Source organism: Benincasa hispida, chromosome 1 (genome assembly GCF_009727055.1).
Source record: "Benincasa hispida cultivar B227 chromosome 1, ASM972705v1, whole genome shotgun sequence".
NCBI classification, from domain to species: domain Eukaryota; kingdom Viridiplantae; phylum Streptophyta; class Magnoliopsida; order Cucurbitales; family Cucurbitaceae; genus Benincasa; species Benincasa hispida.
The window spans coordinates 16,382,881-16,454,969 of NC_052349.1; the positions used below are offsets into that span (position 1 = coordinate 16,382,881).

A 72,089-nucleotide genomic window follows, 5' to 3' on the forward strand; every position below is an offset into this window, starting at 1 on the left:
ACAACATGTTTACGGTCCAACCATTAAATAGAAACCCCTCAATGGCCAGTGAAAAGGTAGAACCCTTTGCTTAAGTCCTGGAGACACCACTTAAGGGAACACTCATCTACTTAAAGTCGGGAATGAGTGAAATCCGTCTTGTATTATATGTTCACAGTTCCCCATTCAGTCTTGTCCCCAAAATGATAAGCATATTGAGTCGGCGTATTGGTCATTCTCACCCATACAAACAAAGGACAATCTTTCGTGAACAGTATTGGGTTTTATGTCCTAAAACTCGTGGTATGTAAACAATGGAACTTATTTTTAAAATTCAATAAAGATGTCATTGAATAGATCTATTTGCTTAATAGAAATCCAATAAACCTAAAAGTCCATTGACTATTGGATGAGTACTTGAACTTTATGTGGAGACATAAAGGTGGATAAGGTTGGATACCTTATTCTAGTAACATTATTGGATGTGGCCTGCTCTATAGTTGTTACAAGGAGTTGTAAAATGCTACAAACGATGTGATCTTAATTCGTTCATGTTGGACATGAGGAGTGGGGGTATCCTTGTGCAAAAGTGTTTGTACAAGATTGGACCACGAAATCAATCACTCTTACTTTATAACATTGTTTACTGTTTAAGACTAACTATTTCAAAGCGAAGACCTAGGTAACTTAACCTTAATCCGGAACTAATTATGAACTCCTGTTTATTCAGGATTAATCTTAGATTTTCATAAGTAAGGATAGGCTCAACAGCGTCGGCTCAATAAGACTCCCATTCCAGGGGTAAGACCGGATAGATAGCTGGAGACATTGAGTGCAAGAGGAAATTCACTCCCACTCGCTTTTAGGGATAGTAGAGAGGTTATTCCATTAAGTGTTGATTCTGGGTCTTGAACAAGGGATCCCTCCCTCTCATTGGCATGAGAGAGACTTGGTTTTGTTGATTGGATCACAGAACAATTGTTCATTAGGGGATTAGTGGGGACTTAAGGCACAAGAGGTAATTTTAGGGGTAAAACAGAGATTTGACCCAACCATTATTGCGAACAACTTGTGAAGGGTTGACTTACTAATCATGGTTATATCGAGTGGACATAATATATCTACAGTGAGGGGAGTTCAATTATAGGCTTTAGTGGAGTGACCCATTAGTTAATGAATGGAGGTTAGATCGGTCTAATGAGTTTAGTCGATTAATCTCGGATCGTTGGAGCCCATGATCTGTAGGTCCACGAGGTCCCCATACTAGCTCGAAAATAGATAAGCTCTAGAGTAGCGTGATAAGTTAATTTGAAACGTCCAAATTAGAATCAAATGAAATTGAAAAATATATTTAAATATGGTTTAAATATATGAAGATGTAATTGTGTAAAATTAATTACATATTCGATATTAAATTAATTAGAATTATTTAAATAGTTTAAATAATTATTTATTAATTTTATTTGAAAATTAATTTATGAAATTAATATGTTTTGATTTTAGAAATAAAATATGATTTTAAAATCAATTTTGGATTTTGGAAATAGAAAAACACAAAAAGGAAAAATGAGTTTTTCCATCTTCATCTTCAACTAGCTCACTAGAAACCCACCACCTTCAAGCTTTTTATAACTCCAAGCATAAGCTACATCAATATATTGAAGAGATTGGAGTGAGGTTGTGAGGAATGAACCGATAGAATTTTAGCTGAAAATTCGTTTGAAGAAGGTATTCTTCATTGGGTTGGTTCAAGTGAGCATTCTCCAAATTCCCTTTGATTTCAGCTTATTTTGAATCCCACAACTCACTCTAGAGCACCAAGAGAATAGTAGGGAAGATCTTGTGGTGGTATGCACAAAGATTTGGAAGATTTTGCAGCTTCAAATCAAGATTTCAAAGGTTCTTCAAAGGTATGTGCTTGAAACCTATTAAACTCTATTTTAGCATGTTTTCATTTCTGCCAAAATTAATGAATTAGAATGCTTATGGATCCTATCCGGTTTTGCTGTGTGTTAATACCAATCTAATAAACAGAAGTTTATAATATACTCATAATTAAGACTAAGTTGTCGATGTCATCCTATTGAAATAGAAACATAACTAATCAATGGAATTACATCTAGTGGTTACTATTTCGCAGTCTAGTCTTATGCAAACTCATTGCATAGGATACCCTAACTCGCATGTCACCTACACGAACGCATTAGATCATTGTGTTTGTATCCAATACAAAGTGAGTTGTATCCATAGTATCACTAGGATAAGGTACCCCCTTATACCTGTACTATAGACCCTTTAGGTTATATCTTGAACATTAATCCCCGTATATCTCCACATACATTTTAAGACTTATAAGACAACGTAAGGTGTTAGTTTATTAGATATGAGGTTATTAAGATAAAAAAAATATAATAAAATTAAGAAAACTTATTGAAATAACATTGATAACACTTTATTGATGACAGACAATTATTTACATTTACTATCTACAACTTTTAGGACATAAAACTAAACATGTGAAGGTCACGTGCCCTTTCCCTTGGCCAAAATCTAGCATAAAGAGTTGATGCTATCTATGAGGACGGGAGTCATTTACTAATGAAAAATTAAGAATCTTTGTAAAATTAAAGAAATAAAGGCTACGATGGCCTATAAATCATGATAAAAAAGAAAATTTGAAGACAGAAGCCATGGGTAAGTAAGATTTCCATGACCAAAATCAAAGGAAACCAATGTGTTGGAGAATCAAAGTTGAGTTCAAAATGACCTAGGCCGAGGCTACCAATGCCGAGGCTGAGGCTGAGGCTTGGACTATGAAGGTAAAGACCGAGGCAACCAATGCCGAGACCAAAGCAGCCAATGCAGAGGCCAAAGAGCTAAGGTCGAGATTGAGGACGAGGTCAAGACTATCATTGTCGAGGCAAAGGATATCAAACTAAGGCCAGAGAGACCAAATTGAGGTGAAGAACTAAGTCTGATGTTGAGGCTTAAAATTATTAATGGAGCATGAAGTTATGATCAAACTTTCATAGAGAGTTGACCGAGGCCGACCCTAAGCGCATCAAGGAACAATATTTTCATCGTTCAAATACATGTAAGTACACCATGTCCACTATAAAGGATGGTCGAGACTAAGGTTGAGGCTGACTTCAAGCACATAAGGGATGGAGATCACCCCATCCTAACGTCTAGGAGGTTGCGTGAACCTTAAGTGTCCAAGGTTGAGGTTGAAGTCAATGCTGAGATTGAATTACTGAGGTCGAAGCTGAACCAATCGACAGGATCAAGAAATGTCACAATAAAGAATATACCAAGTGGGGTTTAAATTGTTAACTAATAACTACAAAATAGTCAAACCTCGTGCTAAAAGTGGCAACTAAAAACAAAAGTGGGCAACGGGACTGGCTTAAGCCTCGCCCAAGCCAACATGCTCAACCTCGGCCAAGGCTGAGACCGACCTTTGCCAAATGCCTGGGCAAGTTTTATGCATACCCCAACCCAAGAGATCATTTTAGGATCAGGATACAGTAAAAGGAATATGCTCAATAGAGGTTGAGGTCGAGGTCGACCCTGTTGGGATTGATGTCTTAATTCTCCCGGAGTCTCATTGTTTTGTAAAGATACACATTGTTTAATGAATAAAATAAATGTTGTTTAATTCTAGCATTTACTCATATCCAATAAACAAATTTCCTTGGTTATCTTATGTGAACTTAAGCATGTATATGTGATATACAAATGGATCATGCCTTAAGTGATAACCTAATAAGGTCTGTAGTATAAGGATTAAGGTGTGATACTTGACCCTGGTGACACTAAGGATACGACCCGCTTTGTAGAGGTTTGCAAGTGTTGTAAAAAACTACAGATGATAGATCCTGACCATTCATGTGGAGACGTGCGAGTGGGGGTGTCCTATACAAAGAGTTTGTATAAAACCTGGACCATGAGATGATTAGACTCTATATATAACGCCGTTGATACTAGAGACTTACATCTCACCTAAACGACCATAAGTGATACGACTTCAATCCTGAGTGTTTTGGGAACTTCTACCATTGAGGGTGGTCCTTTGATTAGTATGGGTGAAAATAGCAAGATTGCCAACTCAACATGCCTACCTTTTTGGGGACTTGTCTGATTTGGGAGCTGGGAACTCAATCCACAAGATGGAATTCACTGCTTTCCCGATGCAAGGATAAGTAGAGAGATTGGTCCCTTAAAGATTGATTCTGGGGCTTGAACATAGTGGCCACATCTTCTCTTTGGAAGAGAAGACTCAGTCATAGTAGAACTAAGACTTATGTTCATTAGAGGGATTAGTGGTACTTAAGGACTTAGATGTAACTATAGGGGCATAATGGTTATTGGCTGAGTTGTACTTATGAGCGATCTGTGAAGGGTTGTCACATTGCTGATTGGTTAAGATGGACACATAATATATCTGTGGTAAGGAGAGTTCAGTTGTCGGTCTTTAGTGGAGTATCTGGCAGTTAACGAATGGTAGATCCGTGACTAAAGATTTTTGTCAGTTATTCATGTACTGTTGGAGCTTCGAGCTACAGGTCCATAAGGTCCCCTTGGTAGCTCAATGGATTCAGTTGAGGATTAGTTCTTGGTGTTGATTTGAAATGTTGAAATTGATAAGAGGTATTTTGATTATATATGATATAATCGGTATGATGCATGAGATACATCTAGTTGAGGATTAATATAAATGAGATTTACATTAAGTACCATGGAATAGCAAAAGAACTATGGTTTATATGTTTCATGAGATGAAATATTAAAACTATAGGTTATAAATATAGTATGATAAGTTGGTTATCATTTATATTTATAATAATAGTAATTATTGGATAATTAAATCTTTTTCTCTAATAACTAATTGAGTGGGAGGTTATTGGTGGTTCATGGTAACCGTGAGATAAAAGGAAAATTGTTTTCCTAATTTTAATAATATTGAAAAATTGTTTTGAGATTTTTCTCTCGAAAAGAAAAGAAACTCACGGAGCTTATCAAGTAAATATAGATTTACTAAGCGACAGCTTGAGTGAAGTAAACGATCGTGTAGTGTTTTATAGGCAACAGGCACTGAGACGATGAGTTAAACGATCTCTTAGCTTTTGCTAGACGATCGCTTAGCTTTAGCTAAACGATTGGGCATTGACCTATGCGATAAGTTTCTATCTTTTCCCACTTGCTTAATCGTGTACACGATTATTCATTCCTCCTTCGTCTGCCTCATTCCAAGTCCACACAGAGCCCACCCTCTAGATTCTCATACCGAGAATACAAGGGTAACCTTCTTGGTGGTGTCATATTCAACTCGACACCATCGAGGTTTCGTGGAGGCCGTTCGTGTTCTTGTTGGAGTGTTTGTGACCAAGGCTATCGTAGAGGACGAGTACGCGATGTTCGTGCTGTGGAGTGATTGTGTTGTTCGAGCGTTCGAGATTGCTGTGTTCGAGCGTTCGTAAGCAAGGAGCGTGGAGATGAGTCTACAAATATTTGTAGCTTTCGCCTTGTTCATTTGTAGTTATCATGCTATAATTTCTATGACAATTGCATAATTGTATGTTTTGTGTATGACTGTAATTTGTAATGTTCATTCATGATTGTAATTTGGAATGATCTATTTTCCGCTGCTCATGGAAATCTCGAATTCGATTTCCTTCAGACCCTTGCCAAGTGCCTAACGGTGCAAGTTTTACGCATTCCTCGATTCAAGAGATCAACTTAGGCCTAGAGTACTGCCAAAAGAAGACGTTTGGTCTCGACCAAGGCTGAGGCTGACCATTGCCAAGCGTTAAATCGGACGCTCCTCTTAACTCGTTAGGTTATGTAGCTAACATGAAGTGACTCCAAATAATGGTTGTTGGGATGTATACCCTAAAGCTTCGTACTTATATGTATTTAAATCAATGGTTGATTTGTTTTATATGTAATAATCCATTATACAAAGATCCAAGATTATCTAATGTGACTTAAACATGTATGTGGAGACATACAGGTGGATCATGTTTAAATGATAATCTAAATGCTATGTAGTATATGGATAAGGGGTGCCTTATCTTGGCAACACTACTGATACGCTTGGCTTTGTACTTCTTAAAAATGTTGTAAAATACTACAAATGATTAGATCTTGATAATTCATATGGAGACATGTAAGTGTGGGAATCTTATACAAAGAGTTTGTATAAGACCAGACAACAAAATGCATAGTCTCTCTTTATAACATCGTTGCTATAAGAGAATTACATTCACCAAGATGACCATAGGTGACTTAACCTGAATCTTGAGTGAGTTGTGAACTCCTTTCTATGAGGGTGGTATTTTGATTTGTATGGGTGAGAGTGGTCAGATTTGTTAGTTGGCAACGGGAAGCTCATCTTAATTAAAGTAGTGGGAGGCATTGAAATGTTGTTTATTTATGTTGAACATGGTGCTTTTATCACCATAAGAGAAATTTAATTTCTCCAAACTCCAATACTAAATTTTTCATAGACTGAATAATTTTAGTAGTAAGGCATATTTTCTATTTGGCAACGGGAAGCTCATCTTAATTAAACTTTAGTCAATCAATGCGGAGGTACCTTTCAGAGCTTAGCAAAGTTCCTCCGCCGAATTGTAATACAGAATCATCTCCAAAAATCTCGGTTAGAGCATGGCATATGCCAAACGTGAATAATATATATATATAGGACTGGATCTAGGTGTTCTGAAGTTTCATCCTCTCACTCTACCTCAAAGGGTATTGTCCCTACCAAGTCAAAATATGGATAATTTTAGTAATAAGACATGTTTTCAAAAGTTGTTTTGAAAATATGTTTAGCTTTGAATAAACACATTTTTCTGTGTTAAAGGTTAACACATCTGCACACTAGACTAAGAGAGTGTAAGAATTAATGAATCCAGAAAGAAAGAAAGATTTTATTCTCCTAAAGGGATATATGTCTTTGACTTTTAAATGAAACTTATAGGTAATCCTCTAAGAGTTAGAGTTAAATTATTATTACCAATTAGAAATCTTGTTTCTCATGCAGGTGTGTCATTAACGCCTTATTAGATAAGGTTACCTGGCCGATGTTGGACTTTCTTTGACCCAAGTGGCATTATGACTAAAAGCATAAGTCCGACTTCTTAAATAAGTCATTAATATGATTGATGAGTATTTATTAATAAATGTATCTTATTCTAACGCAACTTAGTATTACTTTCTTTGCAATGTTCAAAAGAAATTAGACTAAAGTTTAAGTAATTTAGGCAAGCGTATTGTGACATTGTGATCATATGATAATCATTAGTACAAGATATTGTTGTACTACCTAATTGATAGAGATGAGATGAGATCTCAACTTCGAGCATTAGGTACAATTTGGATGAAAATTATGTTGCAGCAGGAGAAATGTGACCTAGTTGAACTTAGTACATTTTAGGTACTTTGTTAAACATAGTCTCATTCGTTTAAAATTACACTAATACTTGACTCAACTAAGGATATGCAATGGAGATTTTAGTTTTGAACGTTATTTCCTCCAAAATGTTTGCGAAACAATGTTGGATTATGAAAGTGTTATAAAATTTGTTTATGACATTTCAGATTTTGGGTAAGTTGAGACACTTATGACAAAAAAAAAAAAAAAAAAAAAAAAAACGCTTAGTGAAACAAATGTTCAAAAGTATGCCTAGTTGTAAGTAGTCCTTGAGGATTTTAAAATGGTCTTTTGGACATTCCAAAGTAAAATGATGTATTTGTGTGACAAAGGTTGTAGACCTGCAATAGGGTTAAGCTGTGTTGAACTAATTTCAAGTAAAACCACGTAGTAGTTAACAAGCGTTGTTAACCATTTATTTTCATTCGAATGTCAATTTCTAATTGTCAAACCAAGAAGTCTTCATCGTAGTAAGAGAGTTATGAGATAACTGAACCTTTCCAAAGGCTTACTTGAAGTCTCCATAGCATATAAAATGACAATATGAAAACTTATAAACCTTTCAGTAGTGGGAGAGTTATGAGATAACTGAACCTTTGCAAAGGCTTACTTGAAGTCTCCATAGCCATATAAGATGACAATATGAAAACTTATAAACCTTTCAGTAGTGGGAGAATTATGCGATGACTCAACCGTCGCTATGACTTATTGGAAGTCAAAGCTGCCATACTGGATGACAAGAATTGAAAGAAGTTGACAAAGAGAAATTTTATTAAGGTCATAAATTTGAGATAGAGTAGTGTACTCAATCTCAAGCTTTTTGTAGATTTTCATTGATGGGGGCAATCTCAAAAGATATGAATAGATCTAAAAAAGGGGAGACTTGAAAATGTAGTACTTGGAGATAGAAATCTTCAAAGTAAAACTCTTGACGTCAAGTGAAAACCAGCGCTAGAACTTTTTGATGAAAATGGACTGTGAGTCAATTTTTCAATTAGTTTCAATAGCAGAGTCTTTATGCATTGTTTAATTCATTGTTGCATATCAGATATGTAAAAATGAATAACTTATTTTATGAAAAAGTGTTCAATGCATCTACACAATTTAAGAAAAATTTCAAAGATTAAATTACGAAAAGATTTGCAAAATTGTGATGTTCATTTGACAAATAAATTTCACAATTGGGATATTTGAGAATAAGGTTCTGATATAGTATCATAACCAATGACTATGAGCAATGACGATGGTCTTGTATAGACAAGAAAAAGAAAATTGGTATTTATCTATTTTATATTGATTTTTGCTCATTATGAATGAAGTGGAAATCAATATGAAATTTTGCTCATTAAGATAAAATGGAAATATATCATTCTACAATGGAGTTTATGTATTTAAGGAAAAAGTTTCCTAAGGCATCACAAATGTTAAGGGGATGTAAATCTTACATGAGAGTGAATTAACATCTAATATACAATTGGTTAGTTAAATCGGTAAAGTCGATGGTATGACCATTGAGTTTTGAACATTAAAACTTACGAATAATGAGATGTTGGTGTATATAGTTTACGATTTGATCTTTTACAGGATACATTGTTTCATATTGGATTTAGAGAAATATGTGTTTTATCTTAATTGGTGTATATTAGATGATAAAGCAATCTTTTACTTGTGAAGCAGTACTTTGCATAAGTTAAGTATGTCCTAAGATATTTGAAAGTTGTTTCAAATATAATTTAATCTGTCCACTTTATTAGATAATGAGGTGCGAGAATTGAGTTTGAGGACATATGTAACCACCAAGTTGTAGAATAATAGAAACATCTTGTTGGTGAATAGATGGTTTATGTTGACAAAACAGTTTGAATTATATAAAAGGATTCTCCAGGTTAATGTGTGAGAGAATCTCCTAGACTGTCTTGGACGATGAGACATGTCTCTAGTGTGCTAGGAAAAGTGCGGGAGCATATAGTGCATAGAGTATGCCCTAGGATACATATCTCACTGGCTTACATTTCCCCGATTTTAGTGCAAGTGGGAGATTGTTGGGATGTATGCCTTAAAGCCTTGTAGTTATATGCTATTTAAATCAATGATTGATTAGTTTTATATGCAATAATACATACTATAAAGATCTAAGGTTATCTTATAAGACTTAAGCATGATATAGAGACATAAAGGTGGATCGTGTTTAAGTGATAATCTAAATGGTCTGTAGTATATGGATAAGATTGGATGTCTTATCCTGGTAACACTACTGATAGAATCCGCTTTGTAGTTACAATTATTGTAGAGTGCTACAAATAATCTGATATTGATCATTCATGTGGAGAGCGAGGGTATCCTATACAAATAGTTTGTATAAAACCAGACCACAAAATGCATAGTCTCTCTTTAAACACCATTACTAGAAGAGACTTACTTTTCACCAAGATAACTATAAGTGACTTGACCTAAATCTTGAATGAGTTGTGAATTCCGCCTATAAGGCCATTCAAAGATAACAAACTAAAATGGTCGACCAGACCCAAGCAAAGGCCGAGGTCGACTAGAGAAAAATTAAAGAGAGAGAAAAAGATATAGTGAAATACAACGATACGCATCACGAAAGTCATTCAGAGTTCGAGAAATAACAGCAGTGGGATCATCAGATCCAGTTGGGAGAGACAGACGCCTCGACCCCACACCTTGCCGGAGAGCAAAGCTTTGAGCAAGCAATTCAGCTTTGCTACCCACCCCGGAGTATCCACAAGGAAAGTGGAACAAAAGATTTTCCAAACAAGAATCACCTAGAAGAGAAGGAGTCTCATTACAAAACAAAGGTGATTGACAAATCATGGAAGGAATAGGAAAAGAAGAAAGATGAGCGGAGTGTTTCTCGTTAGGTTTGTCATCAGTAAGGTCGATTACGCCATCCTACAGCCTCCTAGTTGTTTCGTCTGTTTTAACCCCTTGTCGATTTTTCTAGCATTAGGTTTTGAATGTGGAATCTCTAAGAATCCAAAGAAGGAAGTTAAAAAAAAAAAAAAAAAAAAAAGGAGTCAGGGTCATGGTCGAGGTTGAGAGGGAGAGCCAGAAAGAGATAATAGACCGTGAGGAGAAGCAAGACCAAGAGAAACCAATATATGCTGCTGAACCAAAGTAGGACCAAAGCGACTAGAGTCGTCATGGCGACACAAAACGTCAAGAAGTTACCCTAGAAGATATTTGTAGGTTTTGGGTACTGCACATGAAAAACAAGGTTAGAAAAGCGGAGATCATGAAAGGCTGCTCTAACAAGGAAATGGAGGCGATGGCAACTTACTATATTCCCTAAACCCTATTGAAACTGCGTAAAGGGAGCCTTCCGGGCCAAGAAAGAGCCAGTTCTCATTAACTCAAAACCAATAATTTTTCCATTTTTTGACAGAAGAAGGTTCGTGTACTATAACTCATTATTTGGCACTCATATAGTAGAAATACTCGCCAAACCTTGGATTGTGACTTAATTTACGAAAAGATATAAAAGACGTCTCCGATAAAGGGGGTCCATTGTTGTGCTAAGCCCAAAGAGCATAACAACCCAACAAGTGACTCTATCCATTGGAAACAATCTTAGTGGAGGGTAATTGAACCGATGTAAAAAAAAACTTGGAAGAAAGAAGCACAATGGGAGACGAACACTAAATGAAAACATGGTCAGGTGAAAAGCAACTTCACCAGAGGAGGATAAACTATACACGCATCTGGGGAGGGAACCCTCATACGGTAGTCAAACCTTAATCTATCCAAGTGAAATTCGGTGACATAAGATGGCAAGATAAAATAACAAACTTTGCCCATCATATCAAACCCCTCGACCTCGACCTCGAAAGTGGCCTCATGATAAGAAAAGTATGAATGATCTTCATGGGAGTCATCATCAAAATCATCAAGTGTACTCAAGCTATATTCATTATCATTAGCCATTAGAAAGAAAATTTCAACTAGCAAGATATAAACGAATATAAAAATGTAAGGAAAAGAAGACCTGCCCTCAAGAAGATCGGACACAAGAAGAGTTGAGAAACAAATGAATGGGTCTAAGAGTGATAATATAAAGGATGAAAAAAGAGGGAGGTCGGCCTCGGGTCCGAGGCAGAGGATGAGAAGAGAAGTCACTTTGTGATGAGGAAACAAAAGGCCTAAGAGATTCTCCCTAAAAACAAGTAAGACAAGTTAATGGTCTATTTCTCAAAGCGATGTGATGCAACAATGAAAAAGTATGGGAAGCAAGAATGGCATAACATGAAAATTCAAAAAAAAAGAAAAAAGAAAAAAAAGAATCAAGGTTTATTTTTACTAGAAAAAAAAAAGACATGCAAGAATCAATGAGATTCCCTTGAGCATTGTGAAAGGTAATGTAATAGGCCAAAATGGGGAGAGTTCAAATCTAAGGATGCTAGTTGAAAGGCAACTAAGCTGATCGACCTCGGTCCATAACCGACCAAAGAGGGGGCGACACGTGGCACTTAATGAGTTAAAGAACAATGGCAAATGGCATGGAAGCAACTGGCCATTAGTAAGAAAATAGTTGGAGTTGGAAGGGTAATGCGACAAAAAAGAACGACAAAGAGAAGCAACAAATTATCCAAGGAAGATATAGATAAAGCGACTACAAATTTGCCTAAGGGACGGAGGATTAGGCCAGAAAGCTAGTTGAGTCCTAATAAGATTAGCCAGATAATGATCAAAGTCAGCTTACGACCTAGGGTACACCTTAGGTATAAAGGGAAAAAAATATGTGGTGAGCCTAGTCTTGAGATGGACCTGACACAGTTGGGTGCATACCTTCGTCATGAGATGGAGAAGGGCGTTGGAAAATCGGTTGGACCGCAAAAGAGTTTCGCTCGATAGGCCCAACAGCCCTTAGCAAATCCGAGTTGAGTTTCGCGACAAAGTGACAAGGAAATTGAAGAGGGAGAATATACTCTCAAGATAGGTTCTTAGGATTAAAACCCAAGGCAATATAGCCAGAAAAACCATGAATCCTAACTTAGGAGTGGAGGCTAATGCTACGTGTGGATTCTAGAACTAAAGACAAAAGCATCAATCAGGAAGATAAAAAGAAAGTGGTATGGGAATCGAATAAATAGGTTGGCCTCATTCCGATCGAGGTCGAGGCCAAGGCTGAGCCCAAAGAAAGGTCCATCAATCGGAGGCCCAAAGGGCTAAGTATGCAAGGAAGAAGCTCGAACCGACGCAAGTAAGAAGACCGTATCGGCCAACCTTAGCCTGAGCATAATCAACAGTCCAATGAAAAATCCTAATCAAATAAGGAATAGGAGAAGGATCGAAACCTATAAATACATCATTATAACTCCATATGAGGTAACTTAAACTTTTGACTTATTCTCTCATTCTACAATTCTCTTACTGACTTAGGCATCAGAGCCCTTTTTTTTTGTTTTCTAGGTCCCCACTTCCCTAAATTACAAATTTACTGTTGATGTCGTGTGAAGGCCAGGTACGCTTTCCCTTGGCCAAAATTTGGCATCATCATATCTAAAAGTAGGTGTTAGGATTAATATCCTAGTTGTCCCAGAGTCTCATTGTTTTGTAAAGATATACATTGTTCAATGAATAAAATAAGTGTTATTTAATTCTAGCATTTACTCATATCCAATAAACAAAGCTCCTTGGTTATCTTATGTGAACTTAAGCATGTATATGTGATATACAAGTAGATCATGCCTTAAGTGATAACCTAAATAGGTCTGTAGTATAAGGATTAAGGTGGGATACCTGATCCTGTGACACTACGGATACGACCCGCTTTGTAAAAGTTTGCAAGTATTGTAAACTACTACAGATGGTAGATCCTGACCATTCATGTGGAGACGTGCGAGTGAGGTTGTCCTATACAAAGAGTTTGTATAAGACTTGAACGATGAGATGATTAGACTCTATATATAACACCGTTGATACTAGAGACTTACATCTTACCTAAACAACCATAGGTGATACGACCTTAATCCTGAGTGTTTTGGGAAGTCCTGCATTTGAGGGTGGTTCTTTGATTAGTATGGGTGAGAGTGGCCAGATTGCCAACTCAACATGCCTACCTTTTTGGGGACTTTTCTGATATGGGAGATGGGAACTCAATCCACAAGATGGAATTCACTTCTTTCCCGAAGCCGGGATACGTAGAGATATTGGTCCCTTAAGGGCTGATTCTGGGGCTTAAACATAGTGGTAACAGCTTCTCTTTGGAAGAGAAGACTCAGTCATCGTAAAACTATGACTTATGTTCATTAGAGGGATCAGTGGTACTTAATGAGACAGATGTAAGTACAGGGGCATAACGGTTATTAGCCTAGCTGTACTTACGAGCGATCTGTGAAGGGTTGTCACACTACTGATTGGTTAAGATGGACACATAATATATCTGTGGTAAGAAGAGTTCAACTGTCAATCTTTAGTAGAGTGCCGGACAGTTAACGAATGGTGAATCCCGTGACTAAAGAGTTTAGTCAGTTATTCACGTTCCGTTGGAGCTTCAAATTATAGGTCCATGAGATCCCCTTGGTAGCTTAATGGATTCAGTTGAGGATTAGTTCTTAGTGTTGATTTGAAATGTTCAAATTGACAAGAGGTATTTTGATTATATATGATATAATCGGTATGATGTATGAAATACATCTAGTGGATGATTGATGTAAATGAGATTTACATTAAGTACCATGAAATAGAAAAAGAATTGTGGTTTATATGTTTCATGAGATGAAATATTAAAACTATAGGTTATAAATATAGTATGGTAAGTTGGTTATCATTTATATTTATAATAATATTAATTATTTGATAATTAATTCTTTTTCTTTAAAATAACCAAGTGAATGGGTGGTTATTGGAATCATGATAATCATGAGTTTAAAAGGAAAATGGTTTTCCTATTTTCAAAAAGGAAGTTTAAAAAAAAAAGGCTAGAAAGTTTTCTTTGAGTTTTCTCTCTCGCGTAAAAGAAACTCACGAGGTCGTCAAATAAATACAGATTTATTAAACGACGGTTGAGCGAGCTAAACAATCGTGTAGAGTAGAGCTAAACGATCGTGTAGTATTTACTAAACGATCGCATAGTTTTGCTAGACGATCGCTTGCCCAAGGTAAACAATCGTATAGATTCTGTAGGCGATAGACCAAGCTAAACGATGAGCTAAACGATTGCATTGCTTTTGCTAGAAAATCGCTTAGCTTTATCTAAACGATTGAGCATCGACCTATACGATAGGTCTCTGCCATCTCCCACTTTCCTAGTCGTGTACGCGATCAGTGTTTTCTCCTTCGTCTGCTTCATACCAAGTCTGAACGGAGCCTACCCTTTGGATTCTCATACCAAGAATACCAAGGTAGTCTTGTTGGTGGTGTTAGACTCAACTCGACACCGTCGAGTTTTCTGGAGGCCATTCGTGGTGCTGCGAAGGAGTTCGTGCTATTGCGGAGGAGATCGTGACTGAGGAAATCGTTGAGGACAAGCGCGAAGTGTTCGTGCGGTCTGGCGGTCGTGTTGTTTGAGCGTTCGTGCGCAACAGAGCGTGGAGACGCTTCTGCCATTGTGTGTAGAGTTTTCCCTTTATGCATTTGAGTTTTTCATGCTGTAATTTCTGGAATTGTTTGTATAACCGTTTGTTTGAAGTCAACTTTAAATGTATTGTTCATTCATGATTGTGATTTGGAATAATCTTGTTCCATTGCTCATGGAAATTTCAAATCCAATTTCCTTCAGTAGGGATGGGAAAATTTCTTGCGGGGTCGAGTCCTAGCAGGATGGGGAATTCCTGATTTGATCAGAGACGGGGGTCAAATCGGGGATTTAAGCTGGGTCCCCGATCGGGGACGAGGAGGGGAGGGGTTCCCCGCCCCGTCGCCAATCCTAAATCGAATCCCTGTCCCTACTCCGATTTTTTTAATTGTTAATATATATATCTAATAATAATAATAACAATATGTTTCGGTTTTTTTTCTTTTTTAATTTTAAAAATCTAATAGAATAAATTTAATTTTTATTAATTTATAATGAAAAATATGTAATGTTTAATTTAAACAACTATATATAACAATAATGCTTATTTCCTATATAAAATTTACAATTTCAATATAAATATTAAATTTAATTTATTTTAAATAATAAAAAATAAAAAACAGAGATTTTTCCTTGCGAGAACTCGAATCCTCGAAAGTGGATTCCCCGACCCCGACCCTGACTCCCTAAAATAGGGAATGGTGTGGGGAAATGGATTAAAAATCCCCATAGAGACATGGATGGGGAGTGCATCCCCACCTCGGCCTGGTCCCATTGCCATCCCTACCTAAAAGCTTAAACTAATGTGTGAATGTAAATTTAATGTTATATCTGAAGGAATCGAATTCTCGCGGAAGCGTGTGAACACCTTGCATTTAGACATTCGATTTTTATGGAAATAAAAACAGTAAAATAAAACATGCATTTGTAAGATAAACATTTAAACAAAACTATAAGCATGCTAGAAAAGAGGAAGAAGAGAAGAAATCAAAACTCACCTTTGTTGATTCTTCTAGCTTTCTTCTTCCACCGTTATCAACGATCTTAAACTTCTCCAATGAATAAGGACACCACCAACAAAGTGATGGAGTTAACATGCAATTAGCAAAAGAAATTAGGATAACACTCTAATTAATCAATTTTAGCAATTAAGACAACATGCTTATTGAATAAAAAGAGGGTTTCAGAAATTACCTTTGAAGACTTCAAAATTCTTTAAATTTCAGCTTGATTCTCCTCAGCAATTCGTAGTATACCATCACTTGATATTCTCCACTATTCTCTTGGACCTTAAATTGATTTGTTGGAATCAAAATGAGCTGAATTGATGGGAATTTGAGTGGAAAAAGTATGGTTTTCAGCTGGAGGGTTAAGAACACTTCTTCGGTAACTTTCATTTCAGCCCAAAAACCTCAGATTTCGTTATATCACTTCATGCAATCAGATTGTATCTCAAATAGATAACTCATCCTTGAATCGTGATTGAGATTTTTGGTGTTGATGCAAATGGGAAAATCCCACTTTTAGTGGATTTCTCCAAAATCAATTTTACTATTATTATTAAATTAGTTTTTAAAATTAATATCAAATTTCAGTTTTTAATTCTTTAATTAAACTAAAATTTTATTAATTAATCCAAAAGTTGATTTTTCAAACCAAAATTAATAATTAATTGAACAGTTTACTTAATTATATTAATTTAATATCAAATATTAAACTAATTAAATACCAATTTCACAACCATGAATCCTCATTCATGTAATTAATATTTAAATCATATTTAAATATAATTCTATTCTCCAATCTCGTTTAATTCAATAATTAAACGTTTAATTATATTGCATATAATTACTAACTCCCTTAATTTGAATTTGAACGTTTCAAATTAAAATCATCACTTTATTCTAAGGTTTATTCTATTTTTGAGTTAGTAGGGGGACCTGATGGACCTACAGATCATGGGCTCCAACGATCCAAGTCTAATCGGCTAAACTCTTTAACATTTGTTAACTACCAGGTCGCTCCACTCACGTCTAGTAGTTTCACTCCACTCATTGTAGATATAATTATGTCCACTCGATATAACCACAAATAGTAAGTTAACCCTTCACAGGTTGTTCGTAATAACGACTAGGTCAATAGCAATTTTACCCCCGAGATTACATCTTGTTCCTTAAGTCCCACTGCTTCTCTTTGGTTTGTGATCCAATCACTAAACCGAGTCCCTCTTGAGCCAATGAGAGGGTGGTATTCCTTGTTCAAGACTTGAAATCAATACTTAAGATAACAACCTCTCTAATATCCCTAAAAGCGGGTAGGAGTGAATTCCATATTGCACTCTATGTCTCCAACTATCTACCAGTCTTACCCCTGAAATAGGAGGCTTATTGAGCCAACCTTCACCCATGCAAATCTAAGGATAATCTCGAATAAATAGAAGTTCATAGTTAGTTCAGGATTAAGGTCAAGTTACCTAGGTCATCGTTTTGAAATAGTCAGTCGTAAACAGTAAACCGCGTTATAAAGTAAAAGTGACTTGTTTCTTGGTTCAGTCTTACACAAGCTCATTGCATAGGATGCCCCTACTCGCATGTCTCCACATGAACGATTTATGATCACATTGTTTGTACTAAATACAAAGCGGGTCGCATCCAATAGTATTACCAGAATAAGGTACTTAACCTTATTCGTATACTATAGACCGTTTTGGCTATTTACTAGAACTTGATCCATTCTTATGTCTCTACATAAAGTCCAAGTATTCATCTAATAGCCATGGATCAAAAGTTTATTAGATTCGGTCTTTGTAAGTGCAATTTACATATTCAATAACATATTTATTGAATAAACCTCAATAATATCTTTATTATAAATAGAATATGTTTAATATTACAAAGTGCGAGTTTTATGACATACAATACAATTGAACACAAAATTGCCTTGCTATTCTCTAGGAATCCATCCAAAGAACTTGGAATAGTGGTCTCCAAGAACTTTTGAGGAGGAAAAATGGTAGAGAATTTTTATGGAAAAGTTAGAGAGAAGGTGGAGACTTGGAGGCTAGGTTTTATGTAATAAAAATACCTTTGCCCTAAATGGGCTATAAGGATATATTTATACGGAGAATGGTTAACCCATTCTCCAAGTATCTCCCTTTATACCCTTAGTGTTAATTAATTAAATAACCCTTATTTAATTAATTAGCACATTAATTAAATAACCATATATTAAATCATATTAAATATACATTTAATTAATTATCATAAATATCATATATTAATACTAACCTCCAATCTCCATTATTTCTTAATCAATTAATTAATCATTAATTAATCAATTAAATCAGATTTAATATAAAGTTAATTGACATATAAATATCACATATTTATATGTGTACATCTCTTTATGAATCCAATTCATGTAAATCTAATATTTGAATCTTATTCAAATATATCTTTCTTACATAATTTGGATTATAGATCATATTTATAATTAACCATTATATATTAATCTCATTAATATAAAATTTTCTTATTTGATTTAAACAATTTAAATCATTCCTCATTGCTATCGTTTAATGAGCTAACAATGGGACTTTATGGACCTACAGATGAGAAGCTCCAATGATATGAGATTAATTGATTAAACTCCTCTAATCCAATTAATCAATATTCATTAACTACCGATCACTCCACTAAAGACCGGTAGCTACACTCTTCGCAACGTAGATATATTTCTTTGTCTATGGATATAACCAATCAACGGAGCAATGACTTTTCGCAAATACTCATAACTATAGCTAAGTCAAACTACCATCTTACCATTGCAGTTACATTTAACTCATTAAGTACCACTTATTCCTCTAATGAACAAACAACTTATAGTCCAACTATAAACTAACACCTCTCAGGCTAGTGAGGGGTTGAGGCCTCATTGTTCAAAATCCGGAACCAACTATTAAGGGAGCAATTTATCTACTTTCCCAAGGAATAGGAAGGAGTGAATTCCATCTTGTGTCTGTGTTCTCAGCCCCTTAATCAGACAAATCCTTAAAATGGTAGGCTTATTAAGTCGGCTATCATGACCACTTTCACTCATACAGATTAAACGACTATCGTCATAAACAGGAGTTCACAACTTACTTAGGATTAAGGTCAAGTCTTCTATGGTCATCCCAGTGAAATATTAGTTTCTTCAAGTAATGGTGTAATAAAGGGAAGCTAATTATTTTGTGGTCCGATCTATGTATAAACTCCTTTATACAGGATACTCCCACTCACATGTCTTTACATGTACAATATGGTTCATATTATTTATAACACTTACGTCTCATGTACAAGTTACAAAGTGGGCCGTATTCGTAGTGTTACTAGGATAAGACAACCAATTTTCATCCATTTACTGTAGACCTTTTAGGTTATTACTTGAACATGAATCACTTGTATGTCAACCGCATACTATTCAAGTAACATCATATAATCTTATATCTTAGTTTATCAGATTGAATTAATATTGTCTAAATGTCAAATAAAATACTTCTGATTTTATTAGATAAATAATATTTATGTTAACAAAACTACAAACCACGAGATACACTAGATTTAGGATATCAATCTCAACAATATCAACACTTAAAAAAAATTCTTCTCCTCGACCTTCTTCAATATGAACTCTCTGATCAATGTTCAAAAGATGGTCTATCATTATCATTCAACTGCATATCAATGTTAACCTATGAAAGCTAGCGAAAAAGATGTTGGATTAACAGCCGTGAATTTTACACACCAAAGAAGTTAAAAACAAAAAGTTGGTGAAATAAATGGCTAGGAAGATCATCATCAATTGCCCCTTTGAATGATAACATATTTTGAGCGAATTGAAAAAAAAAAAAAAGTGATTTTGATTCAAAATCATTCCCAACCATAAAAAGAGTGTTGAAGTCTAGTTATCTATGAGGCTTATATTAGGGGAGAAAAAGCAAACAAAAATTTCCTTCTTTTGTTAGTGGTCACAATTCAGCAAAAGGAAGGAGAAAAAAAAAGGATTTTTCAAAGGGAAATTGTGATATATTAGCAAAATAGATACAATCGACTGGAAGAATGAAAAAAAATACCAATTTAATCAGCAGAATGACAAACACGTGACTTGCACATGAGATTCAATTTTCGTAATTCCTCAATTGGCCTTGATAGATATTTAGTTGATGTTAGTGGGCAGTTTACCATATTTCGTGTGTTAGATTTAAATTTTTAAAAATAGGATCCTTGCTTCTTCTTTTTTTCCTTCTCATGACAATTTGGATTTGAGCGTTTATCTTCTTTTTTTAGTTGAATTTTCGATTTAAAAAGTCAATTTATCTCAGTATATTTGCAGCTGATATTTGGAATACAATGTAATTATTTTCTAGATGTTTAAATAGTTATATTTTATACTATTTTATTAATACGGTATAATTATATTCTACATAATCAATTACTATAATTTGAGGGTCAGATTTAAATTTTCAAAAAAGAAAATTTTTGTTTATTTCTCATGGCAGTTTGAGGTAATTTTCGATTTAAAAAATTATTTGTCATAATTTGATAGATACTTTAATTATTTAGATTATTTTTATATATATATATATATATATTTAAAAATATTACGTTTTTTAGTTTACATTTTTCTCGTCTTTTAAAAAATGCATTTTTTTTAGTATTTATTATTTCATTATTTTCTAATATTGTTTTCAAAATTTTCAATAAGTTGTGGAATTTTATGGTGGGAAGAGTAATGACTATTGTACTTTATCTTCTAGAAGTTCTAAATATATTGTATTTTTGTTTTCAACTTTACATTTTTTAGTAAATCGTGACTGTGCCCCATTTCTAAGAACAATGTAATTATTTGTTATTATTCTTGAATGTTCTCAGTCTTGGGATCACATTTTTTTTAAAATTGAGTGTGATTTTGTCTTTTAATAATAATGAATTGATAATTAATAAACGATTATGCTTATTTTCAGATTTAGAAACTTTTTTTTTTTTTTGTTATTTTTACACATGAAACTTTAGAATTTGCTATTCCTTTGAGTCTACTATTGAAGCCGTCTAGTCCAAATTCTCTTGACAAAAGGGTTTCAATTGATAGCAAGGTCCATTGATTGGTTTAAGCCTGGCCCAATTAAACAAATATGGATTAGGCCCAAAATCTATTTCACTTCAAGATCACATGCTTGGGCTGGATCCCTCCTTTCAAGCCCATTCATTTTAAAGTTTCAATTTAATTTTGGAAAATTGGGTGATTGGCTCATATATACTATCATTCTAAGCCATGTATTTTCTTTTTTTTTAGAAAAATATCAATTTATAACCATAAATTTTAGAGGTACATCAATGAAAACCGTTAGCTAATAGTTGTATTAATTTAAATCTTAAACTTTTATAAATATATCAATTTACATGTTTTATTACATTCCATTTGGAAAAAAAAACATAATGAAACTTATAATTGAGATCAATTAAACTCCTCTAACTCAATTATAGTTAACTTCTAAAATTAAAATTTCTTTTTGAGAATAATCCATGCAACAATTCTCTAATCCTCGATTTTATAAAATCGATAGTTGAAGAGGTCTAAAGAAACGCGGGAATTCATGAAGATAATTTTCAAAAGTAGTTATAATTAAGAGTCTAAGTAACTCGCTTATTATTAAAAAAATTGAACGATTGATTAAACTGAGATTAAGTACCACTAAACACAATCAAATATAACCGATATTTTTCATTGAATTCATTATTTTCAAACCTATGTTTTCATAACAACACTCAAATGCTTTGATGTCTGGGAAGTTCTGATTGAATATGAATGATCGAATATGTTCAAACACTGAAATGATATACAATACACATAACGATGAGATACGAAATACGTTCTAAAAATGGGTCCGATGAGATAGAATAATGGACCTCCAAACACATGTAAGATGTATGAATATACTATCTCATATTGCATCTCCAAATAACTGTGGTTAACTTGAAGGTCTCAAATTGGACCATGTACCCCACGTACTTGGAGGCAAGTGGATTATGGCGCAAGAGCCTAGAGGTTGAAATTCGAACACGGTTTCATTGTTTTTAAGGCTTCACTCGCACTGAAATGGAGGCCAATTCGCCACTGAAATCATAGCGAGAGCAAGAAAATGTCAGGCTCCCAATGCTGTTCAAACCCACCAACAACAAACCCCAGCAGCGGCGCCGGCCATCTCCAACAACTCGGCGGCCTCAACTCCTATGTCACCGGCTCACCTGACTCCAAACTCACCGTCATTTTTATTACTGATGTCTACGGTATGGGTACTTACCCTTTTCATCCACATGTCTCTTCCTTCTCTTCCATCCTTTTTGACGATTCTTCTCTGTCTGGTTTTGTTGGCTTTTGTCTTTAGTACAACTGAGGTAGTTGACGTGTAAAGGCAATTGCCACTTGGGTCTGACTCTGTTCATTTGGTTGCTTCAAAATCACTCTAGAATTTGAACTGATGTTCTTTTGGAAGTTCTGGATTTGATGAAAATTTTTCATGGGTTGTCGATTTTCATCTATATATACTATACTTCGTTTGCTCGTTCAAAATCCCCTGCCCTTCGGCCCCTTCCCATTTTGTTAAGTTCAGTTCTCTTTGCTAATCATTTCAATTCATAAAATGGAGGAAACCAGAGCAGTCAATCTGAGGTTAACAGAATGTTTTTGAAGAAAGCAGTGAGTAGGATGAAAAAATATATTAACACTTCAAGCTTTGAAAATGGGGTTGGGTATAGTACATTTGAAGTTCCTTTTTCGTTTTCAATGATATAGAATGCATGGGTAAATTTAGTGCACTGAGCTTTTCGTTCTGCCTTGCTTTGCAGGATCTGAAGCCCCACTTCTAAGGTATTTATGAAATCGAAGGGAGAGGTTATGAAGTTGAGAGATTGCTTTTTTAAACATTTGGAAAGTCAATCCAAAATTGAATTTTATTTAGTAAAGAAGATGGGAAACGAAGAACATTTTGGTTGAAGAATAAGCTGCAATTTATAGAAAGTGTATACAACATGATCCACTGAGATTCAACCCTTCGTCGTTCCATTCGTAGAAAGTGCATATACTTTTGGGCCTTTTGGTTTGAGTAAAACAACGGGAACCTTTTTGAAGTCCATGTTTCTTTAGCTGTTTTTGGTGTAAATTTGATTCTTTCTTAATTCGTATATCTAAACTCTCTATGCGCCAATTGGAAGGTTACTTTTGAACTTCGTAGGTTTGGGTTTACACTGTCTATGGAATTCTTCCCTTTCTAAAAAGATTATATATATATAAAAAAAAGTTTGAAGATACTGTTTTGCTGCACATATCTCTTGATTCCTTATGGCACTAAATTCAGCTGCTTTCAATTTGTAGGAAGTTGGCAGATAAGGTCGCAGCTGCTGGGTTCTTTGTGGTTGCTTCTGATTTCTTCAAGGGAGATTCATATGTTCCAGATGATGCTAATAGGCCAATTCGAGTTTGGCTCCAAGATCACGGACCTGTTAGTTCTTGCTTTTCATTTCATTACTGTAACATTTTCTTTGTTAATTATTGATCATCTGCTGCTGATGCTAAAATGTTTTTAGTCTTCAGACAAAACTGGGAGTTGAATTGATATAGTTGGTAAGGATTGAGTGACTCATGTGCTTGCTCACTCACTCTCTCTTTATCTTAGGATGTATTTGGTTTAACTTTTCAAGTATTTTATATTGAAAATAAGTCATTTTGGAAAAAAATTGACATGTTTGACAACCACTTAAAATAGCTTTTGAAACACTTTCAAAGTATATTTTAAACAATTTTATCGAGAGAGTTTAAATAAAAATGACTTTTATGAAAAACTTTTTTTCTTTAGTCAATCCAAATAGGCCTTAATTAATTTTAATAAACGTTTTGTCATTTTAGGGGGAGGGGTCTGTGGCCATCATGTTGTTGTATTCAAAAGATCACCAAAGAAAACCAATGATCGTATAATATTTAAATGGTTTAACAGGACAAGTCTTTTGATGATGGGAAGGCAGTAGTTGAAGCTCTGAAAAGCAGTGGTATTTCAGCAGTTGGAGCTGCAGGCTTTTGCTGGGTGGTGAGTATATTCATCTGTGTTTTTCATTGTCATATTGTTATTGATGTTATGAACACACATTTATCCACTGTTTTTATTTTTATTTTTTTTGGTATTATAATTATCCATTGCTTTCCATGTGCACTGTGAGAAGGTATAAGTTTCAGTCACACTGCGATTTCGTTCTTGAATAACTTCCCAATTTCCTTACATATTTTCATGTTCTATGATTTTTTTTTTCAGATACTTCTCTGACTTCTTACTATTACTTTTATTAGATCTCTTTCCTGAGCTTGAATTGTGATGTACTTTTTGCATCTTAGCCAAGGTTGTGGTTGAGCTTTCAAAGGCGGATTTGATTCAAGCTGCTGTGTTGCTACATCCATCGCTGGTTACTGTCGATGACATCAAAGGTTTGTTTATAAGTTGCATTATCTTGCTCGGTTTGACCTTTTTCTTTATTTGTCTTTTTAATAAGAGATATTTCCATTTTGGAATATGAAAGTAAAGGAAGGCTGCGTCAAATGCACCGAATCAGACAAGAAACATCCGAAGAACCACTAAATGCTTACCAAGCCATACAAAATCCTCATTTTTTGTTAGCTTCCCAATTATGTTATAGATAGCCACAGCCAAGCACTAACTCATGCTTCGTTCTAAATCTGAATATGTCGTCTCCTTCTATTTTCAAAATTCATCATCTTCTTCAACTAGATGGTCAAGAAATAGTTGCCCGAGGTCAGTCTTCCTTTCTATAGCCAAGCACAAACCAAAAGATTAGAAGACGCTCATTTGATACACTATCAGAGACAATCATTGGATCAATAGTGGATAGTGATCTTAGTTCCTTCTCATGGGAAATGCACGAGTTAGGCTGAAGGAACATGCAGAATAGTGTTCCCGAAAGGAAGTTCAAAGAGTCATTACACCCCCTAATGCAATGGGCTGAGCCAGAAAATCACATAGTTTTTTAACTCTTTTGTTTTCCATTTCTATAAAATAAAAATAAATGAGGTTAGTTTGTAGGATGATATGCTTTCTTGATAATTTTGTTTGTAAATTTTTCATGATTAGATATTGCACTTAAAACAGGAATCTCACATTAACCTGCTTGTTCTTATTAGTAGTCGGATCATTGTGAAGATTATTTTTCTGCTTTTAGAGGAAGCAACCAGTTAGTAATAGATGAAACTAATTTAGTAGTTACTAACTGAGTTCGATGTCTTTGGATAAGTATAGGGGTTAAAGCTCCCATTTCGATACTAGGAGCCGAGATCGACCAAATATCTCCACCAGAACTCTTGAAACAGTTTGAAGTAGTCTTATCCACAAAGCGTGAGGTAGTGAAAATTGTCTTACATTCCTTCCTTCATTTCACCAAATATATTGTTCTTATAATGTTTGATGTGAATATGACCTTGCCTTACTTCAAAAACAAAAACATGTTTAACATCTCTGAGTCTAATTGCTTGAGTAATGTTGCACATCTTGGGATAATGAATCTTCTACCATAATCATATTTGAGATTGATATATATTATCATATTATGGGTTTCCCTTTGTAAGGGGATGCATGTGGAATGGCAGTCCAAACCACACTCTTGATTGCATTTAACCAACTTGAAAATAGATGTAAATTTCGGATTGATTGATGTATGTAGGTCGATTGGTTCGTAAAGATCTTTCCAAAAGTTTCTCATGGACAGTGAGGTACAATGTTGAAGATGAAGAAGCTGTGAAACGTGCAGATGAGGCTCATAGGGACTTGTTGGATTGGTTTACAAAGTACCTTAAGTAGTTGAATTGGAATTTCAAGGCCTCTTGTTGGTGGCTACTGCTTACTAATGCCACTGAAAAACAGGCAAAGCATAAAATGTTTAAATATTTTTTTGCGCCTATCTTACTCTCTCTCCCTCTCTCACATGGAGGAAAGTACAAGTCATTGTTTCTTATCTTATCCAAAAACCATCCCTTCAAATCAATCCAAACGTCACTGAATAGATATGAATGCTAGTAGAAATCACTGTCTGCGCTGAATTAATGGATCCAAGTGATCACATTGTTGTGAATCCAAGTTGGCCACAAATCCACAATGGTTCAGTAGAATGGTCAATGAAATCAGGTTTATTCTGTCAAAATTTAGATTACTGTGTGGTCGGTCCCGTTTGTTATTCATTCTGAGGATATTTTGAGCCTTGAGTTGGTTGTCATAATAAGTTATTACTATAGTATGTAGTAATAATTTATGTTTAGTATGTAGATTATTTTAATCTGGATAGAAAATAGTAAACACCGAAACAAAAAGGGAGAAAGGGAGAGTGCGAATAGAAAATAATAAACATGTTAACAAATAACAAACACTATAACAAGGAGAGATTATTGTTGGAAATACTAACTATTATAATCTAAGTTATAATCCCGAAGCTCACTCTACCCACTTGAACTTGAGGTCCAAACAATCTTCTAGATTCATTTTGTAAGGATTTCGTTTTTTAATCTTATGTTTTTTTAAATTTATGTTGATTTTCTTTCATTTTTATATAGGGATTTTTTCCTTTCTTAAAAGAAATAATTGAATTCTAAGTCACTGAAATATATATATATATATATATATAGTCTTCAAAATTTGACTTTGTTTTTTTAAAATATTGGTAGAAAGTGAACAAAACAAAGAAATTTATAGGTGGGAGTGATATTTACAAGCTTAATTTTTTAAAACAGAAAATAAAAACAATCAAACAAGGTCTTGGCTTTTGACTTTTCGTTTTTTAAAAATTAAGATTGTCCTCACGATTTTTTTTCTATTTACCATAGTTTTCATCTTTCTTAAAAAAATATATTTAAATTTTAGTCAAACTTCACAATCTTGAATTTTGAATTTTATAGAAGACTGTGGTATTTAAAATCTTTAGTTTCAAAAATTAAAAAAAAAAAAAAACAAAAAATAAATGGTAATTAAATAAAACCTAGGACAACAAGGTCACGCTTCTTCATAATTTGATTACTTGTCTTCCAATCTTTATTATCTTCATTTTTTATTACAACGACAATGTTGTAAATATAAACATCTATTATCTATTAAATATAAAAAAATAAAATAAAATCCGTAGACTTATTTACCATTCGAAGTTCCTTACTAAAACCAAACTGAAAAATTCATAACTTATCATACACAATAATGTTATCAAACTTAAACCAATTTTTGAAAATTAAAAAAGATATATAGTTCTAAAAATTTGGTTAAAAATTTCATTATTTACTTAAAAAAGAGGAAAACGATGATAAAAAAGCTATGAAAAAACAATTCTACTTTTCAAAACAAGAAACCAAACAATTATTTAACAGGATCTTAATAATACACAAACTTACAAAATATTTGGAGTTGATTTATAATTTAATCATAATTTTCAAACCTAATATATAAACTATGAATTGTTGATAAAAAAAAAAAAAGCTTCCATCAATTGGAGCATAGTTTAGTCATTGGTGACATGCAAAGGTATTTATTATATTATCATTCAAAAGTGAATGTCACCCATTTGCAATTATAAAACTACCGACTTTTCTTTTGTCGTTGGTTATAAACTTATAATTATAATTATAAATTATAACCTATGAAAATTAGTTGAGGGCGAGGTTGAAATGCCCGTCATCATTTCCCTGTGCTAAAGAGAGAAAAAAAACAAGAAGAGAAGACGAATATAAGGAAGAACAATTTAAAGAAATTTTTTTAATGGGGTTATCCATTCATTTGACGTCAGGGCTGAGGCAAATTGATTTGGGTGTTTGAGGAAGTTCAAATCCACGTTTCCTTCTTTTTAAGCATTTCTCTAGTTGAAATCGGAGTAAAAGGATCGTCACTGAATTCGGAGTTAAAAGAGGAACAAAAATGGCAGGTCCCCAATGCTGTTCAAACCCACCAACTCTAAACCCCAGCAGCGGCGCCGGCCATCTTGAAGAACTCGGCGGCCTCACCACCTATGTCACCGGCTCACCTGACAAACTCGCCGTCCTTTTTATTACCGATGTCTACGGTACAGTACCTACCCCTTTTCATTTGTATATTGTGTGTGTGTATATACATTTGACTTCTGGGAAAAGGGAATTTCCACTTGGGTTTGTCTCTTTTCACGGTAGAATTTTAATAGATGCTCTTTTGGGAGTTTAGGAATTGATGAAAATTTCTCCTAGCCCTAGGTTTATTGATTTTTATCTAATACTGTACTTCATATGCTCGTACGAATTGCCCTGCCCTTCCCATTTTCTTGAGCACTGTAAATGTTCTCTTTGCTAATAGAAATTATGTTATACTTCGATGGTCTTGATGCGTTCTTCAATACTAAATTGGAGAATTTTATATTGATATTATAAATTTTCTATACTATTATGGAATAATTTGTTTAATCAGAATTATATTATAAAGGTGAATAAATAGACACCTACCGACCCAACAAAGGAAAGAAATCAAGAAAGGAAAAATAGATAAAAGAAAAAAAAATACTATAAAGGAAAATACTAATTAGGAATAAACCCTAATTTACTTTAACATCTTCCCTCAAACTCAAGGTGGTAGAGTAACAACCAACTTAGTATGTGAAGCGACCAAGTGAAACTGATGATGGATATTGAAGAAAACTCTCAATTTAGATCAGAGACAGAACCCACGAAGAATTATAACATAGAGAACTTATGGGCTGGAGACAAAACCAAGAAGAACTAAAACATAGGGAACTTTTGAGATGGAGACAGAATCCTCGAATAACTAAAACATAAAGAATTTTTAAGTTGGAGGCAAACCCACGAAAAACTAAAACAAAGAAAACTTCTAGGTTCGAGACAGAACCCACAAAAAACTAAAACACAGAGAATTTCTGGGCTAGAGACAAAATCCACGAAGAACTAAAACACATAAAATTTTTGTGTTGGAGACAGAACCTATGAAGAACTAAAACACCGAGAACTTTTGGGCTGGAGATAGAACCCACGAAGAACTAAAACACAGAGAAATTCTGGGCTGAAAACAGAACCCACAAAGAACTGAAACACGGAGAACTTATGGACTAGAAACAGAGATTCTCATATAGAGATCTAAAACATAACCCACAAACTGCTGATTTGAAAATGGAACAGTGACTTTGGAAGATCTAAAAAATAGATATAGAGACCCACAAATGTAAATCTGAAAACGAAATAGAATCAATGATAGAGGTAGAGGTAGTTTTAAACATAAATGCATTAGGCTTTCTTGGTAACGGGGGTCTACCTCCATCGACGACCGATCGACAAAGACAGAGGTCGGACATGGCTGCAGCGGCTAGAGTTCAATCAGACAAAAACCCTAAGGCTCTGATACCATGTTAATTTTTTATACCATCATTGAATAATTTGCTTAATCAAAATTACACTACAAAGGTGAATAAATAGACACCAACAGACCCAACAAAGGAAAGAAACCAAGAAAGGAAACATACATAAAAGAAAAAATACTATAAAGGAAAATACTGATTAGAAATAAACTCTAATTTACTCTAACAGATATTAAGCTTTAAGGGATAGCCAGCATGATCACATATAAATGCTATTGACATATACTTCTTCTTTTGAGATCGAAGATTCAAATTCCTATGCTACATTCTTTGAACTAAGAAAAAGGATTAAGAGATATTTTGGATATGCCATATAAATATAAGGCTTCATTACAAAAAGTGCCCTTGAACTTTACGGACCTTTCATAAACATTTAAGAAATATTGTAACTTTTGAAATATTAGACGTATTTTTTAAACAAAGAGCCAAATTTAGTCGTATTTTTTGTAATTTAATTTAAACATAATGAAGCATAAAAGATGTAATAAATTAGTGATCAACATGAATATAAATACTAATAACGATTAGTAAGGAAGAACTTGAAATTATTTTTCCTTTGTTCTTCAACGGGGACTAGGAGTTTGGATCTAGAGGAAAGAAAAATTATAGAAAGAGAAAAGAAGAAGATTGAATGAATTAAACTCATTTATTAATTTAGATCATTTTCTCTAGTTTCTTGATTTATAGGAATATCTATCGATATTTTATTGATCTAAATATCGATCAATAAAATTGAGACGCCGATACCTCCATACATTAATCTTGTAATTCATGTTTGCTATTCATTTTTAGTTTGCCTAATCCATTGTGAAGCTTTGTATATAAGTATCTATGAAGTTCTTTTTCGCTTTCAATGATATTAGGTGCATGTGAAAGTTTAGTGCTCTAAGTTTTTTATGCTGTCTTGCGCTGTGCAGGATTTGAAGCTCCACTTTTAAGGTATTTCTAAAATTGGAGAGATTATGCAATTACCGCATGGCTTCACGTGATTTTGTTAGTTGTTACTAAAGAAGAGATTGCTTTTGTTCTTTCCGTGATTGGGTTGGTTTTGTTTAGTAAAGAACATGGTATATGAAGAGCATTTTGGTAGAAGAATAAGCTGCATTTCTAGAGAGTGTACAGAAAGAAGTTGCATCTTCTTGGCTTTTTGGCTTTAAAGGAAAGAAAGCAGCAGGACACTTGTTTTATTTAGTTCTTCTTGGTGTAAATTTTATATCCATTTAACTTGTATACCTCTACTCATACATTCCTTTTTAACTTCCTTGGCTTTGGCCTTGGCCTTGACCCTTTTTTCTTTGGATGGTAGTTTCACACTGTTCATGAAATCATTTCTTCAACAAATTAGAAAGAAGTTGAAGATTGGTATCTTTTGCTGCACATGTCTTTGGGTTGTACTTGGCACTAATTTCAGCTACTTTCAATTTGTAGGAAGCTAGCGGATAAGGTTGCAGCTGCTGGGTTCTTTGTGGTTGCTCCTGATTTCTTCAAGGGAGATCCATTTGTCCCAGATGATGCTAATAGGCCAATTCGGGTTTGGTTACAAGATCATGGACCTGTTAGTTCTTGCCTTTCACTTCATTACTGCAACATTTTCCTAATTAATTATTATTTATCTGCCACTGCTGAAGTCCTGTTTTAGTTTCAGGAATTATATTTGTAAAACTCTTAGGTTTGAGAAAGAATCAGAATACTCTATTCATTCACCAAAGATATGAATATATACAAGTGTACAAAGCATAGAAAAGGAAAATATCACAAAATATTTACAAGAATGGAAAACCCTAACTATAGAATTATAACACTCCCCCTCAAGTTGGAGCATATATGTTAATCATGCCAACTTGTTACATAGATAATCTATAAGTCTTCCATCCAATGCTTTTGTGAAGATATCTCCTAATTGTTCTCCAGTCTTCACATATCCTGTAGATACCAACCCTTGTTGAATTTTCTCACGTATAAAATGGCAATCAACTTCAATATGTTTAGTCCTTTCATGAAATACTAGATTAGACGCAATATGAAGTGTTGCTTGATTATCACACCACAACTTTGTCGGTGTGGTGATTTCAAATCCCAACTCAACAAGAATTTCATATATCCAAATCAATTCACACACAGATTGTGTCATTGCTCTATATTCTGATTCTGCACTTGAACGTGAAACCACATTTTGCTTCTTACTCTTCCAAGAAATCAAATTACCACCAACAAAAACACAATACCCTGAGGTTGATCTTCTGTCTTCTTTAGATTCTGCCCGATCGGCGTTTGAGAAACATTCAATATCAGTATGACCATAATCCTTATATAATAAACCACGCCTGGGAGCAACCTTCAAATAACAAAGAATCTGTTCCAATGCAGCCCAATGATCAACTGTAGGGCATGACATGTACTGACTCACAATACTTACTGAATAGGCTATGTCGGGTTGAGTCACTGTAAGGTAATTAAGTTTTCCCACTAACCTCTTATATCTTTTAGGATCTTTTAGCAATTCTCCATATTTTGTGAGCTGTAAGTTGGGCATCATTGGGGTACTACATGGCTTAGTCCCTAGCTTTCCTGTTTCAGTCAACAAGTCAAGTACATATTTTCTTATGATAATCGAATTCCTTTCTTGCTTCTTATTACCTCAATTCCTAAGAAGTATTTCAACATGCCCAAATCTTTTGTATGGAATTGACTATGAAGAAAGGTCTTTAGAGACTGGATACCTAAAGCATTATCACCAGTAATCACAATATCATCCACATATACAACTAACAAGATGACACCACCCTCAGATCTCTTAAAAAAGACTAAACGATCTGACCTACTCTTCCACATTCCAAAGCTTTCAATCACTTGACTAAATTTACCAAACCAAGCTCATGGGCTCTGCTTTAATCCATACAAGGATTTACGAAGGCGACACACCGTTCCATTCTCCCCCTGAGCAACAAACCCTTGGTGGTTGCTCCATATACACCTCTTCTTGAAGATCACCATGAAGAAATGCATTTTTAATATCAAGCTGATGTAAAGGCCAATGATTGATTGAAGCTAATGAAATAAACAACCTCACATATGCCATTTTTGCTACAGGAGAAAAAGTATCAGCATAGTCAATGCCATAAGTTTGTGCATAGCCTTTCGTTACGAGGCGCGCTTTTAATCGAGCAACAGAACCATCAGGATTGACTTTAACTGCAAACACCCATTTGCAACCGATAGCCTTCTTTCTTGCAGAGAGAGAAACTAAATCCCAAGTATAATTATCATCTAAAGCAGTCATCTCCTCCACCATTGCGGCACACCAACCAGGATGAGACAAAGCCTCATGAACAGTTTTCGAGATGGATACAGACTCTAAGGATGCAATGAATGAACATGTGGAAGGCGACAAATGGTTATATGAAACAAAAGAGGAAATAGGGTGAGCACATGTACGTTTACCTTTACGAAGAGTAATAGGAAGATCATCACCCGTTTCTGGATCCAATGACGAAGAAGACTCTGGTACAGGGCATGGAACTGGAGGAGGTTGTCGTCGAGTATAGACCTTAACGATGGGAGGAAGAGTAGAGGTAGCCACAGGTAGAGATGAATCAGGAAGAGGATCAGAAGGAGAAATAACTATGTAGACAAGGAAATCATCCTCTAATTCCTTATGCTCTCCCTGACTCTTATTCGAAGAGAAAGACAGTGATGAAAAAAATGGAGTATGTTAAAAAAACGTGATATCAGGAGAGACTAAATATTTATTTAGACTAGGAAAATAACACCGATACCCCTTTTGGACACGGGAATAACCAAGGAAAATACATTTTAAGGACTTTGGATCCAGCTTGGTATGCTAAGGCCGAACATCCCGAACAAAGCAGGTACAACCAAATATTTTGGGTGGAATGAGAAACAAATGTTGCTTGGGGCATAAAGTACGAAAAGGTATCTCACTCTTAAGAATGGAAGAGGGCATGCGATTTATTAAGAAACAAGCTGTGGAAACAGCATCAGCCTAAAAGGATTTTGGAACATGCATCTGAAACATCAAAGCTATGGCTGTCTCAAGGAGATGAAGATTCTTTCGTTCTGCAACCCCATTTTGAGATGGAGTATCGACACAAGAAGATTGATAAAGGATGCCATGGGCATCTAAATAAAATTTGAGTGTATGAGAAAAATATTCCTTAGCATTATCACTCCGTAGGATTTTAAGAGCAACACTAAACTGAGTTTGAATTTCAGCGTGGAAGTTACGAAAATGAGAAAGTAACTCAAAATGACTTTTCATTAAATATAACCACGTAACATGAGAATAGTCATCGACAAATGTAACAAAATACCTAAACCCTCCTTTGGACTCAACAGGACATGAACCCCAAACATCAGAATGGACTAATTCAAAAGGAGCACTAGCTCGTTTATTGACTCGAGGATACGAACTCAAACGATGAGATTTAGCAAACTGACATGACTCACAATCTAAAGAAGACAAATGTTGAAGTTGTGGACGAAGACTCTTCAACACAGAGATAGATGGATGACCCAAACAATAATGCTCTTCAAAGGGAGACGACACACTAGAGCATGTGATGGTCGTAGGTGTTTGTGGTTCAAAGATGTAAAGACCTCCAAATTCCCGCCCTTTACCAATAGTCTGTTTCGTCGTAAGATCCTGAAATAAGCAATAATCAGGAAAAAATGAGACACAACAATGAAGATCACGAGTGAGTTTACTGACCGAAATCAAATTAAACGAGAAATTTGGTAAATTTAAAACTGATGACAAAGAAATTGATTCAATGAGATGGACGGTTTCTGATCCTAAAACAGGAGTGGAGGTTCCATCAGCTATAGTGACATTAGGTGAAGAGGTAGATGTACAAAGGTTAGAGAATAAACTGGGGTTACTTGTCATATGGTCTGTAGCGCCAGAGTCAATGACCCATTTTGACGTGGAGGAAAGAAGGCATTTAAAAATGTTACCTGTCTCTGCGATGGTCGTAATGGGAGTAGAAGATGATGCCCTCAATGACTCTTGATACTGCTGAAATTTAGCAAACTCCTCTGCAGAAATCGTAATTGACTTGTCAAGATTATCAAGAGTAGAGGCGACATGTGCAGAGGGTGATGGCATCCTTTGACCTTCATTCATCAATCTTCTGCATTCACGTTTCGTATGGCCAGGTTTATGATAATAATAGCAAACAACACCTCCTGGATTTGATCTCCATGAATAGTAGTTGGATCCATTCAACTTGTGTTCAGTTACTTTTGACACCATAGGAACAATCTCAGACATTATTGGTTTCTTATCAGCCATTACCTCAAAAAATAGACACTGAACTGCAGAGAATCAAACCCTAATTTACCGAAGAGATGTCTTTACAAGCAGTGAGTATATCTATATATCCCAAACAAACACACCACCAAGAAGAGCCAACAACACTGAGGAAACCCACAGAAGATAGACGAAAAACGCACGCTGGCGCGTGAGCCTCACACGCTAGTCAGATGGCAACTGGACTTTGGGGTTTTGTAGATCGGCGGCAGGGCTCCTCGTTGGACTGGGCGGTGTCGAAAAAAACAGCTTTTTTTTTCCCCCTGCGGTGGCGGCTAACGACAGCTAACGAACCGAAGACGGCAACTGTGAGTAAAAGTGTAAACTCACTTCTCCACAAAACCCTAAACGTATCACAAACAGGTTCTAAATTCTCAAACCCTAAGGTTCACAAAACCCTAAGTTTGTTTAGAGAGCTCTGATACCATGTAAAATTCTTAGGTTTGAGAAAGAATCAGAATACTCTATTCATTCACCAAAGATATGAATATATACAAGTGTACAAAGTATAAAAAAGGAAAATATCACAAAATATTTACAAGAATGGAAAACCCTAACTATAGAATTATAACAATAGGGTTGGTAAGGATTGACTGACCTATGTGCTTGCTCACTTGCTCACTCCTTGTCTTATCTAAGTAAACATTTTGTCAGTTTAAAAATGGGGTGGCCTTTGGCCATTATGTTGTTTAATTCTAAAGATCTTCAAAGAAAACCAATCATTATACTGATTGAAGTGCAAGAGTTCAAATTTATGTTGATGTAATGGTTTTAACAGGAGAAGGGTTTTGATGATGCGAAGCCAGTTGTGGAAGCTCTGAAAAACAAAGGTATCTCAGCGATTGGAGCCGTAGGCATTTGCTGGGGTGGTGAGTATATTCATTTTGTGTTTCTTGTTTCTTATTATCATATTTTATTGGTAATGTTATGATCACACAATTATCCACTGCTTTCAGTGTACAGGAATCTATAAGTTCATTCATATTACTGTTTCATTCTTGAATAACTTCCATCACCTATTTCATGTTCTATAATCCTTTTCTGCTATAATCCTTTTCTGCTATAATCCTTTTCTGGGAGTACTTCCTATGATTTATTACTATTACCTGGATGAAAATTTCTTACTTGTGTTTGAATTGTGATGAACTTTTGTACCCCAGCCAAGGTTGTGGTTGACCTTACAAAGGTGGAATTAATTCAAGCTGCTGTGTTGCTACATCCCTCGTTTGTTACTGTCGATGACATCAAAGGTTTGTATTTTGTTTCCATTATCTTTGTCTACCTTGGCCTTTTTTTTCCTTCTTTGCCGTCCTTTTTAATAAGAAACACTTCCATTGCTGAAGATGAATGTAAAGAAAGGCTGCTTCAAATGTACCCCAAGTCAGACAAGAAAGAAATGGAATTTCCAACAAACAAGAAAACACCAAAAGAACCTCTGAACATGAACCAAACCATACAAAAACCACATTTTTTAAGCTCCCCAATTACGTTATAGATAGCCATACCACAGCCAAGCATGCCTAGGTGCTTAGTTTCAACTCATTCTCAGGTGCTTTGTTTTAATGCACGAGTGAGGCTGAAGAAACATGCAGAAGAGTTTTCATAGAAGTAAGTTTCTCCCTAATGGAGAAGAGTATTCTTTTTTCCAGAAGAGTTTTCATGCAGAAGAGTATTCTTTTTTCCAGCATTTGAAAAAGGGATATAGCCATCGACTTGACGAGCAAGACGGATAGGCCCGATCACTTCAAATCCTTTTCTTTCACATTCACCAAATCCATATTAAACTAATTTGTAAAGTCGTCCTTTATTATAACTTTGTATATCCTAGATTAGGGTTTCTCATTCTCTTATATATATGTACCTTTTATCTAATTAAATGATAAGAAATTCATTATCCAAAAGTACAGAGTACATGGTATCAGAGCCATTCTTTGTTTAGGGTTTAGAATATTCTTTGACGGCTTTGTGAGTTAGGGTTTGAATTTGGGTCATCACTTTGAGTGGCCGTTTGACGACACCGCCCACCTTAGGAGTAGTGTCGCCGCCGTCCGACTTAGTTTGCCGTCGTCATTCACCAGAAACAGCCGTGCATGAGTCACACGTGTCGCCAATTCAGAATTGCTCCGTCGTCACACGTCGGCGCATGAGAGCGCGTGAGGCTGTCTTCTTCACTTCCGTCGGTTGGGTTCGTCTCGGGTTAGCTTTTCCGGTCCATTTGTGACTTTAGTTTTACCAACATCTACTTAAGTGTGAGGCTGTTTGGAAAACACCCTTTTGTTCCTAGGGTTTGTGACGGTTTTGTTCTAATTTGGGATTGTTTCGCTCTTTGATTTACCTTGCTTTCGATTCTGATTTGTTTAATTCTGCCTATGGGATCATGTGTTGGTTCTTAATGGATGAGATGAAGCATATGATTGTATCCAATGTAATTCCCTTAGCATCAAAGATAACGGAACATAAGTTAAATGAAGATAATTACTATGATTGGCGTTGCACTAAGTTTTATTTACTTAGTACTGATATGGATGATCATGTGACTGAGAATCCACCACAAGATGATAAGAAAAAGGCTTGGCTTCATGATGACGCTTGACTTTATCTTCAGATTAAGAATTCCATTGAGAGTGAGGTTGTTGGTTTGGTAGATCATTGTAATTCTGTTAAGGAACTCTTAGAGTTCTTAGAATTTTTGTACTCGGGAAAAGAACACGTCCATCGAATGTTTGAAGCTTGTATGCAATTCTTTCAAGTCGAATAGAAAGCTGAATCTGTTTCAAGCTACTTTATGAGGCTTAAAAAAACAGCGGCTGAACTTGCCTTATTGTTACCTTTTAGCCTAGATGTCAAAGTTCAACAAGCCCAGCGAGAAACGATGGCAGTTATGATATTTCTGATGGACTTTCACCTGAATTTGGAATGACTAAAACACAGATTCTTTCTGATTCTTAGATTCCGTCGTTAGAGGAGTCCTTTATTCACGTTCTTCGTATTGAGAGCTCTCAATATGGTTCGTCTATTTCTCATCCTAGTAGTGCTTTTATAAGCAAGAATAATAACTCTCGGGTTACTCCAGGGATGACCAACAATTTTTCAAAAGCCTAGTTATGATAATCGAAAATTAGATTCTTAGGAGATTGTTTGTCACTATTGTCGTAAGCCAGGACATTTGAAACGTGATTTTCGAAAGTTGTACAAGGCTCAATGATCTCAACACAGATAGCTTCTACCAGTGATATGGCCGAAAAGTTTGTTACCATCTTTGCTGTCGATTTTGCTAAATTTCAAGTATTTCAAGAATCCTTGCAGGTATCTTCTTCATCAAACTGTACTACCACCATTGCTGAGACAGGTAATTTGAAATGCTTTCTTACATCATCTATCAAGTGGGTCATAAACTCAAGTGTCACCACTCATATGACAGGTAATTCTAACTTGTTTTCTACACCTTTGTCCCCTGCCCCATCCCCATTTGTCATTTTGGCAGATAGATCCACTTCCTCTGTTCTTGGATCCGACACCATTCCTCTCACCCAATCTCTTTCTTTGTCCTCTGTATTACATTTGCCTCAATTGTCATTTAATTTAATTTCTATTAGCCAGCTTACATGCGACCTTAATTGCCATGTCTCGTTTTTCTTGGTTATTGCTTGTTTAAGGATCGTATGACAAAGAAGATTATTGGTAGAGGACATGAGTCCTAGGGCCTTTACATTTTTTACCATCAGATACCATAAGTTGTAGCATGTCCTGGCGTTACATCCCCGTTTGCAGTTCACTGTCGTCTGGGTCATCCTTCTTTGTCTATGTTGAAGAAAATTTATCCTGAATTTCGTTCTTTATCGTCTTTGAATTGTGATTCGTGTCAGTTTGCTAAATTTCATCGTTTTAGTTCTAGTCCTAGAGTCCATAAACGAGCCAACACTTTATTTGAGTTAGTTCATTTTGATATATGGGGTCCTTGACCAATTGTGTCTCAAACAAGTTTTCGTTACTTTGTTACTTTTGTTGACGATTATTCTCGTGTGACTTGGTTATATTTAATGAAAAATCGTTCTGAGTTATTGTCTCATTTTGTTGCTTTTCATGCTAAAATTCGAAATCAATTTAATGTCTCTCTCAAAACCTTGCGCACTGATAATGCTGGTGAATAATTCTCTCATTACTTGGATCTTACTTATGTGATTATGGCATCATTTATCAACCCTCTTGCGCAGACACTCCATCTTAAAATGGAGTTGTTGAAAGAAAGAACAGACACTTCCTTGAAACTGTCCGCGCTTTATCCTTTCAAATGCATGTTCCTTCCTGATCAATAGAATGTCTTCCTCTTCCTCAATGGAGAGATTCCTTATCATACTCTTTTTCCTACGAAATCTTTGTTTTCTATTGCCCCTAAGATCTTTGATTGTGTTTGTTTTGTTCAGGATATTCGTCCACATCGTACTAAATTAAATCCAAAATCTTTGAAATGTATTTTCTTAGGCTATTCACGTGTTCACAAGGGTTATTGTCCTACTCTTTACAGGTATCTTATCTCTCCCGATGTTACGCTTTTTGAAGATATAATTTTTAGTCCTTCACTGTCTAATCATTGTAAAGGAAAGGAGGATTATTTTTTTTTTTTAATCTATGAGATTACCTCTTCCACATCATCTCCTACCCAACCTTCTTCTGTGTCTCTTCCTTCTCGCCTACTGGTCACTCGAGTTTACTCCAGGCGTCCTCCACAGCCACCTTCAAACACGTCCTACCCAATAGCTTTTTCGACATCGGATCCGAAATCGATTGATGATCTACCTATTGCCCTTCGAAAAGGTAAATGCACTTGTACTTACCCTATTTCTTCGTTTGTTTCGTATAACTGGTTGTCTTCCTCCACTTATTCCTTTATTACATCTCTTGATTCCGTTTCTATTCTTCACTCTGTTCATGAAGCTTTTATCTCATTTTGGGCGGTGTAGTGTAATGATTGAGGAGATGTCTGCATTGGATTAGAATGGTACTTGGGATTTAGTCTCGCGTCCGGCAGGAAAGAAGACTATTGGATGTAAATGGGTGTTTGTTATAAAAGCCAATCCTAACGGAACAGTGGTTCGCTTGAAATCTCGTCTTGTTGCCAAAGGTTATGCCCAAATCTATGGGATTGATTATTCTTATATATTTTCTCTTGTTGCTAAATTAACTTCCATTCGACTATTTATGTCCACGGTTGCTACTCATAATGGGCCTTTGCATCAACTTGACATTAAGAATGCTTTTCTACATGGTGATCTTCAGGAGGAAGTTTACCTGGAGCAACCACCTGGGTTTATTGCTCAGCCAACTGTCACAATCGCACTTTTCGAAGTTTCACTTAGCGATTGTGCGACACTTGTTCCCGCTCACGAACAAGTCAGCCAATTCGAATATGAACAGCCAATGGCACATTGGGTGCCTCTCGCAACCTCCACCCCCGTTTTAGAGAAAACGGTTTTAGAAAACGGGTTTGGAGAAAAGGTTTTCGCAAACAGTTTGATTGTAAGAATAGAGAAGAGAAAGATTGTAGTAGGCTAGAAAGAATGCAACAACAACTTTATAACATACTATTCCGGGTATGGGGAACCAGGAGAGTGATAAGGTGTGTTGTCTTCGAAAATCTTTGTATGGATTGAAACAAAGTCCTCGTGCATGGTTTGGTAAGTTTAGTCAAGCACTCGAATGTTTTGGTAGAATAGTGCTTCTGATCATTATGTGTTCTATCGACGATCTGATAATGGTATTGCTTTGTTTGTTGTGTATGTTGACGATATCGTTATCACTGGAAATGATCTTCGCTTGAGACTTTTCTTCAGGGTCAATTTCATGCTAAAGATTTCAGACAATAAGTATTTCTTAAGTATTGAAGTAATGAGAAGCAAGAAAGGTATTTATCTGTCACAACGAAAATATGTACTTGATTTGTTATCTGAGGCTAGAAAATTAGGAGTCAAACCATGTAGTACTCTGATGATACCGAATTTGCAATTTGCTAGAGAAGGAGAATCATTTAAAGACCCTGAGAGATATAGAAGATTAGTTGGAAAGTTGAACTATTTAACAGTGACACAATTAGATATTGTTTATTCTGTGAGTATTATGAGTCAGTTTATGTCTTCTCCTATGGTGGATCATTGGGCTGCAATAGAACAAATTCTATGTTATCTAAAAGTTGCACATGGACGTGGGATCTTATATAAAGATCATGGTCTTACAAGGGTTGAATGCTTTTGAGATGTTGATTGGGCTGGATCTCGAAATGATAGGAGATCAACCTCTGGATATTGTGTTTTTGTAGGAGAAAACCTAGCGTCATGGAAAAGTAAGAAACAAAATGTAGTTTCTCGTTCGAGTGCTGAATCAGAATATAAAGCTATGGCACAATCCGTGTGTGAAATAGTATGGATACACCAAATTTTATTTGGGATGGGTTTTAGCGTTACTGTGCCAGCTAAATTATGGTGTGATAATCAAGTTGCACTTCACATTGCATCCAATCCAGTGTTTCATGAACGAACTAAACATATTGAAGTGGATTGTCACTTTGTTCGCGAGAAAATACAAGAAGAGTTAATATCTACAGTATATGTGAAAACTGGAGAACAGTTGGGAGATATATTTACCAAAGCTGTAAATGGAGCAAGAATAAACTATTTATGCAACAAGCTGGAGCAAATTAATTTGTACAGTCGTCCTTTAAGTGATTGACATATTTGCTCCAGCTTGAGGGGTAGTTTTATAAGATATATTTAAATTAATTTGTACAGTCGTCCTTTATTATAATTTTGTATATCCTAGATTAGGGTTTCTCATTCTCCTATATATATATATGTACCTTTTATCTAATTAAATGATAAGAAATTCATTCTCCAAAGTACGGAGCACAAGCTTAACTAAGAGGATAACTCTATTTCCCTGCCGTTAGGATTACTACTTAATCCTTTGTTTTGAAACGTTTCCGCACTTGAAGCCAGACTCTTTCTAAAGTATGAGGCTAGATGTTCCTAGCAAATGAAAATCTCAGATTCACTGACTTATTCTAATTAGTATCAGGGATTATTTCTCTGTATTTATGGAAACTAACCAGTAAGAAATCGATGAAAATAACTTAACAAAAGCTAACTGAGTCGGATGCATACTGATAATTGTAGGGGTCAAAGCTCACATTTCGGTACTAGGAGCGGAGATTGATCACATGTCTCCTCCAGAACTCTTGAAAGAGTTTGAAGAAGTTTTGTCTGCAAAGCCTGAGGTAGAGTGAGAGTTGTCTTATTTTCCTTCCTTTTACTTCATCTAGTTGAACTTCTATCATAATATTTTTTGTGAATTTGATCTTGCCTCTCTTAACAAAAAAAAAAAAAAAAAGGTGATTTACATTGACAACAAGTACAGGTTAAATAGCATCAATCTAATTACTCGAGTTAAGTTACATAAACCATTTCCCTAGCTCATTTTAGGATTTGAATCTTTTGCCACAATCATATTTAAGCTCAACGTGATGCTTCCTACCTTCATGTCGAAGTCGAATGTCGGTCCAAATTGTGCACTTGACTCATACTTTGACCTTACACTTCTCACATTACCCACATATGCATTCATTCAACTTAAAAAAAAATAGATGTAAATTTTGGCTTGTTCGATGTATAGGTCGACGGGTTCGTAAAGATCTTTCCAAAGGTTTCTCATGGGTGGACTGTGAGGTACAATATGGAAGATGAAGAGGCTGTCAAATGTGCAGATGAAGCTCATGGGGACTTGTTGGCTTGGTTTACTAAATATCTCAAGTAATTGAATTGGCCATTGTCAATCCCTCTTGTTAGTATCTTTGTGTTGTAGACCATTTTACTCTTTAAGCTCAGAATAAGAAATTTGGAAGAATATTTAAACTGTAGCTGTTTTCTAATATCTCAGTGAAAAGCAGAGGGACAGTAATACTGTTAGCAAATTTGATGGTGATGATTGTACAACGACTTTGCATTTTCTTGGTGTGAAATTGAAATGTATCTGATTTTGCTGGAAAAATAATGTGTTTTTTTTTCTTTTACCTTAACCATAATTTGGTTCTAACTTTTTAAAAATTAAAATTATGAAATTGTGGACCTTATATTTATTTTATTGTATATAGGATGTTTGGCTCAGAAGTGAATTCGTATATTCTAAATTATGGATTTTTAATGGAAAAATTTCACATATGTCAAAATATTTATAGAAATAGCAACAAAAAAAAAAAAAAACATTGATGGACTTCTATCAGCATTTATCAATAATAGACTTAAGTTTCTATCTTTGATAGGCTTCTATTAGTTTCTATCGACTTTTGTGTAAATAATTTTCTTTATTTTTCTATTTTTATTTTTTAAAAAATTTTTATTAATCACTCAAACACCAATTGTTTGAACTACATAAAATTTACTTTTACGCTACTAAAATTTTTATAGATTGCAAACTTACCAACCGTACGTAGTTCATACAAACTTTAGTTAAGAAATATATACACCATCTTTTCTCAAAGGAAATAAAAAATAATAAAATCAATAGAGTTCCTATTAAATAAACAATATTAAAATTGAATAAGGCTCACAAGACAACTTTTAAATATTAAATTAAATATTCATTTCAGTCTCATTTTAAAAATCCAACCCAGATTATTTACTAAAAAAAAGAATGCTGAAAAAAATGAATTTAATTCCTTTCTTGCAAGCAAAATAGTCAGGAGACATTCACTCATAAGAAATGGCAATGTTTCTTCTAAATAATAATAATAACATAGTTTACAAGCTAATTATCATTTAATTATTCGATTCCAGTGACATTGAAGGATGGAAGGAAATTGAAACAAACTTCAAGAACAATTGGAAGAAAATAAGAAAATAAAAATTATATGCACTTTGATATGAACAAATCAATGTTTCCTTAGTACAGCAGAAGTTCAACATCAACAGGCATTCACTGTCCATAACATTGCTGAAGGACCAAATATTCCTAATTTTTCTCGAGCTAATACTCAACAGCTGACCCTTTTTCTTGTTCAGGGGTGGCCCTTACAAACACTACTGTACAAACTAAAACCACATACCTTGCCAATGTTACTTCATTTGATTTAAAATAGACAACCAACAAAAATATTTTATAATTCATACAAGAATTTTTAGAGCATCAATTGAATACAGGAAAAAAATTGTCTAATTCCTAATAGGTCAATGGTTTCCCTGTGCTTTTTGCTTCCAAAGTAGTTCATCAATATAACCTTTGCTTCACTCGCCTTCCATTCAGATCGCTGCCATCTAAAAATGTCAAATTCCCAAACCCAGAAGCAAGTACGTTGTGTTCAGTAACTCTTGCCACATATTGCAGTAGCTCAGTAAGAACAGCAGGGCAGCTTTCCTTGAGATAATCGAACCCGTCAGATTGCATTACGGCTGAAAATTTACTAAAATACTTTAGACTTTACATATTGAATACAATGTGATTCAATTTATGCATATCACACCTTCTAATTACTAGGAGAGGGAATAATAATAATAATAATAATAATAATAATAATAAATAAATAAATAAATAAAATAAAAAAAGACTGCCAAGTGGATGTCAAAACCTATTTTATATTCCGAAAGTTCAAAATTTTCCTGAAATTTTTTTTCTATATTGATGTGTCTAGCCAAATTCTTTATGAAGTAATGTTTAGCACTAGAAAATGGATAGTTACAAAAAATATGTAATTAAGAATCAACTGTAGAAAGGAAGGTCAATACCCTAAACTCACAACACACTTTTAACAAATGACAATGGATTCCTACATAGGCTTATAAAGTTTTTGAAGGGATGATGATGACCTAAAAGGGACTGTTCAATTGCTTGAGCCATGGAGAGAAGGTGTCAATAATTCATGTTAAACAGTTCCAAGGGAAGGAACTGGCATGGTGCACTACTTCCTAGCACTGATCAATACATTCATTGTATTCGTCATGAACAATCACGACTTCTCTTGATAAACTTCCATGAATTATGGCAACTACACAGAAACCCCATCTTAACACACTGGAACAACTTTTTATCGAAAAGTTGAAAAGGGTTTATAAACATAACAGACTATCACCATCTTGCAAAATATAAAGGACGTTGACTGAATCATGAACTACAGCATACAATGTTGTTTTCCAAAATAGCAAAGAGTTCATCTTCCAACGTCCTTGTGATCATAGTTCTAAAGACAAGTTTATGTTCTATAGTCCAATGCTATTAGAACTCTACTTTGGGAAACTGAGTGGATGATTTTGGTCAATTGCTGAAGGCTACTTGGGTGGATGATTATCTACCCTTTTCTCTGTATCCTCTCTTCTTAATGAAACTTCGTTTCCTATAGATGGAAAAAAGAAGGATCAAACAAGAACAACTTATAATCTCTCCCCCCCACCCAACCAAAAGAAAAAAAAAAGGAAGGAAAAAATAAAAGAAAAAAAAAGAGCTAATTTATTGCTCCTTTAGATCGGTGACCAAAGGCCAGAGACATTAAACTTAGTCACCTCTCCTGATCTCTTTAAAAATTATATTATTTCTATCTAACCAAATACCCCACAGAACTGCACATAAAATAATAATAACAACAATAAATAAATAAAGGTCTGCCTCAAGACTTTGCCCTTCCCACCAAAGGGAGATGATGTAATACCAAAATCTAACTTGAATGAATAATATTCTCTTCCTCTAAATGAGGGGAGATAGCCTTTATATATAGGGAAAATGAGAATACAAATTTGTAACAAATGCTAACAAATCAAAATAACAAACAAAATAATTATCAATTCTTGGTACACCAGGAGAACTCTGAAGCACCACCTCCAACAACAAGCTACCATATCTTGAGCACCACTCACATCAAACGAGGTTCTCCTGTGATCCCAAAGAAACCGAACAAACTAGCAATCCCACAACAAATCCTCAATGTCCTCCCCATGCCTCCGGCAGAAAATGAAAATGCACCATTGCAAAAGCAAGACAAAAGAATCTCCATAGGGTATGATCCAAGGTATTCACTTCCCCATATAAAAATTAAAACCTACCACGCAAATACCTAACCTTCTTTAGAATCTCAACATGCCGGAGTGAGAACACAGAAGCAACTGGGGTGGGAGGAGGGACAGGAAAAATAAGGAAGAATACCCTCTAGAAGGATAAAGGCACGAGAGCTTGAGTGATGTGACCTAAGTGACTAGAGAGACCTTTCCTTAGGTGTGCCATATGAGAAAGGATGCTCATATCTGGTCCCTATTCCTTCTAGAGGGTTCTCATGCCAGTCATTCTTCCTTATTTTGTGTTCCTTCTTACACCTCGGTTGCCTTTAAGTGCTTATCCCTCTGAAAGTTATAATTCCAAGGAACGTGTGGCAGGTTTTACCGGGGGGCTGGGAGAGTGAATACCTTGGATCATATTGTATCCAAAGGCATTCTTCCTCCGTTTTGTTTCCAAAATGGTTCATTATTTGCAAGAGGCATTGGCTGGGAGAGTGAATACCTTGGATCATATTGTATCCAAAGGCATTCTTCCTCCGTTTTGTTTCCAAAATGGTTCATTATTTGCAAGAGGCATTGGCTGGGAGAGTGAATACCTTGGATCATATTGTATCCAAAGGCATTCTTCCTCCGTTTTGTTTCCAAAATGGTTCATTATTTGCAAGAGGCATTGGGAAGACCTGGGGCATTTGTTGTGGGATTACCAATTCCAAATCATTGGAAAACCTTGTTTGGTGTGAGTAGAGCTTAAGATGGGGATTAGTTGTTCGTTGTTGGAGGAGGTACTTATAAGTTCTCCCTTTAGGGAATGGGAAAAGTCCAGAAAATCAATATATATGTATACTAATCCAGTCACCACAACCTTTATATCTCACCATGCTTTGAACCAGCTCGAGACATGGTGGAACACATACAATTATATCCTTAACTGTTGGAATAAAGGATCAGGAAACAAAGCAACCAGCTGAACATTTCTATAACTAAACATGGTCACTCATCAAATCTTCAATCTTTCCCCGAATATCCATCCATCCACCTGACCTTAATCCAACTCCATCACTTCAAACAGTCCAACCCACAGGACTAGTTGGCGCGTCTGTATTGCAGAAAAATATTCTGGCACTAGGAACACTAAGTCTCCCTGAATTTATCACAAGGCAATGCCAAGCCTAGCTCAAGAGTAAATAGAAAATAAGGACTAACCCAACAAACCTATTTCATTTGACCCAAACCTAAAAATTTTTCTCTTTATGCTAAATCGACAACCTCGTTTTACCCATGTGATTGTCTGAACAGCTATGGAGGCTAATAAGAAACAAAGGAAGGAAAAATTAAAGAGCATGAAGAGTAAGAATCTGTAAAAACGTGACGTGATAGTATTTTAATTTCCTGGGTCAACAAGAGTGTAACAGGAAATATAAAGCAATTTAATTCTAGAAAATTATACAACCAAAGCTGCTTAATGTTTACTAAGGAGTGAGTCCCTTTCTCCACCTTAACAGGGTCCAGTAATTTATATAAGAAAAAGTTAGTGAGCCATATTAGTGAGTCCAATTTCATAATAAAGGCATACCTTTTAAATTTTCAGGCATGGCTATAAATCTGAGGCATGCAGCTTTCAATTGGAAACAATGGTGCTGCTCTGCTAAAGCTAATGTAGTTGCCACAGTATTTATGGCAATATCTTCACAGAGGTTAGCCTCACAAAGCCATTTAAGCCTGTCTAATGCATAACGATCTGCAGCTGCAAGAAGATGTTGAGCCATCAGAGTTGATGCCCACTTAGAGTTTGCACCAACCAGCTCAAGCATGTCCGGTAGATTGTCCCAGTACATGAAATGAAGTAACGCCTGCAGATTCCAATAATAAAAAGAAATAAATAAAAAGAAGTTCAGAATTATGCAGTATACTTCATCCAAAGTTCTTCCTTTCCCACATGGGTAGTGGTATGTTTTACACTAACAGACTTCCAAGGATTTGGAACACCAATATACGAAGATACTCTTTGGTGAAAAGTTTTGCAACTCTTGGAGACTTGGAGTGTAAAGCCCCTAACAGGAATTATTGTGCTATGCTGGTAAAGGTTCTTTTGAATCTCTGATTACAGCTAAACTCATCAACATCATTAATACTAATAGGAACTAAGAAAGTTCAAATCCCTTAACTCTTTTCTAAAAATTACACTACTTATTTTCAGGACAATCAGACACGCTAGGAACTAAGAAAGTTCAAAATTCTTACCCTTTTCTAATAATTACACTATTTACACGCATGCACACACAAAACCAATACCTTTTCTCTTGGAAACACCGATAAGTTGTTAGAAAAATAAAGAAATAAATTAAACCTTTTCTCTTGAAAGTTAGAAAAATTGTTCAGAAAAATTAAAAAATTATAAATGAAGTCCATAAGGTTCCTATCATCCTGCATTTCAATAAGTGTGTTATATGCAATTTAAGCTGGCTGCAGCACAATAACATGCTTGAGTCTCTGCATGTGACCATATGCACATATCTGCTTGTGTATGTAAGACAGTGAGAGATAGAGAGAAGGGAGAACCTTGAATACAGGAGCCTCAATGTCTTCAACCTTTATGCATCGAGTATCTTTATCCTTCAATGGGCCAAAAAGTTGTGCCCTGAATACAGGTGAACGTGCTGCAATGACCAACTTGTGGGCTGCAAATATTTCACCATCTACTTCAAAATTGACATCAGCACACTTACCACTTTCCAAAAGCTTCCCAAATTGCTGACCAATGTTTGAGGGAGGTGCCGTTATAGAATAGATTTTAGGCCCCTCCGTTTGCGATTTAACAACACCAACAACACATTTAATTGAGAGGCAATCATCTTTAAGGTAATCTGATGACTCCAAAAGAGTTCTTTTGAAATAACGTTTATAACCCCTGCAAATCCATGAGTAATATTCCTTTTTTAGCCTTCATACAATCATTAAGAAAATAATCGACACAACTTAAAATAAGACACACACTATATGTACCAAATTTTATGATGGAAAAACAGACAATGAGAACATCCATATAAACATAAAGCATGCAATTGAAGCGGGCTTAAAGAATACAGTACAAAGTGAATGTAACATAAGGGAAAAATGAGAGAGAATTCTCAAATCCACAAACACATCCATCAAACTCTAAATCAAATTCTTAGATACAAACCAGCTAGCGTATTTGAACCTTAAATACCTGAAATAAAAACCAACAAACACCCATGCAGAACATTAAACCTAGAAGCCCCTTAAAATCAGCCAGTCTACAACATACTACACTGACTCACCTGAAGTGAGTGTCATCCATAATATGGGTTGAAGTTCAACTACTTCTAACGGACATAGCATGCTTTATTTGTTTGATCTAAGTAATACATCCAAAAATTGACAAGGGAGTAGGCATTAGGAAAAAGAATTATGCCAGACTCAAAATGTTTATAATCTCAAGAAATAGGACGTCATTCTATATCTACCACCACCATGTATTGAAGGATGATATTTCATTATGGTTGGAAAGTTTATCCATGAAAAGCATTAACAAATGAAGCAAAGCAATATTGCTATTATATGACTCCACATCACTTAAAACCACAAAATAAAAAAGGGCCAAAGAAGAAGGTATGCTTTCAAATCTATAAAGTGTATGATAGGTGTCTAACAAGTATCGAAGTGTCCAAGTGTCTGACATGGACAAGTGTTTGTGCTTCTTAGGTTCATAACTATTGACTTAGAGCAGCTTTGTTATTTTCAAAATAAAAAGCGAAATAGGAAGAAGAAGGAGGAGGAGGAGGAGGAGGTGGTATTAATTTAAGGAGATCAGTGAGTTTAACTACATCATCAATTTTCTTATTAAAAAAACTACATCATCAATTAAATTAGTTCAAAGAATGGTTGTCACTATCTCATTTCTTCTATGATAAGCATGAGTGTGCAGGTCAACATACATCCTTGGTCCTTGGCTAATCCCTCAATAAAACCCTATGGCAGTTAGATTTTAACATTCTGAGTAGGTACCACAACTAAAAAGGCATCTGGGTACCCCCCAACTTGCCTCTTTTACTACTAAGCCAACTCACAGCAATTAAGGGTAGAGAATTGATCCCTTGGGCCTTTTCTTCGAAGTCCATTATTCGATAAATTGGCGTCATCAAACCTAATAACTTATTCAATCTCTTTTAGTAGAATTTGTAAGTAAAAATAATAGGATGCTTGAATCCTTTGCCTGGATGATGGCCAATGGGAAAACCAATTCTAGTGATACCATCCAGGGGGCATGCTCCTCTAGCTTACAACCACAATGGTGAATTCTTTGCAAAGAATGGAATCATTGATTACTTCATTGTCTTTCTTTTTCTCCAGGCATCTAGTGCAATCTGGGCACGGTTTCCAATAGAAGTTGCATGCCAGCTCCCTCTTTTATGAGACAGTAAGAAACCTTTGGTAGGCTCACCTGTTGCCAATCAGGAATTGGAAGACAGTCCAACTTTCATCCTTGTTGGTGATAGTCCAATTTTCCTTTTGTTTCAGTGGCAATAAAGAAAAACTTCTCGCAACTATAGGTTAATGGAATTTAAATAACAACAAACTATCCAGTTGAACAAATAAGTACGTACTAACAAACCATTGGATCAAAAAACCTTTATTAAGGGTAGAGTTTAGAACGAACTCAGTCAATATTACTCTTTTATATGAGAACTCAATCGACGCTGTTTCCAAACTTCCACAACTTACAAGCGGATGATCAGTATTGTGAACAATTTGAGCAAAAATCAATCATTAAATAACAATCCAAATCAATAAGCAAAATAATTACCACATGCTTCCACGATACTTAAGGGTGTATGGACCGCTCTCGAGCCTCCTTTCAAAATGGCTATGAACCTTATGATTCCCCTTTCCACTCTGATCGAAAAGCGTCAATTCAAAAAGAGCCCTAACGTCGGCGCCGTCGCTGACCAGCGCTATGAAAATAGAGACATACGCCGCGTTGTCCTCCATACTCTTACCATCGGGATAGAAATAGATAGCCCACTCGTACCCACCAACAAGAAATGTATCCGATGTAATGTATTTCCCAATTCCCATACCTTTGTTGAGGGAGTACCCATTGATCTTGAAATCATGCGTAACATTAACGGTCTCGAATCGAGCGGTAGAGGAGGTCACCGGCGGAGGATGAGATTGATTCGAAGAGGCTTTAGAGGCTTCCCTAAACGATTTGATTGTGCCCATCAACTAAAAGTTTGAGAACAATCGATCTATTGTAATTTTGGACGACAATCTTCCCTAAAAAGGCAGAATTGAAAAGTGGGTTAGGTTAAAAGTTTGAATCGAAGAGGGTTTTTGGAAATTTGAAGCGAAAATCAGCGGCAAAGATTATGAATTTGGGAGGCGGGAGAGTTGGAGAAACGCCTACGCTGAAGAAGAGGAAGGCAGGAATCGAAGAATCAAGAATCAGAAGGAGGAGGATGAAGATGGAAGAGTTCAATTTGGTAAAAGAGAAAAAAAAAAGTCCAAACACGAAAGTGCAAGATGAGAGCTTTGGCTTTAATAAACATCAGAATCCAATCCACCATGAACTTTCTTAATTATCACATGATTAATTAATTAATTAATTTAAATTAATTAAATCATTGTTTTGGTTTTTCATTAATTAATTGTTAAACATGAGTTTTTCTTTTCCTCCATCCTTTCTTACCAAAATAATTGAACATGAGTGATGAGCTTAAACTTAATTTAATTATTATTAGTTCAGTAATATGCCAGTGGGGGATTCGAATCTTAGACTTTTTAGTTATAATAGATATTTTATATCGTATCAACACAATTAATCTAATTAATATATACGATATATATTTAAATTTTTGAAGTACAATAATTTACAAATGTGATGTAACATGTACCATTCAATCAAAATACAATGTAACATGAAACTATTGGTTATATTCAAGTTGACTATCGATTTTGTGTAACATGACTAGCTTCACTTATTTGACTTACTTGTTAGACTTGTGTTTAAAGTTAGATACTTAGATCATGCTTGATATGTAGTTTAATTTATCATTGATTTATCGATTACGTTTATATGGAGTACTTGAGCTCTTATTTATGAATTCGGATAAGTCGATTACTTGCCTTTTTATCATTTGTTTCTCAAGATTTTTAGACTCTTTATTTTTCCAAAAGGAAATTCCTTTTGCTCAACTTGAGACACGACCATGGTATTTCTAGAAGAGTATTATACGAGGAAAATAGTTAGCAATTAAAGGAGATAAAATGTTGACTGACAATGGTCAGTGTGTAGATATTTACTAGGATAAATGGATTCTCAAGGAATCAGATTTCAAGATACAATCCATACCCTACACTAACTTTCACAAAGTTTTAAAAGATAAATGAAACATAAATTATGAACTAAGGTCGTGTTTACCTCCTTGGAACAAAATATGGTGTAATTATAATGAAATTCCATTGATAGATCAGTCACAATGGACTAGAATCGCAAATGTAATTTGATTGCTTTTAATCAAATTTATTTATAATTATAAATCTACAACATTTACTGTTACAGTTACTATTAGATCTTAAATGATAAAATAATAGTAACAATAACAGTAAATGTGACAGATTCATACTTCTCATATTATAATGGTACAATAATTGTAACGATAATAACAACGATTATATAATTTCAAAATGTATACCAGTTGATCGCCCTCGTTCGTAAATTAGTTTGCGTGTCTTTATTATAGATTGGGCAGTGGGTCCCACATGTAAGTAAAGGTATGGAACACAAGGCAAACAACAACAAAGTAATTTATTAGGGTCCACTTTTCAAATTACCATTCATTTATTGCTTTTCCCTTAGTATAAATATGATCGAATTTTTTTTTTTTTACAAGTTTTGATTCTTAAAGAAATTCTCAAACTCCATTTTATTACTTGGCGTTTCTCCATGTGTTATGCTACTATTTCTTATAATTAAAATTTTGAAGTTATATTGACTTTAATTATCATAGTATAAGTTTAAACACGAATCCATTGCTAGTCTCTAATATATCGATTTAGAAAGGAACAACAACCATTTCTGACCTCTATACATTCGCTCATAGATGGTAACCAAACACCATTGAGTTTGTTTATTTAATTTATAAATATATTTGATTGATTTTGGAGAACCAAAAAAATGAAGTATTGAAATAAAAGAGACTTTATAACCAATGAAATATTGCATTCATATGATATTAGTAGATATTTTCTTGTTTTTCTTCTAAGATACGTTATTGTTTGTTTTTTAACCAAAAAAAAAATAGAGACACTTGGGAGGTTGTTTTTTGGTTAATGAGTTTGATTTTACTTCAATTTTTAATTAAATTTGATAATATATTTTATGCAATTATTTGTTGATGACTTCCCACTCCCTTTACAACATATCTTTAATTTTTTTTCTTGGTTTTGCTACCATGAAAAAATAAAAATAAAAAGAGGTATTTACTATCAATCAGAATTGAGTTGAATTGGTAAAACTTATCAACTTAATATTTGTCCCATCAACTTTAAATTTTGGTGGAATTGAGTTGTTTTTTTTACCAACTTACTCAAACCCTCCCTTTCTCCAATATTTTCAATAGCTCCACCCATCGGCCACCATCAGCATTGTTGGGGTTGATGCCCTAAATCTCGTGGTCTTGTAGTTTGTAATTATATTTGTACAAATATTTTATTTATTTAATAAAATAAGAAGTATTTTATTCGGCATTTAGTTGCATTAACCCAAAAGCCAATAAACTAGGATCCAAGGTTATCTAATACAACTTAAACATGTATGTGAAGACATATAGGTAGATCATGTTTAAGGGATAACCTGAATAGTCTGTAGTAGATGAATAAGGTTGAGTACCTTATCTTGGTGATACTATGGATACGACCCACTTTATAATTGTTGTAAAGTGCTACAAATGATATGATTCTAATCATTCATGTGGAGACGTGTAAGTAGGGGTATTCTATACATAGAGTGTATAAGATCGAACTACGAAATGGATAGTCTATCTTTATAACACCGTTGCTAGAAGAGACTTACATTTCACCATGATGACCATAGGTGACTTGACCTAAATCTTGAGTGAGTTGTGAACTCCTGCCTATAAAAACAGTCTTTTAATCTATATGGGTGAGAGTGACCAGATTCGCCGACTTAATAAGCCTACCAATTTGGGGATTCATATGATTGGGGGGCTAGGAACGCAACTACACAAGAAGAAATTCACTTCTTCCCTACTATTAGGGTAAATAGATAAATTGCTCCCTTAAGGGTTGATTCAAGGACTTGAATAATGTGGCGTCACACCCTCTCCTGGACTGAGAGGGGTTCGGTTATAGTTGGACTATAACTTATTGTTCATTAGAAGGACCAGTGGTACTTAAGAAGTCAAATATATCTACAGGGGTAAAATGATAATTTTGACCTAGTTGTACTTACGAGCAATTTGTGAAAGGTTAACGCACCGTTGATTGGTTATATCTAATGGACACAAAAATAGATCTATAATGCGAAGAGTGCAGTTGTCAATCTTTAGTAGAATAACCGACAGTTAATGAATATTGATTAATTTAATTAAAAAATTTAATTGATTAATCAAGTATTATTGGAATTTCAATCTATAGGTCCACAAGGTCCCTTTCTTGACTCAAAAAGAATTTATGAGAATCAAATTATTTTTTGTTTAATTTGAACCGTTCAAATTAATTAAAGAGAATTAATTATATGAGATATAATTAATATAATGTATATGATACATTATAAAATAAAGTTTTATTGAGATAAATAAATATTTGAATATGATTCAAATATTAATTATATGAATGTGAAAATTAATGTGAATACACTACAACAAATATGACTTATTGTTGCTCTTAGACGTAGCCTTTTTAAAAATAAGCTATAGAAACTCTAAAAAATAAAAAAAATAAAAAAATCAAATTTTGGGGGTGCGCTCAAAATTTCGTAGTTATCCACACAAACACGCAAAATTTTGGGGGTCGCGCGCTTCACCTCTTCTTCAAATACACAAAACCCATATTTTCTTTTTCTCTATTTTTCTTCTTTCCTTTCTTTTCCTTTATTTCTCTTCTTTCCTTTCTTCGTCTCTCCACACAAAATCCCAATCTTCTTTCTCTCAAATCTTAATTCTTATTTTCTCAAATCACAACTTTCAGCACTTAAAACTCATATCGTTCTCATTCCTCTCTTTATCATTATCAACTTTGCACGTTGCCCTAAAATGTGCGCCCGCATTCCACTATCGATGGCTGATTTTCCATCGTTTCCATCAATTGCAGCAACTTTGGTGACTGTGGTTTTATTTTTTATTTTTCTCGTCTGCTCACATTCCTCTCTTTAATTTCTATTGTTCTCACCTCCCTTATCTTTATACCCTAAAATGTGCACAGTCCGTTGGTTGACTCTCCGTCGACTGACTTTCGATCACCTCCATCACTCTCCATCGTCGCCAGTGACTCTCCATCACCTTCGTCACTCCCCACTGTCACCAGTGACTCTCCATCACCTCCATCACTACTGTTACTCATCCTTAGATCCATTTTAATTTTCTTTTTTATTTGATTTTAAATTTTCCTTTTTGCGTTTTTTCATCGGCAATTGATTACTGTTTGTGTTTGGTTGTTGTTTGATTATAGTTTCTGCACTTGAAGGAGATTGAGCTGGCTAAATGGAATGCAATTATGTATTGGGTTTTGTTTCCTCTGATGGTTGATGATTTTGTAACTTTAGTCTAAAAATTTTATGCTAGAACTCGATCCTCGATCCAGTACAGAATTCGATCCTCGATCTCCACTGTGAAGAACTCGACTCGGTCCAGAACTCGATCCTCGATCAAACTTGATCCAAGTCTTGATCCGGTCCAAAACTCAATCCCCGATCCAAAACTCGATCTGGTCCAGAGCTCGATCCTCAATCGAACTTGATCCAAGTCTTCATCCAGTCCAGAACTCGATCCTCGATCCCCCACTTGACGCTTACCTACTCGATGCTCCCACACTCGATGCTTATATTTATTTCTTGAGAAAAATTGTTGTCATTTTGGCCATCTACAAATTTTTGGATTCCATATGGGCTCCATTACAACCTAACTTCACCTTGTTTTGATTTTTTTCTTTTTTTTTCTTTTGCATCTTGTGTAATCTTTTCTTTAAGTTTAGGAGATAAACATAACTCATAATATATTTTATTTATCAAAATTTGTCTCCATTGGCTATCTTGTATCTGAGTTAAGTGTGATGTGGAGGTGCATCAGAGTTAAGTGTGATATAGAGGTCCTCTATTGTACACTACACTTAATTTGTAAGTCTTGGAGTTTAACTTCCACTTCGTCTTTATTTTTGCTTTTAAATATTATAAAATTTGAAGAAGACTGTCACTATGGTTCCTTAAACTTAGAAATCATTCATTGTTTCTTTAGATGGAAAATTCTATTGGTATAATTAATTATAGAATTTCTAAATATGAACTTTTTGTTTTTTGTTTTTTTTTTCCTCAACCATGTCTTACATAGAAGTGGGAGATTTTCTTTGGATTTTGAGGTTCTTTAAGTAGGAAATGCCAAATTAAGAGACTTCAAATTAAAGTAGATTTGGAGGGGGGTAGATATCACTTGGAAGATACTCAAATTAGTGTGTGTGTGGGGTGGTTTCAATTTATTTTGCTAATTGAAGTAATACCAGAAGCATATTGAGTAGACTGTCTGTTTTCTACCACTTTGAAAGCCATTAGGAAATGTTCGTGTGAGTTGTTTGATTGTAGACAACTTTGTGTTTGTTGCAACCATTGGAATATAATAAACCTCAAGACTTTAGACTTTAGATTCAGCAAAAAGTTGCTCAATCATACTTTATATTCGTATATTAATTGAGGAATTGAATTAAATAATGAGAAGGTTTTTTAGTTCTTAATGGTAAATTTTGGCAACTACAAAAAGTTGAAACATCATTCGCTCTTTAAGTGGTTTAAGGCTCAAAGTAAGAGGTTAACGACTTAGAATTGATAGTTGATGGTCTTCTTCCCCTAGTAAACTAGTGGCTATGATTTTTTTTTTTTGAATTTCTTTTTGTAGGTGGATGGAATGAGGCTTTGCATATTGATGAAGAATGAAGATGACAATTCACTTAACCCTTAAATTATGTACTCATTATGGAAATATTCAAAAATTGGTGAATCTTGTATTTTGCTAATCACTTTGTATTAATTACTTTGTAACTTTCTTTCATTGTATTACATTAATTAAATGTGTCATGTAAGGGATTATAAAATTTCAATTATGAGATGAGACTTGTGATATTTTACGTGTCATGATACTTTATTATATATAATCCATGTATTTTCTAGCTATCATTTACATGAAATTTGATGAATATTATTGAAATGGTTTGCCATATTGTTATAAATAATGAAAATTGGCTAAAAATAGCCATTATGACAATTGGTAATTTATCATGGACGAGAAAAGGCTATAAATTTGTTTGATAACAATAAGAAAATGCTATAAAATCTTCATAATAGTGCATATAAAAGGCTTCTAAAAACTTATAATAACATAAATAAAATGCTATTACAAAGTTATAATAGCTCACTTTATAAGCTATAGAAACTTATTATAGCTTTAATTAACAACGGTATAATATATTTCTATAGCAAGGTAAATATGCTATAATTTTTAGGTTTTCAATAGCATTTAGCATAGCTAACAAAAAATGCTATCAAAAGTCATGGACTTTTAATAACATGGGTTGTCAGAACTTTTGAAAAAGGCTTTAAAAGATCTATTGTAGTATATACTATTTCTTGTAGTGATTTCAAACTTTATTCAAGACATAATTACCTCAATTCTCTTTACGAGCTAGGAAGGAGACCTCATGGACCTAATTAGATCAGAAGCTCCAACAATATAAGATTAATTGGTTAAACTCATTAACCAAATTATTAATATTCGTTAATTGTGAGTACACTCTACTAAAGACCTATAACTGCACTTTTATCATTGTAAACATGTTTCTATGTTTGCGATGTTGGATTTTTTTATATCCAAAAACTCGTGGTTTGTAGACAATAAACTCATTTTGTAAATCAATAAAGTTGTTATTGAAGTTTGATTCAATAAAGTTGTATTGAATATATGAATTGCTTATTTCGTTTTAAAAATAAATCCAATAAACTGAAAGATCCATAATTATTACATGAGTACTTGAACTTTATGTGGAGACATAAGCGTGGATAAAATTTGAGTAAATAGTCTAAATGATCTATAGTATATGAATAAGATTGGATGCCTTATTCTGCTACACTTTCGGATGCGGCCCACTCTATAGTTGTTACAAGGAGTTGTAAAGTGCTACAGAAAAAGTGATCCTGATTCGTACATGTAGTGACATGAGGAGTGAGAGCATCCTGTGCAATGATTTTGTGCAAGATCGGACCAAGAAATAAGTCACTCTTACTTTATAACGTTGTTTATTCTTTAATACTGACTATTTCACAACGATGACCAAGGTAACTTAACATGAATCCTGAGCTAACTATGAACTCCTGTTTATTAGGGATGATCCTTAGATTTGCATAGGTGAGGGTTGGCTCAATAGCACGGGTTCAATAAGCCTCCCATTTAAGGGGTAAGACCAAGTAGATAGTTGAGGATATAGGGTATAAGATGGAATTCACTCCTACCTGTTTTCAGGGATAGTAGAGAGGTTGTTCCCTTAAGTGCTGACTCGGGGTCTTGAACAAGGGGCTCCACCCTCTCATTACCCTGAGAGAGACTCGGTTTGATGATCGAATCACTTACCAATTGTTCATTAGAGGATCAGTGGGGCTTAAGAAACAAGAGGTAATCTTAGGGGTAAAATAGTCATTTGATCAAGTCGTTATTACGAACAACCTGTGAAGGGTTAACTTATTAATTATGGTTATATCGAGTGGACACAATGAAGGAACTCTTATACAAGAGTACCCATGAGCGAAAGCGGATCTTTCCAATTTCACTGTGATAGAATTTTCACACATATATTCTAACATACAGATATGCATTGAAAATACTAACTACTGGCATGCTATAAAAGATAAAACCAAAAAGACCAAGAAAACGTACCAGTTGAAGACTGTCTTCACAAGAACTCGGTCTCACTGTGAGCGAACTTCTCTCACTCTTTCTCGTCCAGCAAGCAATCGCCTATCACCACCATGGTTGTCTACACGAACAGCAGCGCACGAACAAAAGGCAACGAGGACGACACCACCACTCGAAGCCCTCAGTATTCTCGGAGTGAGAATCCAAAGGGTGGACTGATGGAATTGGTAGAGGAAAGGAGGAAAAACTAATTGTGTACTACGAACAAACAAGTGGGAGAAAGGGGAGACTATCGTATAGTAGGGTGCTTGGTCGTTTATGTTAGGGTACACGATCGTGTAGTAATTGCTAAGTGATCGTCTATCAAAAGGTAAACGATCGTTTAGTTACGCTTGGCACGCTAAGCGATCGTCTAGTAAAGGTAAGCGATCGTTTAGTAGGTGGGCTCTATCGTATGGGCTCTCAACACTAAGCGATACAAGGCTTTCACACCATAAGGGAATAAGCACATTTTTTTGCAAAATGAAAACTATTTTCATTTTATTCTTCAGTTACTAGAACTGAATTCAACTTCCCACTTTCGCACGAATCCGGAGAAAACTTCGGCCAATTATCTCATAACCGCTTAGTTATAAAAATAATGAATATAATCATATTATATTATTAACCTATAATTTGATATCATATATCAACTATAGTATTTTCTCCTCTACTTGATATAAATCATATTTATATCCAATTTCCTCCAAAATAATGTATCTTATACATTTAGTCAATCATATCATATATAATTAACCAGTACAATTATATCATATATAATCGAACTCCCTCTTGTCAATTTAAACATTTTAAACTGACTTAAAAACTTATTCTCAACTTTTATCCAAGCTACCAAAGGGACCTTATGGACCTATGGCTCGAAGCTCCAACGGTATGTGAATAGCTAACTAAACTCTTTAGCCACGAAATCCACCATCCGTTAACTGTCAGGCACTCCACTAAAGACCGACAGCTGAACTCTTCTTATCACAGATATATTTCTGTGTCCATCGGATATAACCAATCATGAGTACGATAACCCTTCACAGATGCTCGTAAGTATAGTTGGGCCAATTTACCGTTTTGTCCCTGTAGTTACATCTCACTCATTAAGTACCACTGATCCCTCTAATGAACAATATAACATAGTCAAACTATGTGTGAACACCTCTTAGACTATGAGAAGATGTGTGTGGCGCCACATCGTTCAAGCCCTAGAATCAGCCCTTAAGGGAGCTATCTATCTACTTACCCTTGCTTCGGGAAAGAAGTGAATTACATCTTGTGTAACTGAGTTTTTAGCTCTCAGCTCCCAAATCAGACGAATCCTCAAAGTGGTAGGTTTGAGTCGGCGGCCTAGCCATTCGCACCCATGCAAATCAAAGAACCGCCCTCAATAGCAGGAGTTCACAACTCACTCATGATTGAGGTCATATTACCTATGGTCATCCTAGTGAAGTGAAGTCTTTGTCACGAACGATGTTATATAACAAGACATTACACTTCATGGTCAAGTCTTATACAAACTCTTTGTATAGGACGCCCCCGCTCGCATGTCCCCTACACTAATAATCAGGATCAGACCATCTGTGACAAGTCACAACATTTGTAACTATTCCATAAAGTAGGCCGCATCCGTAGCGTTACCAGGATAAGGTTTCCCTCCTATATCCATATACTACAGACCATTTTGATGATCACTTAAGACATGATCCACTTGTATGTCACCACGTACATGCTTAAGTTACATAAAGATAACCAGAGATTTTAGTTTATTGGTTTGTGGTAAAGCAAATAAAACATCCAGATGAGCAAAATCAAGAAGTGAAGTAAATATCATATATTATACATTACAAGCGTTCGTACAAACGGTTTACAAACTATAGGACACGAGACTTTAGGGTATCAACCCCAACACACAATATATCTACAGTGAGGGGAGTAGAACTCTGGACTTTAGTGGAGTGACCCAGTAGTTAAGAATGGGGGTTAATTTGGTGTAAAGAATTTAGCCGATTAATCTCAAATCGTTGGAGCCCATGATTTGTAGGTCCATTAGGTCCCCTACTAGCTCACAAATGGATTAGTCTTACAGTAGCTGATAAGTTAATTTGAAACGTTCAAATTAGAATTAAGTGAATTAGTAATTATATGTGATATAATTACAAATTTAATTTTGGAATTAAACAAAATTGGAGAATTGACTAATATTTAAATATGATTTAAATATTAAATTCATGAATAGGGATTCATGATAGTGGAATTGATGATTAATTAATTTGATATTTGATATTAGATTAATTAGAATTAATTAAACTGTTTAATTATTTATTTGTAACAACCCGACTTCTTAGGACAACTAAAAAGGGGATCGTTACTGCATGCATGCATAAATGTTTACATTGAAGGAAAAAAAATAATAGGATTTTAGACTGCTTAAGTGTATAAAGAATCTAGTTGGATTTTAACTTAAGATTTCAAATCGTTTGAACTAGGGTACCCTTAAACATGAAAATAAAAATTTAAATAAAAAAGCGAAAAAAATATTAACTGAAAAAGAAATCTCTAACCCCTAGATCCGTCAAGGAAGGTTTGTGAAAAGAAAACTATAAAAAAATAACATGAGAAGACATATACATTCAAATGCGGAAGTGTTCCTAGTTCCTTTGGCACTGTCACAAATTCCTCTTATCAGTCGCCCGAGCATCCTTACCCTTACTTGAAAAACATATAAAGATAAAGGGTAAGTATAAAATACTCAGTAATCGGGATCAGGCTATGCATCCACAAGTAGAGAATGTTTGGGCCAGTGGGTCAAATAACTATAACTGCTTCTGAAAGACAAACCAAGGGAACAACTTATCTTGCCTCGACATGAATGACTAGTGGCCTAATGACACACCGTCAAATCATAGAAATAAACATGAAAGTGAACCTATCAATTCACAAAATTGTAACATGTAAATGAACCTGTCGGCTCACGCATGTCTAGTGGCCTGAAGGCACACACACCATCAAGACATAAGACTAGACCCGTCGGTCCCCTGAAATAAAACACGCATCAAGGCGAGACAGTAAATTGCCCCTATTGATCTAATCATGCATCATATACAAAATTTCAATATTGATCCCGCCGCACAGATCATAAAATAACATGGAAGATCAAACATGCTCTTAATACTCATAACTATCATGCAACAAGTGTACACAAAGACAAAGATCATGCTCCTAAATTCCATTAATTAATTTGATAAATCTAATATGGGTCGCCTAGCACGAAGGCATTGAAAATAGTACCATTTACCTCAAATTGATTACAAAAGTCCATGCAAATAATCTTCTTAAAAACTCTTGGATAAACTCGTGAAGCTGCCAAGGAGGTTGTATGGCTCATGAAGTTCTTGACTGATCTAGAAGTTGTTTTAGACATGTCAAAGTACATCACCCTTTATTTTGATAATAATGGTGTTGTGGTTAATTCCAAGGAGCCTAGGAGCCAAGAACGTGGAAAGCATATAAAGTACAAGTATCACCTTATTCAAGAGATTGTACATCAAGGGGACGTGATTGTCACAAAGATCACTTCGAAGCGCAAGGTTGTTCATCTGTTTACAAAGGCCCTCATAGCTACGGTGTTTAAGGGTCACTTGGAGAGTCTACGTCGACGACATATGCCTCATCTAATCTAGAGGAAGTGGGAGATTTACCAAGCGTGTATTGTATGCCCTAGTTTCTTGTTTTTGTGTACTATTGTACTAGTTTGTACTTTTATGATGTACACCTCACTAGCTTTAGGAAAAGTAGGAGATTTTTAGGGTTGATACCCTAAATCTCGTGATCTTGTAGTTTATAATTGTATTTGTATAAATATTTCATTTATTTAATAAAATAAGAGGTATTTTATTCGACATTTAGTTGCATTAACCCAAAAACAAATAAACTATGATCCAAGGTTATTTGATGTGACTTAAACATGTATGTGGAGACATATATGTGGATAATGTTTAAGTGATAATCTAGACGGTTTGTAGTAGATGGATAAAGTTAGATACTTATTATGGTGACACTACGGATACAACCTACTTTGTAGTTATTACAATTGTTGTAAAGTGCTACAAATGATCTGATCATGATCATTCATGTTGAGACATGTGAGCTGGGTATCTTATACAAAGAGTTTGTATAAGACCAGGCCATGAGATGGATATTCTCTCTTTATAATACCATTGTTAGAAGAGACTTACATTTTACCAGGATGACCATAGGTGACTTAACCTGAATCCTGAGTGAGTTGTGAATTATTGCCTATGAAAGTGGTCCTTTGATCTATATGGGTGAGAGTGGTCAGATTCGCCAACTCAATAAGCCTACTATTTCGGGGATTCGTCTGATTGGGGAGATGGGAATGCAGTTACACAAGAAGGAATTCATTCATTCCCTACTGTTAGGGTAAGTAGATAAATTGCTCCCTTAAGGGTTGAATCAGGGCTTGAGTAATGCGTCACGCCCTCTCCTAGCCTAAGAGAAGTTTAGTTATGGTTGTACTATAACTAATTGGTCATTAGAGGGATCGGTAGTTTTAAAAAGTTAGATGTAACTACAAGGATAAACCAGTAATTTTGACTCAGCTGTACTTCTGTCTCTTATACACATCTAGATGTGTATAAGAGACAGGAATGCATTTGTCGGTCTTTAGTGGAGCAACCGACAATTAATGAAGGTTGATTAATTTAACTAAATAATTTAATTAATTAATCAAGTATCATTGGAGCTTCAATCTATAGGTCTATAAGGTCATCTTGTTAGCTTAATAAGGATTTATGAGAATAAATTATTTTTAGTTTGATTCAAAATTAATTAAAGAGAACTAATTATATGAGATATAATTAATATAATGTATACGATACATTATAATATAAAGTTTTATTGAGAGAGAAAAATATTTGAATATGATTCAAATATTAATTATATGAATTTGATTCATATAATAACTATAGGTTAGAATTAATATGAATATATTCGCATTAATTCCATAGGTTATAAGAGAGAGTAGTAAGTTGTAGGTTATATTATATATGATATAATATAAACAATTGGTCATATGTTATATGTGGTATAACATATAGTTTATATATATATATTATTTGTATTAAAAATCATTAATTTTAATTTTAATTTAAATGGAAAAATGGGAGGAGTTATTGGATCACTCCCACTACCCCTCAACTCCCTCATATACGTAAACTTAGAGAGAGAGAGGACAACCACTTGATCTTCTTCATCTATTTCCTGGAATCTCACTGTGAAAACTTTCTCAAGCAAAAATCAATTCCTCCCTTACCAAAATTAACTCAGAAGCCCACAACTTTCTGTGGTTCTCATCATTGAGAATAATGAAGAAGAGCTTGTGGCAGTGTTCGTATTGGGTTGTTGTGAACGTGAGATCGGGAGAAGGTGACTGCCCGTGTTCTTGTTGTGATTTGAAAAGGATTCGATAAGACAGTTTTTTCAACGATAAGTCTTTCAAATTCCTTATTTCCTCATAAAATCATAATAGGTTGCATGTTTAATTATTATTAGTTTATCATGTGTTTCCATCCTTTGTGTTCATTATTCATAAAATGATAATTGGGACACGATCGCATTAATTTGCTTTCGCGTCGGGGTATTCAAAATCCCTTCAAGCGACTACTATCACCACACTTTGGTGACACACTATGATGACCACCTTCGCCAGCCAACTCTGACAACTAACTCCGGGCTCTAGCAACCACCTCTGATGATAATTTCAGCGACCAACTCTAACGACCACCTTTGCACAAGCAACTCTGACAACCACCTTCGCGTGACCAACTCCGAGCTCTGGCAACCCACTACGATGACCAACCCTGGGCTCGACAACCACCTTCGACACAACTTCGACAAAGACCACCTTCAATGATCAACTCTAATAATAACCATCTCAGTCAACCAACACTAACATTCACCTCAGGTGACCAACTCCAACAAAGACCACCTCTAACGGGACCCTTAATGACAACCCTAGTTTTTTATTTATAATATGTAAATAAACCGTTAATGACAACCTCAGTTTTTGTACATATTTAACTCATACGTTTTACAATCGTTAAAGTATATTGTAAGGTTGTTGGTTATATAAATGATAGTATATAAATGTAGTATGTTTGATCTTAATTTTATTTGTATCTAGCTTCATTCTAATCTAATTATAGTTTGTTATCTTATTTGCACAATTCCTCCAATAATTAGTTTGAGGTTCATAAATTTTAAACTCGGAGTCTACTGTCTATAGTCCAAATTTTGTTTGATTGTTGAGAAATAATTTGTGATGTACCGAGTGTTATTCATATGCATTTTCTTACATGTACATAAACATTTTATGAAAACTATTATTCCATTTGTAAGTTGCAAATTAGATTCAACCATAAAACAAATAGTAAAAAAATGTTTGAACAAAAAAAATGTTTGCAAAGAACAAGTTTGCACAAAAAAAAAAAACATTATTTCGTTGTATTAGTGTAAAATGTAAAGATTCAAATATTTGCAAAAAAAAAATCATTAACCATAAAAATTGAAATTCATATTTCACAAATAGGCAATAGAAAAGATAAGAATTAGTTTTTTTTTTTTTTAAAAAAAATATTAACATTTATGGTTTTGAGTTAAAATTAACTGAGGGTTACAAATTGAGGGTTATTAGAGAAAATATTAATTTTATTGGAACATGACATGTCTTTGTGGATGTAGATAAAATTGATATGCAATTGAGTACTCAAGTTGTGTGGTAAAAATATGTTACATTTTTTCAAGAAGGAAAGACAAAACATTGATCAATTTTTAAGCTTCTTAAGTGTTCATGATTAAGAGCTAAGTAGTTGTAAAAAGTTTTTCATTTGTTTGGAATATGTTTGGTATTTAAGAATGAAAAAAAATATATGTTATGGAATTGAGTGTTCAAAAATTGAATTCATAATTTATGTTTAGTATATGTTAATAGGAATTTGTTATATTTTAAGAATGGAAAAAAAAACATTTTTTAATTTTAAAATTTTAGGAATATATATGTAGTTGGAAATTAAAAAAATCTAAAAAAATTCAAAACAAAATCAATTTTGTTTAGAAAAACTGTATTAGATACTTAACTCAACTCAGCCCTACACTCCAAATACAGACTTTCTGACTCGACTCAACTCAGCCTCTCACACAATCAACAGATAATCTAATTTTCTAGATAATAATTACCAACTCAACTCTACGTGCCAAATAACTCTTATCGGTGACTTGGTCAATTGGGGGGATTTTCCCAAAATAGGAAATTCACTGTATAGTTTTTGTAATATGGTTTTTCAATATTATCAATTTTTCAGTGAAATCACTGCCCATGATCAATTAATTAAATTATATATATATATAACATTTTCATCTTGAACAGTTCTCTTTGATAAATGTATTTCATATAGAAAAGTTGTAAAAGATAATTTTTCACGAATAGAAAAAATGTTAAATTAATTATAGAAATAGTAAAAAAAATATTGATAAACTTTTATCAATATCTATCACATAGTATCAATGATAGATTTCTATCAAACCTCTTTAAAAAAAATAATAAATTTTGCAATTTGGTGTAAATAATTTCCTTTATTTTTATAACTTTTGAAAATTTCCCTAAAAATATTTAAAATGCTGAATTTTTAAATTTGGAAGTGTTAATCATTATCATAGTAATTAAGTTCAAAAGTCGAAATGAGTGTAAAGAAATAAGCGTAAAGAGAGAAGATAATATAAAATAACATAGTGGCTCATTCTTTACGTAATTTGATCTCCTCTCGCTTATGTCTATAAAATCACATTTTGATATAAAGTTAAGTAAAAAATTGTCTTAATTTGAAATTACAAATAACTCCATTATTTTGGTTGTAATCTTTAATTGTGCTCTCTTTACAGGTCAAACAAATCATCAAATTAGTTTTTTTTTTATTTTTTTTAAATTATGTGTTACATTTACCTATATAACTTTCCGATCATGCACAACTTTATTTCATCTCACTTCATATATTCAAGAAAATGAACAAAGAAAATGAATAAAAGAGTACTCGAACTTTTAGTTTGCCTAATGGATCCAAATACTATAGAAACCATATAATTTTTATGGAGTATACACTCTCGATTTGCAAGTATGAGTGGAAGTAAGTTGATATTTGACAAAAATCGATCTTTATCAAACATGTTGATTTATGAATAAATAATTTCATGATGTTGAAACTTAAAAGAAAAAAATCAACTGAACCAAATTCTCAACAGAAATGAATCAATTCAAATAGGACAAATCAATCACTTTATGCTTAGAAAATTAAACTAATCAACCAAGATTGTTGAAAGAAATTCTACCAACCCAATTAGATAACTTTCATCTATTTTATATTTCTCTTTTGATTTTAGCTTTTACCCATAGTCAAGATAGTGATCACATTAAAAAATTCATAAAAGAGATAAAGTGGTTGAATAATGTTAGAGAATCTTTGAGTCCTTGAGTTGGCACCATGATGTGGCTTGATTTTAATATGAAATTGATGCATTTTACTAAAATGGTATCAACAAATTTGATATTAGTATGTTCCTCCAAATAAAACTACCCAATTTGGATCTACAATTTACTATTAAAAAGCTAGGGAGAGTGCCATGGATAAAAACAACTATCAAATCATCACAATTTCAAGTTCTTTTGAGCCCTTTATTTGAGAGAGTAGAGGAAAAATAATGGAGTACTTGAGAATAAAAAATATGAAAAGAATAATTTCTTCACGATAGTAAATGATTTGAAAAACTTATTTTGATAACTGCACTTAATTCATTCATCTTCTTTTTAATACATATTAGAAAAATATCAATTTTTTAAAAGAATTGTCATTGTTACTAGGGGTTCGTCCCTAAACTTTGAATAATATTTTATTTTGGTCTTCAAGCTTTTAAAAATTTTTGTTTTAGTCCTTGAACTTTGAATAATGTTTTATTTTGGTTCCTAAACTTTTTAAAATGTTCGTTTTAGTCCCTAAATTTTTAAAAAGTGCTTATTTTGATCTCATTTGTATTAAGATTTTGTTAACTCTTTAACAAAATTGCGATGTTACTTTTATTTTTTAATGACTAAGCTACCAAATTGAAGGAAATCGAACATGAGGATTTCCATAAGTAGCGGAATGATCTTTCCAAATTTCAATCGTATATGAACATTACAATTACAATCACAAACGGAAACATACAGTTATGTGAAATACAAAAATTACAGCATGCTATATAAAAGATCAAGGACAAGAATCAACACACTTTTGTAGACTCATCTTCGAGTTCCTTGATCATGAATGCTCGATCACAGCCACACAACAACACACGAACGTTCGTCCAACATGACCACTATACTGCACGAATATGGCACCTTGAACTAAGCAATCATTAAGGTCACGAACACCCCGAACACCACGAATGGCCTCCACAGAACCTCGACATTGTCAAGTTGAGTATGACACCACCAAGAAGGTTATCTTGGTATTCTTAGTGTGAGAATCCAGAGGGTGGACTCTATGTGGACTTTGTTTGAGGCAGAAAACTGGAGGAACCACAATCGTGTAAACGATTGAGCAAGTGGGAAAATGAACAACCTATCGTATAGGTCGATGCCCAATCGTTTGGGAAAAGCTATGCGATCGTCTAGCAAAAGCTATGCAATCGTTTAACTCATCTCTTAGCTAAGTGTCTATAGCCTAAGAACACTCTACGATCGTTTAGCTAACTCTAAGCTGTCGCTTAGTAAATCTTATTTACTTAACAACTATCCGTGAGTATTTTCCGAGATTGAAAATCTCAAAACAACCTTTTTGCAAATCTTTCTTCTTTTTCTTTCTAAAATTAGGAAAACATTTTTCCTTTTATCTCACAGTTACCATGAAACTACCAATAACCTCCCACTCAATTAGTTATTAGAGAAAAGGAGATAATTATCCAATAATTAATATTATTATAAATATAAATGATAACTAACTTACCATAATATATTTATAACTTATAGTTTTATATTTCATCCCATAAAACATATAAACCATAACTATTTTTCTATTCTATGGCACTTAATGTAAATCTCATTTACATTAGTCCTCCACTTAATGTATCTCATACACCATACCGATCATATCATATATAATCGAATTACCTCTTGTTAATTTGAATATTTCAAATCAACACCAAGGACTGATCCTCAACTTGAATCCATTGAGCTACCAAGGGAACCTTATGAACCTGTAGCTCGAAGCTCCAACGGTACGTGAATAACTGACTAAACTCTTTCATCACGAGATCCACCATCCGTTAACTGCCAGGCACTCCACTAAAGATCGACAGCTGAACTCTCCTTACCACAGATATATTATATGTCCATCTTAACCAATCAACAGTGCGACAACCCTTCACATATCACTCGTAAGTACATCTCGGCCAATAAGCGTTATGCCCCTGTAGTTACATCTAACTTCTTAAGTACCACTGAATCCTTTAATGAACATAAATCATAGTCCTACCATAACTGAGTTCTCTCTTCCAAAGAGAAGTTGTGGCCACTATGTTCAAGCCCCGAAATCAACTCTTAAGGGAGCAATCTATCTACTTACCCCTACTTCAGGGAATGAGTGAATTCCATCTTGTGTAAGTGAGTTCCCAGCTCCCAAATCAGACAAGTCCCCAAAAAGGTAGACATGTTGAGTTGGCAATCTGGCCACTCTCATCCATACTAATCAAAAGACCGCCCTCAAAGGCATGAGTTCCCAAAATACTCAGGATTGAGACTGTCTCTTATACACATCTAGATGTGTATAAGAGACAGACTTACCCCTACTTCAGGGAATGAGTGAATTCCATCTTGTGTAAGTGAGTTCCCAGCTCCCAAATCAGACAAGTCCCCAAAAAGGTAGACATGTTGAGTTGGCAATCTGGCCACTCTCATCCATACTAATCAAAAGACCGCCCTCAAAGGCATGAGTTCCCAAAATACTCAGGATTGAGATCGTGTCACCTATGGTCGTTTAGGTGAGATGTAAATCTCCAGTATCAACGGCGTTATATACAGAGTCTAGTCATCTCGTGGTCCGGTCTTATACAAACCCTTTGTATAGGACACCCCCACTCGCATGTCTCCACATGATTGGTCAAGATCTACCATCTGTAGTAGTTTACAACACTTGCAAACCTTTACAAAGTGGGCCATATCCGTAGTGTCACCAAGATCAGGTATCCCACTTTAATCCTTATACTATAAACCTATCTAGATTATCACTTGAGGCATGATCCACTTGTATATCACATATACATGCTTAAGTTTTCATAAGATAATCATGAAGCTTTGTTTATTAGATATGAGTAAATGCAGAATGAAATAACAGTTATTTTATTCATAAAATAATGTGTATAATTACAAACAACAAGACTCCGGGAGAATTAGGACACTAATCCCAACACAAATAAGTTAGTTATGTTAAAAATGTAGAGTTTAATTCTGAATAAGGAAGTAAATAGGAAGAATTTAAAAGGCATTTTTAGTTCAAAATGTTGGTTGTTTAGTATTTTGGCATGTTGGTATTTTACTTCATCTTCATCTTGCTCGGTACATCTAAAGGCTAGTTGTCTAAAATAAACATTTTAAAAAAAATTTAGAACTAAACAAACCTTTTTGAAAATTTAAGATTCAAAGTTGAGTGATTAAAATAATATTTAAACTTTTTTTTTAATTATTTTATTAAAACCATTCAAATAAAATTTGAAGCAAATTTGTGTGGTATGTCAAAACATTCATATTCTAAGAGGCCTAGGTCGAACGAAGAACAAAGAAGTGTCTAACATCCCCAGTTCTCTCGGCCGCATGAGAGCCCAAGCATTTCATCCTGTGCTTCAAATTTTTGTTCCATTCTCGAAACCAAATTCCATTCTCCAGCGCTTCCCATTCTTCCCCCCCATGTCTCGCAGATTCTTCGGCACTTCTCTTTCCTGCTCTTCAATGCTCCACACAAAGTTCCACAACCCCATTCCATTTCCTAAGTTTCTCAACCCCATTTGCCCTAAATCCAAACCCATTCAATCATTCCCTCTAACCCCACCATTTTTCTCCTCCATTTCTCACGTGGGTGATGCTCGAAGACCACTCTTCACCACCATTCCGCCGCCCGACAAAGCGACCGATCGAATCGCTTCGGTCCCTTGAATTTTCGCTCAGTTCTTTGTTTAGCTCTGACCCATTGGTGCCGAATTCAAGCCCTTTGGTTATTGTGATCAGTGGCCCAAGTGGGGTGGGAAAGGACGCTGTGATTAATCGATTGAGAGAAGTCCGAGAAGGGCTTCATTTCGTTGTTACGGCGACGAGCCGACCAATGCGACCTGGTGAAGTCGATGGAAAAGACTATTATTTCGTCTCCAAGGAAGAGTTTCTCACCATGATCGAGAGCAACGAGCTTCTGGAATATGCGTTAGTGTATGGAGATTACAAGGGGATTCCCAAAAGGCAAATTCGGGAGTTTATGGCAAAAGGGTATGATATTGTGTTGAGAGTTGACATTCAAGGGGCTGAAACATTGAGGAAAATTCTTGGGAATTCTGCTGTTTTTGTGTTTTTGATGGCGGAGAGTGAGGTTAAACTAGTGGAAAGATTGATCGATAGGAAGACTGAGACTAAAGAATCATTGTTGGTGAGAGTTGCAACGGCTAAAGAGGAAATCAAACATGTTAAGGATTTTGATTATGTGGTTGTGAATGCAGATGGGAAGTTGGAGAATACAGTTAAGCTTGTGGAATCCATTATTGATGCCGAGAAGGCAAGGGTCTGGCAGAGAAATGCTGTTGTTTAGATTGAGCTTTTGAGACATCATTTTGCAAGGTAACATTTATTTTGAAATTCTGTTCTGCTGTGAGATGGGTTTCTTTCTTAGGAAAGTAACTATTACAGATTGAGAAGGAAGAACAGAATTATACCTACTCTGTTAAGATGGACATCTTCATGATAGTAGTATAGTATTGCCTTGTTTCACCTGAAGCTTGCATAGTTTTTATTGTGGATTAGAGAGACAGTGAAT

At 34.7% G+C, this 72,089-nt stretch overlaps 4 protein-coding genes across 6 annotated transcripts in view; 3 read left to right on the forward strand and 1 right to left on the reverse strand.

Moving 5' to 3' along the window:
• The first annotated feature begins 22,056 nt into the window (after positions 1-22,056).
• LOC120073525 (endo-1,3;1,4-beta-D-glucanase-like) lies at positions 22,057-26,249 on the forward strand. Of its 2 annotated transcripts, XM_039026366.1 has the most exons (7): positions 22,059-22,282; positions 22,841-22,862; positions 23,367-23,493; positions 23,986-24,075; positions 24,383-24,467; positions 25,294-25,394; positions 25,715-26,249. In XM_039026366.1, exons 1-7 carry the CDS (start codon positions 22,135-22,137, stop codon positions 25,760-25,762), a joined length of 621 nt encoding a protein of 206 aa, XP_038882294.1. In that variant the 5' UTR covers positions 22,059-22,134; the 3' UTR covers positions 25,763-26,249. The 2 variants fall into 2 exon arrangements, with proteins under 2 accessions (XP_038882298.1, XP_038882294.1); XM_039026370.1 differs by lacking the exon at positions 25,294-25,394 and having other exon boundaries at positions 22,057-22,282.
• A 1,469-nt stretch (positions 26,250-27,718) lies between these two features.
• LOC120071531 (endo-1,3;1,4-beta-D-glucanase-like) lies at positions 27,719-42,785 on the forward strand. The gene is made up of 7 exons (XM_039023861.1): positions 27,719-28,087; positions 30,337-30,358; positions 30,848-30,974; positions 35,527-35,617; positions 35,909-35,998; positions 41,915-42,015; positions 42,411-42,785. The coding sequence occupies exons 1-7, from the start codon at positions 27,943-27,945 to the stop codon at positions 42,549-42,551; spliced, it is 717 nt and encodes a 238-aa protein (XP_038879789.1). The 5' UTR covers positions 27,719-27,942; the 3' UTR covers positions 42,552-42,785.
• An 841-nt stretch (positions 42,786-43,626) lies between these two features.
• On the reverse strand, positions 43,627-51,318 carry LOC120084687 (BTB/POZ and MATH domain-containing protein 2). Of its 2 annotated transcripts, none has more exons than XM_039040494.1 (4): positions 50,598-51,317; positions 48,332-48,680; positions 47,346-47,622; positions 43,627-44,182 (listed from the first exon to the last, which is right to left on the reverse strand). In XM_039040494.1, exons 1-4 carry the CDS (start codon positions 51,014-51,016, stop codon positions 44,001-44,003), a joined length of 1,227 nt encoding a protein of 408 aa, XP_038896422.1. In that variant the 5' UTR covers positions 51,017-51,317; the 3' UTR covers positions 43,627-44,000. The 2 variants fall into 2 exon arrangements, with proteins under 2 accessions (XP_038896422.1, XP_038896431.1); XM_039040503.1 differs by lacking the exon at positions 43,627-44,182 and adding an exon at positions 44,723-45,120 and having other exon boundaries at positions 50,598-51,318.
• A 19,493-nt stretch (positions 51,319-70,811) lies between these two features.
• The window catches only part of LOC120091135 (guanylate kinase 3, chloroplastic), a 2,249-nt gene continuing 971 nt past the window's right edge, over positions 70,812-72,089 (forward strand). Inside the window, 2 exon segments of the mRNA XM_039049002.1 lie at positions 70,812-71,205; positions 71,207-71,893. Of these exon segments, the coding sequence (XP_038904930.1) occupies positions 70,886-71,205; positions 71,207-71,864 (978 nt within the window). The 5' untranslated portion in view covers positions 70,812-70,885 and the 3' untranslated portion in view covers positions 71,865-71,893.

Bases quoted from the DNA above. Each gene is read 5' to 3' on its own strand.
- LOC120084687 (XM_039040494.1), bottom strand. From the start codon at position 51,016: ATGGGCACAATCAAATCGTTTAGGGAAGCCTCTAAAGCCTCTTCGAAT. The intron at 47,623-48,331 runs GTTCTCCCTTCT...TGGAATCTGCAG, and splicing joins TTGAGGCTCCTGTATTCAAG to GCGTTACTTCATTTCATGTA. The intron at 44,183-47,345 runs GTATGCCTTTAT...GTAAATTTTCAG, and splicing joins CATGCCTGAAAATTTAAAAG to CCGTAATGCAATCTGACGGG.
- LOC120073525 (XM_039026366.1), top strand. From the start codon at position 22,135: ATGTCAGGCTCCCAATGCTGTTCAAACCCACCAACAACAAACCCCAGC. The intron at 22,283-22,840 runs GTATGGGTACTT...CTTGCTTTGCAG, and splicing joins TTTTATTACTGATGTCTACG to GATCTGAAGCCCCACTTCTA. The intron at 24,468-25,293 runs GTTTGTTTATAA...GGATAAGTATAG, and splicing joins TACTGTCGATGACATCAAAG to GGGTTAAAGCTCCCATTTCG.
- LOC120071531 (XM_039023861.1), top strand. From the start codon at position 27,943: ATGGCAGGTCCCCAATGCTGTTCAAACCCACCAACTCTAAACCCCAGC. The intron at 35,999-41,914 runs GTTTGTATTTTG...TGATAATTGTAG, and splicing joins TACTGTCGATGACATCAAAG to GGGTCAAAGCTCACATTTCG. The intron at 42,016-42,410 runs GTAGAGTGAGAG...TTCGATGTATAG, and splicing joins TTTTGTCTGCAAAGCCTGAG to GTCGACGGGTTCGTAAAGAT.